General features: G+C 37.6%; 1 protein-coding gene across 2 annotated transcripts; it reads left to right on the top strand.

Moving 5' to 3' along the window:
* Window positions 1-41,828: 41,828 nt before the first annotated feature.
* On the top strand, window positions 41,829-71,732 carry FAM199X (family with sequence similarity 199, X-linked). Of its 2 annotated transcripts, none has more exons than XM_081792723.1 (6): window positions 41,829-42,362; window positions 50,450-50,669; window positions 59,908-60,057; window positions 60,448-60,609; window positions 62,889-63,026; window positions 64,443-71,732. In XM_081792723.1, the coding sequence occupies exons 1-6, from the start codon at window positions 42,166-42,168 to the stop codon at window positions 64,611-64,613; spliced, it is 1,038 nt and encodes a 345-aa protein (XP_081648849.1). In that variant the 5' UTR covers window positions 41,829-42,165; the 3' UTR covers window positions 64,614-71,732. The 2 variants fall into 2 exon arrangements, with proteins under 2 accessions (XP_081648849.1, XP_081648848.1); XM_081792722.1 differs by having other exon boundaries at window positions 41,831-42,362; window positions 62,889-63,155.
* Window positions 71,733-72,089: the final 357 nt, after the last annotated feature.

Raw genomic sequence — 72,089 nt, 5'->3', positions numbered from 1 at the left:
GAAGATTGAGAACAGATTAATCACTGCCAGGGTACAAGGATTGAGCAGAGGGTGTGAATATAAAGGGTTAGCAAAAGGAAGCACTTCTGAGATAACAGAGCAGTTTTATATCTTGAATGTGGTGGTTACACAAATGTATACATGGGATAAAACTGTACAGAGGGGCGCCTGGGTGGCTCAGTCGGTTAAGCGTCCAACTCTTAATTTTGGCTCAGGTCATGATCTCATGGTTCAAGACCCCCGCCCCACGTCAGGCTCTATGCTGACAGCACGGAACCTGCTTGGGATTCCCTCTCTCCCTCTCTGCCTGCCCCTCACCCCCCTCAAAATAAATAAACATTAATAAAACTGTAGGGGCATCTGGGTGGCTCAGTCTGTTAAGCCTCTGACTCTTGATTTCGGCTCAGGTCACAATCTCATGGTGTGTGAGATCGAACCCCTGGCTCAGGCTCTGTGCTGACAACGCAAACCTACTTGGATTCTCTCTCTTCCTCTCTCTTTCTCTGCCCATCCTCTGCTTGTGTGCTCTCTTTCTCTCTCTCAAAATAAATAAACATTAAAAAACTGTATAGAATTACATACACATACAAATAAATGCATGTAAAAAATGGTGAAAACTGAATAAGGTCTATGGTCCAGTTACTATTGTACCAATATCAATTCTCTGGATTTGATATTGTGCTACAATGACATAAGATACCACCATTGGGAGAAGTTTGGTAACAGGTACACGGGCCTCTATGAATTTCTTTTGCAATTTCTTGTGAATCTATAATTATTTAAAAACCACATGGTTTTTATTTTTTTTATTTTTTTTTAACATTTATTTATTTATTTATTTTTTATTTTTTAATATATGAAATTTACTGTCAAATTGGTTTCCATACAACACCCAGTGCTCATCCCAAAAGGTGCCCTCCTCAATACCCATCACCCACCCTGCCCTCCCTCCCACCCCCCATCAACCCTCAGTTTGTTCTCAGTTTTTAACAGTCTCTTATGCTTTGGCTCTCTCCCACTCTAACCTCTTTTTTTTTTTTTTTCCTTCCCCTCCCCCATGGGTTTCTGTTACGTTTCTCAGGATCCACATAAGAGTGAAACCATATGGTATCTGCAAATGACACATCGGACAAAGGGCTAGTATCCAAAATCTATAAAAAACTACATGGTTTTTAAAGAGCTACTACGGGTGTCCAGAGTTTCAAAAAGTAGCCTTGGTAAATTTAATTATTAGAATCATTCTGCTGGTTGCTTTCCATGCATAGCTGGAGTAGTTTAAAATTCCCCACCTCTTGGCAAGTTTTACAAACATGTGCTCAAAGGAAGTGTGCTAGTGCTTTTTTTAAAAATTCTGAGTTATTTTTATGATATATTTTAAAATAAAATTATATTCAGATGGTAAAAAGATATTACTAATATTTTTAGACCCTAAAGAGTTTTTGCTTATGTAGGTTACAGATCTACCAATATTTACTGTATTGGAAAACAAAAGTGAAATTAAAAATATTTATGAATTCATCAAAAATACCAATAAACCTACTACTTATTAACATAAATAATATATTTTATAAAATAACTATATTTTCCAAAATAAAAAATGATTTAGAAATGTTTTATATGTTTGAAAATCTCTTTAATGTCTGCCTTAATACAAGACAGTTAGATTCTCATATTTGCTTCTGCATTGTGATATGGTTGTTTTGGTTGAAGTATATGAAAAAAATCCAACCTTATGGAGATATGTAGTTGGAAAAAGCAGGATTTCCCAGACCTTTGGAAAGGTCTCAGGTGTCAGCTGTCCCTAGAGTCAGACCACACTTGGAGAATCGCAGTGCTGGAGATATTTACAAAGTAAATGTTAGAATGTCATCAATTTGAATTAAAATACTCTAAAACATATACACTCATGTAAATTCTCATTATATGCAATAGTTATGTTCAATAATATCACCACTAGCAGTGAGTTAACAAATACTGAGCTAGTGCTCCTAGTAAAAATGCAGAGTGAGGTCCCTGCAAACCCCTGGTCACATTCCCATCAACCAATCAATATATAACCTTGTTTCACTTGTGCTTCTGTTTAAAGACACCTTATTTTATATTTCTCAAAATAATGATTTATATGCAGCATTTATTTATAATAAAACACTAGCTGTAAAGGGTTAAACATTTTCCTGACCCTGAGTAACATGGCCTTAAATTTCTCTGGCTCTCAGCCTTACAACAACGTGTCTACTATGCTTTTTACAATTACATTGTTATCTCATGAATCCACAAATTTACCTGCTTTTCCACCTTTTCCATAGTTTCATCACACACAATAAATAATATTTTAGCACTTTCTGGAGCAGCATCACTTATAGATAAATTTCCTCTTTCCTTTTCTAGATGTACTGTACTGTTAATTCAATAAATTGAACTCACAGCCAACAACACTATAACTCATTCAAGAATGAAGCTTATCTGGTTACATGCATTTTCTCTGTAAGGCATATCACAGTCTTCTTGCTGTATCAGCTACTGATCCCTGTTCATTACCTTATATTCATTTTGGGATATGACATCTCAATTAATTTCTACTTCTCCACCCCCAAGTATTCCCATTATCTTAAGTGATTTCAAGTTTCACAATTTTACTCAGCTAATACCCTGGCCTCTTATTCCCTGATCATCTTGTCTCCAATGATCTTCTTCCATGGTCATGCCTTGAACTCTGTGATCACCTAGAATTTTCTTTACCCTTGAAACAATGAACTTTAGTCTACTACTATCTCTGCATCTCATTCCTTCTCTTATTCCCACTGCCCCAACATTGCAACCTTATTGAGACCTCCTTGGTCCCTCTACTTTTCTCACAGTATGTCTTCCCAATTCCTTGTTTATTTAGCATACGTATTAAAATCAATTGCTTCAACCTGTCTGACCAATATGCTCACCAAATCTTACCCACAAGACATCAGCTCTGAATCCATCCAAGAATTGTCTTCTCTATCTTATGCCATGGCTTCTAAGCACTGATGAAGAAAGTATTGTAGATATGACGATTAGAATCATACCATTTTTGTGATTTTCAACCAATAATACTGCCTGGAAATCCTCTCACAAAACTTTAGTCAGTTCCTGCCCTCATTTCTCACAACAGCTCTTCTGAATCGTCACTATCCTTGAGCCCAATACCTATCCCTGCTCTCAATATTCTCAGTAGACAGAATCAACTCTTATTTAACGGAGGAAAAATAAAACTAAGGGTATGAATTCAAGTCACCTCCTGGTCTAGAGTAAGTGGATAAGCCAAAGTGCCTCAGTCAACCAATTCTTGAGAGATCTATTGTTGTCCAACAAACCATCATATATTCTCTCAGATTCAATACATGGAAAGACTGAGTGAGAGGGTGGCTGACACCTATTTTAGAGGATAAAGTATCCCACTACCCCTGTGTCCAAGATGAGCCCCTCCAGTAGTGTTTTAGATATTATACCTTCCCTTCTGAGAAACCTAGTGCATCAGCCATCTCTTCTCTGTTCATATTTGAACTTCTTTAACTCTTTCCACATCAGCATATAAACATTCTCAAGTCTCTACCATCTTTAAAAAAAGTGCTACCTCAATCTTATGAGACCTTCCAGCTGCCATCTGACCTTTCCCTTTCCAAACTTATTGAAAGTATAACATGCATTTACAGTCTCCATTACTTCAATGCCAACATTCCAGACATACATTGGTGTGTAATAAACCACCCCACAACTTGGGGCTGAAAACAATAATCATTTTGTTATACTCATGATTGCATGGGTGAGAAATTTGGGCAAGGCTCACTGAACAACTCTCCTGCCCCACATGGCATCTACTGGAGTCATTCAGTGGTATCTAGCTGATGGCTAGGTTGATCTGGAGGGTCCAAGATGGTTTCCTTTATGCCTGGTGCCTTAGTGGGGATATCTGGAATGCTGGGCACAGCTGGGCTGTGCGCTCTCTCTCTCTCTCTCTCTCTCTCTCTCTCTCCATATGTTCTCACGATCTCTCCATCAGGGTGATCAGAATTCTTACATGATTGCTTAGGGCTCCAAAAGACCAAGGCAAAAGTTTCAAGGCCTCTTATGACCTACCTTTGGAAGTCAAGCATCATTATTTCCCTGCAATCTAGCAGTTAAACTTATTTACAGGGACCACCTAATTCAAGAATAGGGGACAACACAGGGGCATGATTATTGGAAGGAATGGTCAATAGGAGCCACATGTTAAAATCTATCATAGTTGTGCACTCCTCAACAACTGCACTCGGGCAACACTCCTTGTCACTCCACTGTAATCACAATCTCTGAGGTAAAGACCTCTTAGTTGTTAAATCCAATGCATACTGCTCAGTGCTTGCTTTGCTTGCTTTTTCTGCTGAATTGGGCCCTATTAACCACTAACTACTTCATGAAACTCTCCTACTGTGGCTTTTATATACCACATTTTTTGGTTTGCCCTTAATTTTTTTGGCTGTTTCTCCGTCTCCTAAAGTGACTCATGTCTTATGCTCTCCCCTTAACTACTGGGCTTTGTTATCAATTATCTTCTCACTCTGCATATATTATCTAGTTATATCCTCTACACCTATGGCCTTATCTATCACTTATCTACTGAGGATTCCTCAATATAAATCTCCATCCCAGATCTCTCTCCAGTCTTCCAGACTCAGATGTACTTTGACTTGGATGGTACCTCAAATGTGGCCAAACATGAATTCATCTTCTCCTCTAAACTTGCTCTATTTCTTATAGCCCCTATCCTATATTGACCATCCTTCCAGAAAGCCAAGGCAAAAACGTGGAAGTCATCCTTAAGTCTACTCTCTCTCAAATCCTCCCTCATATATTTTGTTATAAATCCATGACCATTCAGCATGCTATGAAGCTGCTCAATTTACCCACCCGTCTTCATCCCAGATATCAGGTCTGGCAGAGGACTGAGGGGTCTTAGCCTGTTCTAATGATCTATAAGTTGTACAGAAATTATGGTTTACTGTAATAAACTCAAATGACGTTTTTTAAATTTTTTTTAATTTTATTTTTAAGTAATCTCCACACCCAACATGGGGCTTGAACTCTAAAGTGTCACATGCTCTACCAACTAAGCCACTCAGACACCCCTCAAATATTGTTTTTTAAAAGAAGAGGTGACCAAGAGATATCAAGATAGGTGATATTTAAAGAGTAAAGCTCCTCATGGAAAGAAGCACTCAGATGGGTGGCAACAGGATTCTACCTGTTCACAATGAAATTATTTTGGCTCATGGGAAATCCCAGCTTGGGGCTTGTGAAGCTTCTCCTGAACCTGTTATCCTGAAACTTCATCACATTTAGCTTATCTAGTTATAAAAACTTATTTTATCAAGCCACATCATCAGGAATTAACATCAGATACTGGGTACAATTTCTTGCTACCTCACCAGAAAGTTCTTGCTATAGTGGCTACAGGTTATATAAAAGTGACCACACAGTTTCTGGCTTCCACTATTAAATGACAAAGTAGCTTAAGAAATCCATCTTCTCTGAAATGTAACAACAATACACTCTGGACAAAATGGTAAAAAACAACTACATGAAAGTACTGACAAACAACCCAAAGCAGGCAGCAACTGGAAGAGAGCCTGTACTTAAAAGATAAGGTTAGAACTATGTGAGATTCCAATTTTTTAAGGGTTTTGGCCATAGGGCAGGCCTCAATCAGTGGGTGAAACTGAATCTTAACCAGAAGGCAGAATTCAGTATTTCAGCAGCCGGGATAAAATCCTGGAATAGAGAGATCCTGACAGGTGTAGCCCTAAATTCTTTGTATAAATTCTATCCAAATCTCTGGACGACCTGTGAACCATGCATGCATGGGGCAGTCTCCAAACAGCCCCTAAAGCTAAAAGAACTGAATAAAAATTTCAGCTGTTGTTTAACACCAGGGAGACTGAATATGGAATTTGAGTTCAGTCAATTTAACTGCCTGCTAAGACAAACAAAAATCAATACTCTTCAGGGGAACATAATGGAATCCAGAATCTCTACAACATGTCTTCTACAATGTCTAGGAGAAATTTCAAAATGATTGGATATATCAGAAACAGAAAATGTGACCATACTGAAGAAAAAGGACAATCAATGAAGACTGGCCCTAAGACAATCTAGATGTTGGAATTAGCAGGAATTTTTATGCAGCTATTATAACTATGCCCAAGGACATAGTGGAAAATATGCTCATAATGAATAATGACCAGTTGCATTCCATCCAGGTAAAGATCACCAGCCTGCAGATATGGGCAACTGGCTCAAGTTCTAGAGGAAACATGACAAGCCTGGCCAGGAGCTACAGTACCCACTGACATCACCTTAGTTCAGATTCTCATTGTTTTTCATGTAGACTATTAATATGGTACCAGAAATCATCTCTCTGCTTCTGGTTGCTATTTAGTATGACCTCTACACCAACATAAAAAAACACACACAGATTCTAAATACATCTACACTGATTCCAGAAATAAGTTTTAAAACATGACTTTAATCAGGACTTTGATTGTAAAGGAAAGAAATGCAACTTTAATTTGAACAAAAAAGGAAGTTTCTTGCAATTCTCATATAATTATAGGAAGGACATGGATGCAGGAGGGCCTCAAGGACAAGCAAGACCAGAGACTTGAGCACCAGTAGGAATCTACTGCTCATCCTGCATGCTGAGTGCATTCTCTCAGGCAAGCTTCCTCCCTGTGGCTGCTAAAGGGGATATGAGCAGTTCCTGGCCACACATACCCCAGTTATACCACAAAAGTGGGACACAATATTTTCCCCCATTTAAGTTTTAAAAAAAGTTGAAGAGAAGGATTCTGAATGTTCTGATCTAGATCACATGCCCATATATCAAACCAATCAAATCAACTACTATGATTACAAGCCCCCACTAGAACTACATGGCTGGACAGGAAAGAAGCAGCACTCCCCGCCCCCAAAATAGAGTGTTGTTTTTTTTTTTCCAAGGTAAGCAAAAGACACTGGGAAAACAATAATGATCTATCAGGTATCCTGTATTCTCTGTTTCAGTTAGTGGTAACACCATCTTCCATGCAATCACTCATGGCAGAGTACTGGGATTTCTCTTACAGTAGTGACTACTAGTTGTCTCCAGTATCTGTTATCCCATTTCCTCCACAAAGCATTCTGCTGCTTGGAACATGAATGTGATGGCTGGAGCTCTATTTTGTATCATGAGGGCAAGTATTACACTGTGGAGATGATAGGACATTAAGCCTTTCAGGGTTTAACATGAAATAGAAATGAAGTTCTATCCTGTTTAATCCAGTTATTTTGGATGTCAGATAACTCATAGCTGAAACTAATCCTAACTGACAACCCCCCCACTCCCCAATGTAATCAAGGCAAAATAATCTAGAAATTAAGAGTAGCATGCAGTGAACCAGGTTAGAGTACCTTAGAGCCAACTACCTATGCTTGAATCTATGCTCTGTAGCTTCCTAGCTCTGTGATCCCCAGCAAATTGCTTTATCTCTCTATACCTTGGCTTCCTCATATATAAAATGAGGTTAGTAACATTATCTATACCATAGATTGGTTGTGGGAATTGTGGAAGATAATTCAAATGAGCACTGAGAATAATGCCTAGCACATAATAAGCACTTAATGAGTGTTAACTACCATTTTCAGTGCCTGCTAATTTTACCTACTAAAGATGTTAAAAGACAGTCTCTACCTTCACTGCTCAAGTGCCACATTATTCCACTCCAGTGAGTCCTGACTCCAGTCCAATTCTTCCACAGCATTCTCCACAATGCCTCAGCCTGGCCTATCTAGAACACTCCAATCTGTCCAGGTTACCCTTGTTTTAAGCCCCTTGATGACTCCCCATTATTTACAAAATGAAGCCTTAACTCCTTAGCCTGGTGACTCAGGTCCTTTTGAATGAGGACCCAACTGGCTTTTCCTGGCTCACTTCTTGTCATTCCTCCACCACCAACCATATGCTGGCTTCACTGAAGTATTCTCAAACATCTTCTCCTTACCTGCCTCAAAAGTGTCAATGAGGGAAAGATGGCAGAGCAGCATGGAGACTTTCAGCTTTTCTCACCTGTGAAACACAGATAGATCAGCACCAAACCATTTTGCACACCTAGGAAATTGATCTGAGGATTAACACAACAATCTTGCACAACTTGAGACACAGAACTTGGCAGGTTCTGTGTGGAGAGGTGAACTGGGGGAGAGAAAAGCTGCAGAGGGCAGGGAACTGTTTTTGTGGACAGCGGACAGAGAAAGAGAAAGGGGGAGAGCACGGTGCATCGGGATCATCCAATAAAGTGCTCCCCCAAAAGTAGCTGGATAGAAAGAGTGAAAACACTCGCAGGAGACAGAACACGAAATATGTTCACCAAAATATAAACACTGTAGTGCACAGCCTGAAATTCTGGAGTTCAGTGCCTGGCACTGCTCTGGTGAGGAACTAGGGTGAATCCCCAGGAGCAGGCAACAGAGTCTGAGAGGTCTGTGTGCCACACAGGGAGAAGCAGTTCCCCTGTATGGAGAACATTTGGTAGATGCCATTTGGCCTCCACACAGGCAAAGGTCCTAGTGGATCCCAGAGAGCAACCTAGCTTGCTGGTATTGTGAAAAGGACACCAGAGTATGGTGAAACCTGGTGACCGTCATGTGTTGTGATTTGCCACAATCTCTGAACCTCTGCCACTGCATGATCACATGAACATTCTCCGGGGCAAGCCTCCACCCAGCCATTGCTCAGCCAGACCCTCCCCCCAGAGAGTCAGAGTGGGTCCAAGGTGTGGGGGTCTCTGAAGCATGGGGTTTTGAAACACAACCCCATCTGAGATAAAACTCTGGAGGTAGGTGCTATCTGGAAGGTGTAGGGCTTGGACACAGACAGGGTAGAAGTGTGGAGTGGACCAAGGCCCAAGACAAAGGAAGCATACTTAAATGCAGGTTTGTGAGAGAGCAAAGTTCCTGTGCCAGAGACGAGGGAGCTGGGGGAAGCCATTTCCACCTCTCTCCTCCCACCCCCCCCATCCCCACCCCCCCACACACACACGCAGGAGCTCCACACTGATCCACCCCAGTAAGCTAAACAGTGCCGCCTAGTGTAGAATGGAGCAGTTACAGTAAGCCCCGCACAAATGCACCCTATAAGCACATCCTCTAGAAAACCAGCACAAGTCTCTCCACCTGCTTAGTGTATGGACTATACGTGCTTCGTAGTTTGAGTTGTAGGGGAAACATTTGGGTTTCATTCTGTTTGCTGGTTCATTTTATTCATTTTTTTGCTTCTGTCTTTGTTTAAATTGATTTAAAAATGTTTTTTTCCTTTGTCTTGGATACAGAAAGAGAAAATTTTATTTTTATTTTCTTTTTAAAAATTTTTTTAATTTTTTAATTTTTTACTATATTTTTAATTTTTTAAAAGTTTTTACTCAATTTCATTGTCTTTATTTCATTTTAGTCAATTTTATAATATAATCTTTTAAAATTTTTTTCTTAACTTTTGTTTTCTTTTCTTTCTTTTCTTTCCCTTTTTTCTCTATTCTATCAAGCTTTTTTCAAAAAACAGACCAAAACACACCTAGTATCTAGCTTCCTTTATTTGATTTTTTGTGTTATTTTAAATTTTTAAATTTTTATTTGCTATTTTATTAATTTTTTTCTTCCTCCAAATGATGAAACAAAGGAATTCACCCCAAAAGAAATAACAGGAAGAAATGACAGCCAGGGGCTTAATAAACACAGATATAAACAAGATGTCTGAACTAGAATTCAGAACCACGATAATAATAATACTAGCTGGGGATGAATAAAGCATAGAATCCCTTTCTGTGGAGATAAAAGAAGTAAAATCTAGTCGGAAGGAAATTAAAAATGCTATAACTGAGATGCAATCTTGAATGGGTGCCATGATGGCAAGGATGGGTGAAACAAAGCCATGAATCAGTGATATAGTAGACAAAATTATAGAGAATAATGAAGCAGAAAAAAAAAGAGGGAAACCAAGGCAAAAGAGCATAATACAAGACTTAGAGAACTCAGTGACTTTTTAAAAAGGACTAACATCTGAATCATAGGAGTCCCAGAAGATGAAGAGAGAGAAAGAGGGACAGAAGATTTATGTGAGAAAATTATAGCAGAAAAACTTCCTAATCTGGGGAAGGACACAGACATAAAAATCCAAGAAGCACAGAGAACTCCCATTAGATTCAACAAAAACCGACCATCAACAAGGTATATCATAGTCATATTGACAAAATACACAGACAAGGAAAGAATTATGAAAGCAGCAAGGGGAAAAAAGTCTTTAACTTATAAGGGAAGACAGATCAGATTTGCAGCAAACCTATCCACAGAAACGTGGCAGGCCAGAAATGAATGGCAGGATATATTCAACGTGCTGAATCAGAAAAGTATGCAACCAAGAATTCTTTATCCAGCAAGGCTGTCATTCAAAATAGAACGAGAGATAAAGAGTTTTCCAGGCAAACAAAAAATAAAGGAGTTTATGACCACTAAAGCAGCCCTGCAAGAAAATTTAAGGGAAACTCTCTGAGCAGAGAAAAGACGAAAACAAACAAACAAACCAAACAGACAAAAAGCAGCTAAGACTAGAAAGGACCAGTGAAAATCACCAGAAATTCCAACTCTACAGGCAACACAGTGGCACTAAATTCATATCTTTCAGCGCTCACTCTAAATTTCAATGGACTAAAAACTCCAAATAAAAGACATAGGTATCAGAATGAATACGGAAACAAGACCCATCTATATGCTGCTTACAAGACATCCATTAAAAAAAAATTAAGTTTATTTATTTTGAGAGAGAGACTGAGACCACAAGCTGAGAGGGGCAGAGAGGAGGAAAGACAGAATCCCAAGCAGGCTCCATGCCATCAACACAGAGCCGGATGTGGGGCTGGAACTCACACACTGTGAGATCATGACCTGAGCTGAGATCAAGAGTCAGACACTTACCCAACTGCACCATCCAGCCACACCCAAGAGACACATCTAAATTTTTTTAACATTTATATTTATTTTTGAGAGACTGAGAGAGACAGAGCACGAGCAGGGGAGGGGCAGAGAGAGAGGGAGACACAGAATCTGAAGCAGGCTCCAGGCTCTGAGCTGTCAACACAGAGCCTGATGCAGGGCTCGAACCCACAAACCGTGAGATCATGAACCGAGCCAAAGTTGGACGCTTAACCAACTGAGCCACCAAGAGCCCCCAAGAGACCCATTTTAGACCTAAGACACCTGCAGATAGAAAATAAGGAGATGAAGAACCATCTATCATGCTTCTGGTCATAAAAGGAAAGCTGGAGTAGCCATACTTATAAAAGACAAACTAGATTTTAAAATTAAGACTGTAACAAGAGATGAAGAAGGGCATTATATCATAATTAATGGGTCTATCCACTAAGAAGTTGTAACAATTGTAAACATTTATGCCCCCAACATGAAAGAACCCAAATATATAAATCAATTAATCACAAACATAAAGAAATTCATTGTTAATAACATAATAGTAGAGGATTTCAACACTCCACTTACAACAATGGACAGATCATGTCAGCAGAAAATCAATAAGGAAACAATGGCACACTGGACCAGATGGACTTAATAGATGTATTCAGAACATTTCATCCTAAAGCAGCAGAATACACATTCTTCTCAAGAGCACATGGAACATTCTCCAGAATAGATCACATACTGGGACACAAATCAGCCCTCAACAAGTACAAAAAGACTGACATCATACCTTGCATACTTTCAGAGCACAATCCTATGAAACTCGAAATCAACCACAAGAAAAAAATTTGGAAAAACCATGAATACTTGGAGATTAAAGAACATCCTACTAAAGAATAAATGGATTAACCAAGAAATTAAAGAGGAAATTAAAAGTACATGGAAGCCAAAAGTACATTGAAAACATGACAGCCCAAAACATCTGGGATACAGAAAAAGCAGTCATAAGAGGGAAGTGTATAGCAATCCAGGCCTTCCTAAAGAAAGAAGAAAGGTCTCAAATACACAACCTAACCTTACACCTATAAGAGCTGGTAAAGAACAGCAAATAAAGCCCAAAACCAGTAAAGAAGGTAAATAATAAATAAGAGCAGAAATCAGTGATATTGAAAAAAAAAAAGTAGAACAGATCAATGAACCCAGAACCTGGTTCTTCAAAAAAATCAACAAAATTGATAAACCCCTAGTCAGATCAGAACAAAAAAAATGACTGAAATAAATAAAATCACAAATGAAAGAGGAGAGATCATAACTAACACTGAAAAAATACAAATAAGAGAATATTATGAGCAATTATATGTCAACAAATTGGGCAATCTGGAAGAAATGGAAAAATTCCTAAAAGCATATAAATTACCAAAACTGAAACAGGAAGAAATACAAAATTTGAACAGACCCATACCCAGCAAAGAAATTGAATCAGTAATTAAAAATCTCTGAACAAACAAGATTCTAGGGCTGGATGGCTTTCCAGGGGAATTCTACCAAACGTCAAAAAAAGAGTTAATATCTATTCTTTCGAAGCTGTTCCAAATAGAAATGGAAGGAAAACTTCCAAACTCATTCTACAAGGCCAGCATTAACTTGATTCCAAAACCAGGAAAAGACTCCACAAAAAAGGAGAACTACAGACCAATTTCCCTGATGAACATAGATGCAAAACTCCTCAAAAAGAAAAGAATTATTCACCACAATGAAGTGGGATTTATTCCTGGGATGGAAAGCAGGTTCAATATTTGCAAATCAATCAATGCAATACTTCACATTAATAAAATAAATAAGAACCATATGATCCTCTCAATAGATGCAGAGAAAGCATTTGACAAAATACAGCACCTTTCCTTGATTAAAAACCCTCAAGAAAGTAGGGATAGAAGGATCATACCTCAAGATCATAAAAGCCATACACGAAAGACCACTGCTACTATCATGCGCAATGGGGAAATCTGAGATCTTTCCCCCTAAGGTCAGGAATACGACAAGGATGTCCACTCTCACCACTGTTATTCAACAAAGTGTTGGAAGTCCTAGCCTCAGCAATCAGACAACACAAACAAATAAAAACCATCCAAATCAGCAAGGTGGAAGTCAAACTTTCACTCGTCATAACATGATACTTCATGTTGGAAACCCAAAAGACTCCACCAAAAAACTGCTAGAACCGATACATGAATTCATCAAAGTCATAGTATATAAAATCAGTATACAGAAATCATATGCATTTCTATACACCAATAATGAAGCAGCAGAAGAAGACATCAAGAAATTTATCCCATTTACAATTGCATCAAAAACCATAAAATACCTAGGAATAAACCTAACCAAAGAGGTGAAAAATCTATACACTGAACACCATAGAAAGCGTATGAAAGAAATTGAAGAAGACACAAAAAAAATGGAAAAAAAAATTCCATGCTCATGGATTGGAAGAACAAATGTTGTTAAAATGTCAATACTACCCAAAGCAATCTACATTTTCAATGTGAACCTTGTCAAAATAACACCAGCATTCGTCACAGAGCTAGAACAAACAATCCTAAAATTTGTATGGAACCAGAAAAGACTCCGAACAGCCAAAGCAACCTTGAAAAAGAAAACCAAAGCTGAAAGCATCACAATTCTGGACTTTGAGCTGCATTATAAAGCTTTAATCATCAAGACAGTATAGTACTGGCACAAAAACAGTCACATAGATCATGGAATAGAATAGAGAACCCAGAAATGGACCCACAAACATATGGCCAACTAATATTTGACAAATCAGGAAAGAATATTCAGTGGAATAAAAACAGTCTCTTCAGTAAGTGGTGCTGGGAAAACTGGACAGCAACATGCAGAAGAATGAACCTGGACCACTTTTTACACAATACACAATAATAAACTCAAAATGGATGAAAGACCTCAATGTAAGACAGGAAGCCATCAAAATCCTATAGGAGAAAACAGGCAACAACCTCTTTGATCTTGGCTGCAGCAACTTCTTATGTGACGTGTCTCTGGAGGCAAGGGAAACAAAAGCAAAAATGAAATATTGGGACCTCATCAAGATAAAAAGCTTCTGCACAGCGAAGGAAACAATCAGCAAAACTAAAAGGCAACAGACATAATAGGAGAAGATGTTTTCAGAGGACATATCAGATAAAGGGTTAGTATCGAAAATCTACAAAGAACTTACCAAAATCAACAGCTAAAAAACAAATAATCCAGTGAAGAAATGGGCAGGAGGCATGAATAGACACTTTTGAAAAGAAGACCTCCAGATGACTAACAGACACATGAAAAAATGCTCAACATCACTCATCATTAGGGAAACACAAATCAAAACCACAGTGAGATACCACCTCACACCTATCAGAGTGGCTTACATTAACTCAGGCCACAACAGATGTTGGCGAGGATGCGGAGAAAGAGGAACACTTTTGCACTACTGGTGAGAATGCCAGCTGGTGCAGCCCCTCTGGAAAACAGTATTGAGTTTCATCAAAAAATCAAAAAATAGAACTACCCTACAATCCAGCAATTGCACTACTAGGTATTTATCCAAAGGATGCAGGAGTGCTGTTTCAAAGGGGCACATGCACCCCAATATTTATAGCAACACTATCAACAATAGCCAAAGTATAGAAAGAGCCCAAATGTCCATCGACTGGTAAATGGATAAAGAAGATATGGTGTGTGTACATACATATATAGTGGAATATTACTCAGCAATCAAAAAGAATGAAATCTTGCCATTTGCAACAATGTGGATGGAACTAGAGTGAGTTATGCTAAGTGAAATAAGTCAGAGAAAGACAAATATCATATGACTTCATTCATATGTGGGATTTTAGACACGAAACAGTTGAACATGAGGGAAGCAAAAATAACATAAAAACAGAGAGGGAGATAAACCATAAGAGTTTCTTAAATACAAAGAACAAACTGAAGGTTGCTAGAGGGGTGTTGGGTAGGGGGATGGGCTAAATGGGCGAAGGGCATTAAGGAGGACACTTGTTGGGATGAGCACTGGGTGTTACATGTAAGTGATGAATCACTAAATTCTATTCCTGAAATCATTATTACACTATATGCTAAGTAACTTGGATTTAAATTAAAAAAGAAAGTTTCAACCACTCCTTCTTCCTCTCTTCTGAACTCTTTCCTCCCTCCGATTCTGTGGCAACACACTCTCCTGGTTTTCTTTCAATATCCCTGGCTATTCCTTTTCCATCTTTCCCATGGGCTTCTCATTCTACAATCCCTTGGTGTCAGGGTTACCTCCTTAGTCCACTCCTGGTTTCACTGCAGGTCCTCTCCCTGAGTGATGGCATCCACTGTCAGACTTTTAAGCCCCACCTATATGCAGTGACTCCTAGATCTTCACTACTCACTTGTTGCCTGAGCTCTGGTGTCACACATCACATGGATATTGTCTCTTGAAGATCACACAGACAAACCTTTAGCATATTCAAAATGGAATTCGTCTCCCCCACCACAAATTTGCTTTCCCTCTTTACTCTGAATCTATTAGCAGCACCACTATCATTCGAGCCAGAAACCTGGAACTCTTCATTCTCTCTCATTCTCTACATCTAATAAATCACCAAATCCTGCCAATTTTATGTCCCCTATAACTCTTCAATCTGTCTTCTCTTCTCAATACTCATTGCCATTGCCCTAGTCTGGCTCTCATCCTCTCTAGCATGGACTCAGCAATAGTCCCCTCTCTGCCTCTAGTCTGTCATGCCTCCAATCCAACTAACAAACTGAGTTACCTACCTACAGTGAAAACTTTATCATGCTACTTCCTGCTTGAAACTCTGCACTGGTTCTGACTGCCTAAATTACTACTTTTCCCCAAAGATGTTTAATATCTACTATGTACCAGGGACTATGCTAGGAATTAGCAATACAATGTTGACTGTAAAATGGCTCTTGCTTCCTAAGGAATTTGCCATCTACCTGGGAAGACAGATACATAACCACATATTAATGACATAATGTGATTAAGTCCTATGATACATTCACAGAGCATTATAGAAGCACAAGATTGAGTTCCCTGAGATCAAGCACTTGTACCTTCCTAATCTCTGTATCCCCAACATCTGATACCAGGTATGATTCAATTGTTGTTGAATACTGAATAGATCTTATGTGATCCTCAGTTTCTCTCTCTTCAGCTCACAGCTCACATATCAAATGAATGTAATCTCTGGATCTTGTTTTAACCCTGATTTGAATACAGCAAATGCAATTTTTTTTTAATTTTTTTTCAACTTTTTTTTTTTTTTATTTATTTTTGGGACAGAGAGAGACAGAGCATGAACGGGGGAGGGGCAGAGAGAGAGGGAGACACAGAATCGGAAACAGGCTCCAGGCTCCGAGCCATCAGCCCAGAGCCTGACGCGGGGCTCGAACTCACGGACCGCGAGATCGTGACCTGGCTGAAGTCGGACGCTTAACCGACTGCGCCACCCAGGCGCCCCAGCAAATGCAATTTTTAACAATGAGATAATCAGGTAAATTTAAATACTGGCTAGGTATTTAATGATTTTAAGGTATAATTACTTGTTGGGTTTTTTTGTGTTATAATGGTACTTTGGTGTGTTAAAAAGTCCTTATCTTTTAGAGGGATGTAAGAAAGTATTTAAAAATGAAAGAATGTATTGAAATGTGAGATTTGCCTGAAAATAACCCAGTGGTGTTGTGTGGGGGTAGAGCTGAAGCACAACTGGCCACACCTACATTAATAATTGCTGAAGCAGGGTGATGGATAAAGTAAAAGACAAAATTAATCTATGAGGGTTTTGTGGCAATTCAATGAAATGATTATATAAAATTGCTGATATAGCCCTTGCTGTCTCAAAAAATGTTAGTTTTGCTTCTCTCCTCAGCCATTTAACTCCATCCATGGGGGTTTAGCAGAAGAAACAGCAAGTCAGTAATGTGGATTCAAATTAGAAAACCAACATTCAAAGAACTGAAAACATACTCAGTACCATTTCTCTTCTCTGTTCAGTAAAGACAGAGTAGCTAAGAGCGCCAGAGGGCTCCCAAGCAGCCTTGGGTAGGAATGGCAGTGCTCCAAGACCAGCAGAACACTAGGAAGGAAATCATGGCTTGAACTTTTGTGGAGGTCAGAAAAACTGCTGCAGACATGAAACATGAACTCTTGGCTGGAAAGGGCTGGTCTGGGCCTCTGCTGGTTGAAACCCTTGGCAATACTGCCACCCGGTGGCTTTCTACTATGGTTTTACTTTTCCTGAATGCAGTCAGTCCTCTGGTAGTTCCACACTGTAAAAATTCTGGAACACAACAGACCTTCTCAATGAAATGTTCCTTGAACTGCTGAAAGTTGAGCATATCAAGAAAGGATGCTGAATTTTGCCAAATGCTTTGTCTACATCGGTTGACAGGATCATATGGTTCTTTTCTTTTATTAATGTGATGTATCACTTTGATTGCTTTGCGAATATTGAACCAGTTCTGCAGCCCAGGAATGAATCTCACTTGATCACGGTGAATAATTCTTTTTATATGCTGTTGAATTAGATTTGCTAGTATCTTGTTGAGAATTTTTGCATCCATATTCATCAGGGATATTGGCCTGTAGTTCTCTTTTATTGCTGGGTCTCTGTCTGGTTTGGGAATCAAAGTAATTCTGGCTTCATAGAATTAGTCTGGAAGTTTTCCTTTCCTCTCTATTTTTTGGAACAGCTTGAGAAGGATAGGTATTATCTCTGCTTCAAATGTCTGGTAGAATTCCCCAGGGAAGCCATCTGGTCCTGGACTCATATTTGTTGGGAGATTTTTGATAACTGATTCAATTTCTTCCCTGGTTATGGGTGTGTTCAAATTTTCTATTTCTTCCTGTTTGAGTTTTCTTACTTGACACATCTCCAAAGGCAAGGAAATTAAAAGCAAAAATGAACTACTGGGACCTCATGAAGATAAAAAGCTTCTGCAGTGCAAAGGAAACAATCAACAAAACTAAAAGGCAACCAACAGAATGGGAAAAGATATTTGCAAATGACATATCGGACAAAGGGCTAGTATCCAAAATCTACAAAGAACCCACCAAACGCCACACCCGAAAAACAAATAATCCAGTGAAGAAATGGACAGAAGACATGAATAGACACTTCTCTAAAGAAGACATCCAGATGGCCAACAGGCACATGAAAAGATGCTCAACGTCACCCCTTATCAGGGAAATACAAATCAAAACCACACTGAGATATCAACTCACGCCAGTCAGAGTGACGAAAATGAACAAATCAGGAGACTATAGATGCTGGCGAGGATGTGGAGAAACAGGAACCCTCTTGCACTGTTGGTGGGAATGCAAACTGGTGCAGCCACTCTGGAAAACAGTGTGGAGGTTCCTCAGAAAATTAAAAATAGATCTACCCTATGACCCAGCAATAGCACTGCTAGGAATTTACCCAAGGGATACAGGAATGCTGATGCATAGGGGCACTTGTACCCCAATGTTTATAGCAGCACTTTCAACAATAGCCCAATTATGGAAAGAGCCTAAATGTCCATCAACTGATGGGTGCATAAAGAAGTTGTGGTTTATATATACAATGGAATACTACTCGGCAATGAGAAAGAATGAAATATGGCCTTTTGTAGCAACGTGGATGGAACTGGAGAGTGTGATGCTAAATGAAATAAGTCATACAGAGAAAGACAGATACCATATGTTTTCACTCTTATGTGGATCCTGAGAAACTTATCAGAAGACCATGGGGGAGGGAAGCAGTGAAAAAAAAAGTTTGAGAGGGATGGAGGCAAACCATAAGAGACTCTTAAAAACTGAGAAGAAACTGAGGGTTGATGGGGGGATGGGAGGGAGGGGAAAGTGAGTGATGGGCATTGAGGAGGGCACCTGTTGGGATGACCACTGGGTGTTGTATGGAAACCAATTTGGCAATAAATTTCATATTATACATACATACATACATACATACATACTTAAATAAATAAATCTAAGAGCAAAAAAAACCCCACAAAGTTGAGCATATCATATCATATCATATCCCTCATGTCCTGAAAAGTGCCTTGTACTTAAGCTCTTTTATAACACCTCTCACTATACTAGAATTATTTACCTATGAGCATTCATTAATTCACCCAACAAACTTATGTGTCATATCTAGGACAATGAGTTAGGCATGGAAGACACAACAGTGAACAAAACTAGTTGAGCATATAAAGAGAGAATTAAACATGTAAACAGAGTGAAATTAGCTACCTTCCCACCTACTATAAAAATAATAGTTATTTAACATTTGTTGAGCACTTAATATATTCCTGGAACTTATCTAAGTCCTTTACATATATATGTATTAATTCATTTAACCCTTAAAAACAAATCCAGGCGGTAGGTAATATTATTATCTTCATGTTATAGATAAAGCAACAGAGGCACATGAAAGTTAGGTAAGCTGGCTGAGGTCACAAAGCTAGGAAATGAAAGATAGTACTTAGATTCAAACCTGACCTTGGTCCAGAGCCCATGCGCTAGTTAAAAAAAATACTACTGCACCCCCACCCCTTCCCAATGCCTGTTTGATGATTGAATAAATAAAAACCTTGGACCTCTGAAACCCAATGAGAAAATCTCAAGTAGTAGAATCTCCTAGTAGAAGGTTAAACTGATCAAGACTTCATCCCTCTGAATCTCACCTAGTTCCTGGAATTCTCTCTGCTGGATCATTGCTTCTAACACACTCTTTGCTCCCAAAGTGAGTGTTTTTCCTTTAATGTGCTGTCTTAAATATAAACAAAAACACTCCATATGATTCTTCCTAGCATGAAAAAAAACATGCTGGCATTTTCAAAAGATGCTGACAAATTCTAAAGGTAAACAGAACAGAAATAAACAAAGCAATTGCAGAGAGCATTCAAAAACAGTTTAGATTCTGACCACATCCATGTGATTTCCAGGCTTTGTGCATTTAAATATCTGGATTTGTAGCTGGATTCAGAGATAAAAATATGGCTGTCTTTTGGTGAGCACTTACTCTACACAAGGCAGGACAATAAAGAGAGAAAAATAAATTAAAAGCAGCCATATTGGAAGGGAAGAAGTGAAACTACCTCTACTTATAAGTGGCATGATCTTGTATATAGAAAATTTTAAGAAATCCACAAAAATACTACTATAAATAATAAATTCAGCAAGGTTGCAGGATAAAAGGTCAATATACAAAAATCAACTGCATTTCTATACACTACCAATAACACTACAAACAGGAAATTAATAAAATAATTCCATTTACAATGGCATAAAGAATACTTAGGAATTAATTTAACAAAATAAGTGAAAAAGTTGTATACTGAAACAACATAAAGTTGGAATAAATATAAAGACATCCTATGCCCATGGATCAGAAGATTTAATATTTTTAACATGGCAGTACTCCACAAATGGATATACATATTCAACGCAATTCCTGTCATAATCCAAGCAGTCTTTTATTGTAGAACTTGATGAGATGATCCTAAACTTCATATAGAAATGCAAAGAAACCAGAATGGCCCAAACAATCTTGAAAAAAAAAAGAATAAAGTGGGAGGACTCACATTTCATGATTTCTAAAATTACTCCAAAGCTGTGGTAATTAAGATTGGCACTAGCATAGGATAAATATATAGATCAGTGGAATAAAGCTGAGAATCCAGAAATAAACTCAGCCCTTTACGGACATTGATTTTCAAAAAATAGTCTTTTCAACAAATGTGCTGGGACAACTTAGATATCTACATGCAAAAGAATGAAGTTGGACTCCTACTTACACCATATGCAAAAATGAACTCAAAATGCATCAAAGACCTAAATGTGAGAAATAAAAACATAAAACAGGAAGGGAACACAGGTGTAAACATTTGTGATCCTAGATCAGGCAATGGTGTCTTAGCTATGACTCTAAAAGCACAAGCAACAACTTGTAACTGAGATTTGTTTTTAGTGAAGGATTAAAATAACCAAAGTAAAACTCCTGAAAACACTCTCTTAGATGTAATTCCTTAATTGGTCATGTTTTGCTTCTCTAACACCCATATGTTACATATGTGGGTTACCACTTGTCTCCCCTCCAGACTTCTGATGATGCATACACACAAGGATTTGTTTTAATAATTTTAATGATAATAATGACAGATATAATAATACTTAACATTTAAACAGCACTTACTGTTTACTAGGCACCTTTACCTATATTAACTCTGCAAATCTTCCTATAAAGCTTCTATTTTACAGATGAGGAAACAGCAGCAAAGATAGATTAAACAACTTTCCCAGGGTTATCAAAGCATATAGAGTGTGGAGCCCAGATTCCAACACAGGAAGTCTTGCTCTAGTGTCAATGCTCTTACTCTTAATCTGGGCAAGCCTCCTTAACTCCTCAGATGGAGGGGTTCTTATAAACCATGTGGTTTAGGACTAGACTAAGGCCAAAGTAGGGTTCTTACTCCTACTCCCTCTGCCCCAGGTTTTACTTTTTAAATAATATTTTATTTCATTTTTTAAAGTAATCTCTCTGTCCAACGTGGGGTTTGAACTGATGACCCCGAGATCAAAAGTTGTATGCTCTACAGACTGAGCCAGCAAGGCACCCCTGTCCCAGGTTTTAAATCTTAGAAACTGTATCTTCAGGCACCACAGACAACAGAGGGGATAATTTTCCTATATAAATTTGTGCAAATCACTTTGGTCCTGGGGGGTGAGAGGAAGAAAAAAAAAAGATTAGAGTAGAACGATGGAAAGAATATCTTCTTCCCAACTCAATAAGCAAAGACAAGAAAAACAAAAGACCACCAAGCCAAGGGAGGAAGAATTCAGATTGGTGAGCAGAGGATTCCCTTAGTGAGGCTTGACTACAGCCAAAGAGTATGTGTTTTTATTCATCCTATTTCTTGTTTTTCAGCCACATCCATAGTCTGCATTACCTGGGGTCAGCTCCACTGAGACAGCCCGGCTTCTTGGACAACCCTGGACCCTGGCCACAGTGTCCCATTGTGATGCTGGACAGCAAGGCCCATAAAAGGCAGCCATAGTAATGAGCTCTGCTTTTCTTTCCTTCTTATTTTAATGAAATGTTACATTTATCAGAAAATGTTTACATATAATCAAGGCATTTTGTGTCCAGCACATCACGTTTTTTGTTGTCAGAACACTAATGTAAGAGTTCAGTGGGAGCTGCCTCACTGTTCTCAGAGTTGCAATTCAGGGAAAGACAAGTGGTACAAGAAAGCAGTGAGAAAGATACAAATGCAGAAACAGCTGGGTGGGTGTTTCTCCTTTCTTGCATCGAGGCAATGCATGAGAAAAAAAAAAAAACTTGTGATAAGTAGACAATACACACACCCCTAAAACTTGTTATAATCCAGGTACAGGGATGCTTACATATGTTCATCATTTAGAATTTCAATAAATATGTATCGAGTGTCTACTATGTGCTAGGTACTGTTCTAGGCACTGGGGATGCAGCAATGAACAAAACAGACACAAAGTTTTGCCCTCATGAAGCACACTACTTCCTCCTGTTTTTCTTCTTCCCCCTTTCATTCCTTTTTCTCCTTCATCTAGTGGAGTGCATAAAGCTGTGAATTAAGAGACTTGAGTTCTGGTACCTAGTTCTGCCACTATGTGACGATGTGTGATCTTCACTAGCATCTCCAGGCTCAGGTGCTCTCTCTACAGTTCCTGAAGATGAAAACATCGATTACAGGGCTATGGTGAACCGACAAATCAATCTAATACAGACTCTGTTTTCCAGGAGTTCACAGACCAGCAGGAAGGCCAGATACGTGCCCAGATAACTATAATGCAAAACTGAAGATTGAAGGTGACAGAAAAGAGAAACAGAGAAAGATGATGAAGAGGAGAACAGAAGATCTAGAAGGTTTCCAAGGAAGTGTTGCTGGCTTTGCATCTTGACTGTTGGATAAGATTCAGGCATGTGTGAATTGACAGAAGTACTTTTCAAGGTAGAGCGTACAGAGGGAATAAGATCCAGTAGCAGAAGAGACTCCCCATGGGGGAGCAGAGAGTAGTCCAGTGGATGGAACACAATGAAAGAGCCAAATACCATATTCACATGAATTTTTACAACGAAACAAGAGGCTGAGATGTTTTGTATTTGGCCCATAACCATGAAGTCAATTGGCACTGTATTCAACACATATAACCGATATCTTTGTGTGTTCACTGATTACACAATTTCAGTATATTACTAGGGCTTCTATTCTAACTTACAGATAGACTGAGTTACCCAGTAAGACCTATTTGTATGTGTAACATATAGACACATACGGAGGCTTTAAAAGTGAACCAGATTCTGCCAGATTAAAAGAATAAAACTCCTATACATGTCACTGGAAACAATATTGTTTGTGATTTCCTCTGACCCCATACAATGAGAGAAAAGCAAATGTCCCTTACCCTTTGTTTACTAAGTACTGTTACCAAGGGAGATTAAAGAGCTAACAGTCTTAACAGACAGTTTCAACACTAATTCCATCAAAGGTTCTTACATAAACACCTCGAAGTATTCTCAGGCAAACCTTCATATAACCATAGTAAAGTCGACATGATTTTTATAAATAACTGAAGATAACTGACTGAAAATGATTCATGGGATTTCCTCAAAGGATTGTTATCATAGGCAACCATAATATTACATTTCGTTATTCATTGACTAGTTTACTAATCAATGTACTAATATTACTACTTTTTTCTTAGGGAAAAAACACCCACACACTTTTAGTCAAATTTTAGTCAAAATTTTCAGTTAAATAAATAGTTCAAGATCATATTTTAAAAGAGGTGCAGGGGCATCTGGGTGGATCAGTTAGTTAAGCATCTGACTCTTGATCTCAGCTTAGGTCTTGATCTCAGGGTTGTGAGTTCAAGCCCCATATTGGGCTCTGCATTGTGTGTGAAGCTCACATACATACATACATACATAAAAAGGAGGTGCACATTATATGCAGAAGTTTCATTTAGCATACTGGATACCTTCTCTTCCCATGCTTCTTTCTCCTGTACAGTTCTGTCCACTCTGGGTCTCAGGGACTAAAGAGCCCAGCAGAAGCAGCAAAGCTAATTGCTTTGCTACTAGCATGATTTCCCTCTACCAACTACCTTCTTTGCTCCTTTTACTCCATTCCTTTGGTTTTAACCAAACGTTCTTCCTCTAATTGGATTACTATTGCTTTGTGATAAACCAATCCAAAACAGTGGTATTAAATCAGAATTCTCTGATTCTGTGTTTCAGGAGCTCAGACAGAGTACAGCAGGATAGTTTGTTGCTGCTCCATGATGTCTGGGGCCTCAGCTAGGAGACTCAATGGCTGGGAGCTTTAATGATCTGGAGGTGTCTTTATTGACAGGTCTCCTGGTTAATGTTGGTTAGTAGGTAGAACCTCAGCTGGGACTGCTGATTAGAGGACCCACAGGTGACCTAAACATGGGCCTGGGCTTTCTCAAGGTATGGCAGGGTAGTCAGACTTCTCACAAGGCAGCTCAAGACTCTACAGGACAATCCCTTTGAAAAAAAATTAACATTTATTCATTTTTGAGGGACAGAGAGACACAGAGCGTTAGTGGGGAAGTGGCAGAGAGAGAGGGAGACACAGAATCAGAAGCAGGCTCCAGGCTCTGAGCTGTCAGCACAGAGCCCTACACAGGGCTCAAACTCACAAACTGTGAGATCATGACCCGAGCCCCAGTCAGATGCCCAACCGACTGAGTCACCCAGGCACCCCAAGTCAATGCCCTTGAAAGTAAGGCAGAAGGTGCACTGCCTCCCATGGCCTAGCCTCAGAGGTCATAGGTCTCATTTTTCCTGATTCTATTGGTCAGTCCAATCAAAGTCTGCTCAGATTCAAAGAAGAAGGGACATCAACCCTACTTCTCAATGGAAGGGTGGCAAGATCACATTATAGAAGAACGTGGGATGGGAGATACTGTTGTGGCCATATACAAAAACACAATCTGCTACATTCTCCCATATACTTATCTTGCTTAAGTATACTCTGATCTGATTTTTTGTTTAAGAAAAAACAACCTCAGGAGACTACTAGTTTCACTGAGGCTTTTAAGTTCTATTAGAGGGTACGCAGATGCTTTCAGCCACATCTACATCCACTCTCCAATCTTTCCTGTTGAACAGATCTAACCATTTTTCTGCTATATATGGCTCCTGGCAGAAAGGGAGTTTGGTTCCTTACAGTCTGCTGGACCCAACACTGATCACTCTAAGAAAAGCAGACACTGATGTATGGCAGCTAGCCTAGCCCTCACAGCTAGGCTTTGATGTTCTTAGTGTAAAACAATTTCACGGGCCATTAATATCAGACAAGGCCACTCTATCACCACTGTGACTGAGACAAAAGCAAGACCACTGCATAATCATGTCTGAAAAGAGACAGAACGTGAACTTTGACCAAACCACAAAATGACCAAATATTCTTCTATCCTGGCTAATGGCGACCACTGCTACTTTAGCAATTAGCCTTCTTCAAGTCTATCCTCCTTCTAGATAAGATTCACTAAGATACCCAGTTATAGCATTATCTCTATATTCTGCTACTTCCTAACAATCCAATCCAGAGAAAACACTCACTTCTTTAAATCCTCCCCCAAATCACCTAACACAAGTCCAAAACCTATAATCAATTTTTCCTAACATCCTCTGAGACACCCCACAAGTTCTCCACAATGTGCACTCTTCCTTAATGCACTGAGTAATCAACCCAACTTGTTAAACCACAGGTATGTTCCTGGTGGTCTTTAGCTAGAGGGCACTGACAACTCCTCTAAGGATCTTGAAATTAGGGAATATATTTCTGGCAAGGTCACTTCTTGTCGGCTGAACTCCAGCTTTCAGTCAGACTTGGATTTGGTTCTTTTACCATTTAGTTTTGTAAGACAATTATTTGCATTCCTTAGACCTCCAAAAGCTATTAAAATTACCCTAGAGTTAAAAATTATATTCATATGATATTAAATCCTCCAGGTTTTCTCATCACCTTATTAAGTGCAGAAAAGTTATCATGATAACATGCTCTGTCCCCATGATGGTCACAGGACCTAAGGACAACCTAGCTGCAGGCATATAGATGCTTAAGCCTCTGCTTCTGCTGTGGGAAAAGCTAAGTAGACATGCACTTGCCAACTGACTTTTCAGTTTCAGATACCAGATTCTGGAATGTATTTCTGCTAGCGAGTTCTTCATTATTCTCTAATTTATTTACAATTCTCACTCACTTGATGTAGGGACTCTCATCCTTGGAAAGGCAGTTCCAAATGACTGCCATAGCCTTGTGGTTAAGTGCCTGATCTGAAACCCCACTCTAACTCAGGTTAGAGACACTTACTGATTTAAAGTTGTTTAGAGAATCAGCTGCAGCAAGCAAGGAGTATGAATTGGAAACAATCCTGTCTGAATTTGAATTGTGGAGAAATCATTTGTTTGTTACATGGCCCCAGATTCTTTTCCATCTGTCTGCTCTCAGAGTCTATGAGATATTGAGTGTTCAAGCAACAAAATTCAATCATTCCTACCTACAAATCACTTAGGATATAGCAATGTATAGTCCAACCTAACATAGATTTGTTTTATTTCTTTTTATTTCCTCACATTTCATAGAAAATTATACTCTCTGTAAGACTAGGTGCAGATTAGGTAGAGATGAAAACTGGTGTGGAGAGGAGGAATCAGTGCACAAATATAAGTGAGAGGCTCACCGACCATCAGCAAAATGTGATTAATATTCAAATTGTATGTATGAGTGTTGAGGGGGTTCAGGACATGCTATCCCAAAATATGGTACCTTAGCATATTGAATGCTTTAAGCTAAAGCATTTTGAAAAAATGGCAGAAGCAGAAAGCTCACTTTGATCCCCCCCGCCCTGCCATCCTCTGAAACAAGTCACCCTCATGTGAGAGATGGCCTCCCTATAGCATGTAGAAAGGAGTATCTTTATATTCAAAGACAAAGGGATGCTGAGAAGAATCCTAAGAAACAGGCCTTTGCTAAGTGTCCTCCAGTTTATTACACTTGCTTCATACTCATTATCATATTCCTCCATGACTGTCCACTCTTCATCAAACCTAGCATAAAATACTCAGGTCTGTTTCTTAGGGTCTTTATTTCCTTACAAGGCTCCTGTGTCATGTAAGACTTATATTACATTTGTACACTTCTCTCCTATTAGTCTGTTTATATTACATTTGTACACTTCTCTCCTGTTAGTCTGTTTTTTTTTTTCAGTTTAATTTTCAGACTCAATCAGGAATCCTAAAAGGATTAAGGAAAACTGCACCCCCCATAGTGTCCTGCTGACTCCCTTGGGATGTGAATATAACAGATCCGTAGATTTCTGAAACATCCAGAGTACTGGTCATCCTAGCAGCTTGATACTTCTTACAAAGGCTCATAATAGACTCAGTCCAGTTTGGACTATTTTTGTGTGTTTTATGTGTACATGTTTGGTTATGGAGTTTTGTTTTAAAACTTTCCTGGAGAGAGATTTGGGGTTCAACACTGACAGGGGTCTATAATGATTACTAACATTCCTAAAAATGTATCTTGGCCTTTTTTGGGCTCACGATAGGGATTTGGAAAGTAGATAGAAATATGGACCATCACCCTCCAAGAGACTGTTTAGGACATTCTCTAAAGGAAGTTTTCAAATTAAGTTCTGGCACAGCAAGATTCCTGGTTCTATCTGTGCTCTACAGTGAATAAACTGTTTCTTCTGAGAATGGTGGGGGTTTCACTGAGGATGAAAAAGCCCTACTCATCACACATCAATTCTAGCTCCTTATACTCATCTCTGTTGATTAGACTGTCACAATTTTTTTTTTACTTTTAAAATCAAACATAATTTATTACAAGAAATTAGGAACATCTCATTTTTTTGTGGTGATGACACATGTTGGGTTGTGAGTTCCATTGTAAATACCTAGCTACTTGATTATAACTGAGCAAGGAATCTGAAAAGAAAATAGCTACTTTGGTTTTTAAACAATTTATGGCACAAGGAAATCTGATATTTATTTGTGAAGAAAAAAACTGATGCAAACCTTGCTTTCTTCAGGAAGGTTCATCTTTGTTCCTCCACTCAAAACATACAAACAACAAAAACAAATCCATTTTATTTCATATCTCCTGTGAATTAATTCAGATATATCTAACCTTTAGGAGGATATCTGGTCTTCCCTAGAGATGTCCTTTAGAGTTTAATGTCAGTTCTGTTTAGACCAGTAGTTCTCTGTGAGAACTCAGTACCAGTAGTATCTCCTGGGAATTTGTTAGAAATATAAATTGGGGGGCCAACCCAAGACCCACTCAATCATCAACTCTGTGGGTAGGACCCAGCAATCTGTGTTTTAACAAGTTCTCCAGCTGATTCTGATGCACAGCAAAGTTTGGGAACCACTTACTTAGATTGTCTGCTACACCGTTGTTTCTCTGGTAAATAAAGCAGCAGGTTTAATGATTCAGATGTCTTAAAACGTTACTTAGGATTTCAGATGGATGCACAATTCGTGATGTGAGCTGAATTTGCTGGAAAACCAAATAACTGGCACAGAAGTGTTTCAAATGCTTAGGGCAGAGTGGCCTTGAGTCCTGCATTGTATTTCTACTCAGAGCTTGCAGGCTCCACGTGCAAAGGGAGGCCTTGCTCTCAGATAAGACTGATTCTCCAGCAGGGGCCCTGAAAGTGCCATTGTGATGGGACAACTGCTCTCAGCAAGAATGAACTAGTTTGGGCCTTAAGTGCTACTCAGTTCTCCAGGTAGCTGCTCCTGAACTAAACAGGCATGTAACATGCTTGCAAAAATTTTATAGTTTCGCCCTACTTATTTTATCTTCGAAGTATATGTCAAATCACCACATCAAAGAGCGTCCTAGATCGCACCCTCAGGTGAGACTGGTGGCCCCAGTACGTTTTCAAAACACTTTCTATCTCTGTCTTCTTGTATTGTAATTGATGTCTTCAAATGCATATAGTAACTGACAGGCTTTAAATATCAAGGATAATGACTAACTCCTTTCCTCACCCAGAGCCTCTAGTCCAGTACCCAGCACAGATTGGGCACTTGATAATTTGTTAAAGGGAATCAATCAACCCATCAGAAGTAGAATCTGAAACCAGGGACCCATCAAAATCATTTCAATAAAATCATCCCGTATAGGTATGATTCATAGATGCTGGTGCCCAGCTTTTACCCTCCATTCATCTGTTCACCGCCTCCCCAATCTCCAAATAACCAGAAATTTACACGTCTCAAATACAACAGCTGCAGGACATATTTCAAGCCACTCTCCGACACCGACGCAATTCTAGCCGCTGGTCCGTCAGTCTGTCAATTCCCTCCAATCCTCACCCCGTCTCACTTCCGTTCCCCTCTCCCTTAGCGGTTGGAGGCAGGATGTGTGTCTACGCTTTCAGCCCTAAAGAAGTGCTGTAACCATCCGCCTCATCTGGTCTCTGGCTGGCGGCCGAAGGCCCCTGCCTTGCGGCCTCGGAAGCAGCTCGGGCGTCATTGACCATACTCCACCCCGCCATAGCCCTCAATAAGAGTTGGTCATAATAGACAATCGCACTGCATATTTCCCAAGCGCCCGTGGGGCGACGTAAAACGGGGTTCCCACAATCCTCTTCGCCTTCTCCCCACCCCCCCATCCATTACCCCCGCCCCGCGCAAAAAAAAAAAAAAAAAAAAAAAAAAAGCATTAACCCCTTCGCGTCTAAATTCATTGTCTCATAGACACTTCCCTTGCGCAGATTGCTTTGTTGGGAGATCCAGGTAATTTATCTGGTAAACGAAATAAAAGACCATGCTTGTCCTCTTAGTCACAGTCATGTGACTAAGTTTTCTCAGTTTGCTTGTAAATTGACTTGTAAGTTTACCAATCATTTTTAAATAGGAGCTTAACTTACTTGTTCATAACCTGAACGTTTCATAACGATGCTTTAAGCTTCTGGACCAACCCAAACTCTAACTTTGTAGTTTATGACTGTTCATCTTGAACCTGTGCCCTTTCTATCCTACATTCCCAATCTCCTTTTGGTTCTTGTCTGATTATTTAACCGCCTACCTCAATGATTAAGAGCAGGTACTTTCTAGACCTGAGTTTCTGGGTTTGGATCTCCACTCTACCACTTTCCAAACGTGGAATCTTGGGCAAGTGATATAAGCACGCTTTCTTTGGCTTTCTAATCTGTAGAATGGGTATAGTAGTAGTACCTACCTCTAAAGTTGTAGTGAGAATTTTAACAGTTCTAGGTGTGTGAACAGCACCTAGAACATTGCCTGGAAGAGTTAAGCAGCATACTGAAATAGAAATTTTAATTATCACTTTGAGGGTGATGTCTTCTCAGCTAAGGCCTTCTAGCTAATAAATAAATGGTAATAATTGTTAACATTTTAGCATCTATGGACCAGGTACAATGTTAATTGCTTTGAACCCATTGTTTTTTGTTTGTTTGTTTTATCCTCACAATTATTGTGGTAGTTAAAAGTATTATCCTTCCCTTTCCTCCTCTTTGTTTTTCTAAAGCAGCTAAGAAAATTCAGGTCAGTAAGATATCAGATAACTCTGTAATTTTCCCATAGTCACAGAGTCAGTAACAAATAGAGCCAATACTTAACCTAAAATGAATTCAAATATGTCTTGGTATTTCTCAAATATCACTGGGAAAATGGCAATAAATTATTTTTGTGTGTTTCCCACCTCCCAAGAGTTGCCTCAATACTGTGCAGGTCAGGAAGGCTAGGTTTTCTTCAGAGGCAGAAGGGCAGCAGGCAATAAAGCAAGAGTCTCTCTCTTGAAGGCTGGCAGCAAAGGGGATGACCAAAATAGCAATAGTCATAACCAGCTCACTTATTGTGCCCCAGTGTGCTACACAGTCCACATTACTGCCTAAGGCCACCAGAGATGAAAATGCAGGATCCCCACCTCACCTGACCTGTAAAGCTTAGATATTATCAAAGATTTTGTTTTAGGACAGCATCAAGAGGCTCTGTAATATACTATTCTGACTCTAGCCAAAGCGGTAGTAATTTTCATATTTGCCGTTTGTAGAACTAGGTGTTTCTACCTCAGCCCAAGAGCACAGGGAAATCTCCTTTTACCCCAGATGAAAACTAAAAAGGTAATTTCCTCCTTTCTTTCAGAGCCTACAGTACCCACAGTCTTGTTCTTGCTCTACACCCATCCACTCCCACTTCCCAGCTTAACCTCAGGCAGTTTATAATGTGTTGTGTTTTGTTTTTTTTTTCCCCAGAAGGACTGGTGATGGTTTAAAAAGGCAGGGGAAGGAGAAGGTAAATCCCAAGTTTGCTGAAGGTAAATCAAGTACTGCTTTATACCCACCGCCTATTACTTCTGCAGATCCCCGACCTTCCTCACTCCCTCTTGGCACTTTAGAACCCATTATTCTGCACACCCAGGAAACCTCTGGGCTGGAATTGTAGAAGAATCAACTTCTTGTCTTTTTTCCCCTCCAATGCCCACAATAGCATGTATGACTGGCCTTGGTCTTCTACTTAAAGAGGCTAAGTTTTAAAAGAAAAAAGGAGAGAAATAGCATAAGAAGACATTTTACTTAATTTTCTTCAATATTTTTAGCTATCAAACTATTAGAAAATGTCAGTGCAGGGGTAAAGCTACAAGAAGTTTAGTTCTAGAGGCCAGGAAAAATAGAGGTCTTGGTGCAAAGCAAAAGTGTTGACAAAAGAAAGACAAGCAGACAAGGGTGCCTCTAGGGTCAGTAGAAATAAACGAAGAGGGGAAGTTGGGATGAAGATCTCAGACAAGAGACCCTGCCCTTATAGCTCCTTTCACCTTAAACTCCATATCCTAATTCCAGAGACTTCATCTATATTAAATTCTTCTAAGCAACCTGGTCTCCTAACCAACCCAGCTTTCACTTCTGGGCATTTTGCCCTGATCACTGAAGCCACCACCAGCTGCAACTGCTTCGCAAAAAGAAAGGTGAGTGGGGAGAATATTCCTAACCCAGTGTTAGAAAGGGAGATGTGTTCCCAACATTCCTAGTGATTCTCAGAACATATTTTTAGAAACACTACATAGTTTCAGTGTTTTAGAAACCATACATAGTTTCAGTGTTCAAGTTCTGCAATACTTTCTGTAGTATGTTTCAGTTACATGTTTCTTAAGGGCTGATCTGGCATCCTAACACACAAATGACAGTGTTTTGGGACGCCTGCGTGGCTCAGTCGGTTAAGTGTCCAACTTCAGCTCAGGTCAGCATCTCATGGTTTGTGGATTCGAGCCCCTTGTCAGGCTCTAAGCTGACAGCTTGAAGCCTGGAGCCTGCTTCAGATTCTGTGTGTCCTTTGCTCTCTGCCCCTCCCCCACTCACGCGGTCTCTTTCTCTCTCTCTCAAAAATAAAATAAACATTAAAAAAGTTTTTTTAAACAAATGACAGTGTTTCTATATTGTAGTGTACATACACTGCTAGTGACCAGTTCAGGCCTCCTTTATAGGGCAGATGGACCCATCCCCCAGCAGCTCTGGGTATTAGCTGCTAACTACAGCTTCTTCCTTCTCTATAGAATTGCACTCTGCAGAATAAGAGCTTCAGTACTCTGCCACACTCCCACTCCTTACACACCCCTGCAACCTGCAGTCAGTGACTGAATGATGATGAGGGTACATAATGCCAGCCACTCTGCCTCAAGGTGGACCAACTCTGTGGGCGCAAATCCTACTCCAGTGCTCCTTGTGGGGTAAAGATAAAGCTAGTCTCCAACTGGCTTAGTTGTTTTCCTCCTTGCCCTGTCCTGCTTCCTTCATTTCCCTTTACATGAGAGCACTTCGTTAATAAATCACTTACATAAGAACCACTTCCTCTCAGGCTGCACTTCAAACAACACTCTCTAAGACTTGTGCTTTTTTTTAAGTTTATTTTATTTTAACTTTTTAAATGTTTATTATTTATTTTTGAGAGAGGGAGAGACTGAGTGTGAGCAAGGGAGAGGCAGAGAGAGAGGTAGAGAGAGAATCCCAAGCAGGCTCCATGCTGTCAGTGCAGACCCTGATGCAGAGCTTGATCTCATGAATCGTGAGATCATGACTTGAGCCGAGATCAAGAGTAGGACGTTTAACTGACTGAGCCACCCAGGTGCCCCCAAGACTCATTCTTATCTCAGGTTTATCAGAGGACTAAGTAAAGAAGGCCCTCCGTAGTCCTCCCTTTCCCTGACCAGACCAAACCCCCATTGTAAGCAGAAGAGTCATCCATCTCTGGGAAGCCAGTGGTGAATTATGAAACTAGACAGGGCCCCTCAAATCAAAATTGTACCTATGACATAATTCAAATGACAATGAAGCCCAGCCAATTCCTAATATCTTTTGTCTTGCTGACACCAACAGACCACATTCTATCAAATCATAAATAAAGGTATATTTGTTCATACTTCATTGTAATTCTTTGTCACTACAGAATGTCAAAAATTCTTATAATTATGGGAAAATGCTATATAGCATTTCTTAAACTTTTGGCTAGATTATTATTCTCTTGTGATAGATATTCCTGCTCAATAGCATGAATCTTAAATTTGTTTATCAGCTGTTGGCTGTTTTATTTCTGTAAACTGTAAACTTATTGAAGATGGCCAAAGAATAAGCCCAAATTTGGATACCTGATAGGATGCACTGATTAATCTAGAAGTGTTAAAAAACAGACCAGATTGCTAGTTTGAAAATAATAAAAATATATCCTAATTTAATAATTCTGTGATTCAGAAGACATATTAGGGTAATCATTATAAACCTCAATATTGTAGAAATATAGAAGTATTAGTTAAGAGTAATGTTCAGGTTGAAAACAACCAGATTTAAAAAAAAATAATGTTTATTTATTTTTGGGAGAGAGACAGACAGAGCATGAGCAGGGAAGGGGCAGAGAGAGAGGGAGACACAGAATTCAAAGCAGGATCCAGGCTCTGAGCTGTCAGCGCAGAGCCTGATACAGGGCTCGAACCCACGAACCTCAAGATCATGACCTGAACCAAAGTCGGACACTTAACCGACTGAGCCACCCAGGCGCCCAGAAAATGACCAGATTTTTAAAATTTACATTTGCAAAGATTCAGATTCCATAACCTCTGGCATCTCGTCCAGTGTTTATCCTCCAATATGTATGTCCTATTATATATCCCTTTGTATAGCCACCCATAACCAATCTCAGTTGACTAAATCCACTGTTCTGGCTTACTATAAAAGTGCCAAGACAATAATTTTCACTGAGATTATCTTCTCAATTAACTTCCACCTAAATTAGCACACAAATGTATCTGAAAATCTATTTCTATCTATATTTGAATACTTTCCTTTTTGTGTGACTTCTCATAATTAGTTTTCTTTTTACTTATTTTTTATTGATTTACATATATCTATTTACATGTAATTTTTTATTTTAATTCTTTTCATTTGTTATTTTGCAAAATATGTTGATTATCTCTTCCCTCGAAAAAAATCTAAAGTATGGAGGAACTTTTAAGTGATTGCTTTTGATTTGGCAACTAAAATAAACATTGTCTATTTCATAAGAAGAAAATATCATTAATTGAAAATGTGTACTGATCTGAGAAATGTCTGTTGTTTCCAAAAAGTACTTAATACATTAGTCAGATAAATCTCAGTATTTATAGGACTTATATAGTATTTTAGTTGTGTGCAAGATTTGCAATATAGCATAGGAAAGAATACTATACTTACGTGTTTAACAGAGACATACTGAAGAGGAGATGAGTTTCCTAACTTATCTGTAACAATGGTTAAATGAAAGTTTGTTAAGAGCAATTGAAGAATGGAAAATTATCCACTCATTAAAAATTTTAAAGCACTTGAACATTAGGATGTACACAATTATAGGAGAAGATTATAAATTATTTCCTTTTCAAAAATAAGAAGAAAAGTGTATGAGGGAAAATATGTAAATCTTATTATAATAGTCCCCTTTGTTGGTATTTCTCAAAATATTTCTGGCCATCAACCCTTAAAGGTTTCCATGATTATATATGACTAATATCACATCATCCATTTCTAATCAGAAATGTTTTCTAAGTCCGTAATATCTTTCAAAATTCGCTAGTTTCACCACAGAAATGATAGTGAATTTCAGTGCCACATTCTTTCATCTAAAATGTCCATCTTTCCTAGCCTAGTGGGCAGCTACTCATATTCTAAAAGCCCAGGCCAAATGTTATTCCCCCTGCAAAACCCTTACCAATCTTTCTCCCAGACAGAATTCATCCTTTCCTTAAACGTGCATTCATAGGTCTTTTTAGATACCTCTTTTAGACTTTACATCCCAGTGTATTATAATTATGTATTGCATCAGTTAGGAATTGTTTTGGCTGTCATTAAGAAACCCATGATTTTTCTATCCCGTAAGAGAAATCCAAAGGTAGGCAGTTCAATATTGTTATGGTGGCTGGATGCTTTCCTCTTTCTGCTATATTTTCCAAGCTCAAGCTTTGCCTTTGTAGCTTGAAGTTTCCTCAATGTAACAATATGGTTGCTCTATCTCCAGCCATCACATCCATGTCCTAGGCAAGGATAAATAAGAAGGTAATGCAAAATGACCTCCCACCTTAGCAGCCTCATAAGCACCATCAATCTTCCTCTTCCCACCCCAGTGCATACATGTGCACACACACATATGCATGGACTCAATTATGAAGTTTCCTAGGAAGCCCAACCAACATCTTCCACCTCCATACAATTGGCCTATATATAGTCACATGGGCTCCTCTATCTGAAAGGAAGGCTGAGAAATTACATTTCGCCCTATTTGAGTGTATAGCAACCCCCAACAAAATCAGGTTTTGTCACTTAGAATGAGGAGATAGCATATGTGATAAACAACTAGCAATCTGCCACATTTTTCACTTTTTTTTCTTTTTTACCATATCTGTTTCCTTACCTAGAATGTAAAATTTTGGAAGGTATAGAGTATGTCACATTCACTTTGTATTTCTAGAGTCTAGCACAGTACAAGACACTCAAGATAGTGGTTTACTGTTTATTTCCTTCACCTACAATATGAAGGGTTATTCTGTGTACTCTGCCTAGATAAAAAAAGATTCCATGTTTTATCAGAATAATTTTTTGTGCTTTATGTTGACTTCATTGTGTTCTCAGTTATTTAAGAAAACAAAGCTTCTTCACCTATGTAAGGGCTAAGGTTCTTGACAATCATGTTACCTTCTATGTTTATCTTTAAATGTTTTATTGTTCCCTTCATACGAATAGCCAAATAATGTTTCTTGGCACTAACTATTCTATTTTAAGTGCTCAAATCTCCTGATAAATTTTCATTTTTTTCTTTCCTAAAATTTAATCCTTAATGTAAAATGAAATAAAATAAATTTCAGGATATCTTTTGCACCTATAGTTATCCTTCGGCATTTCCCCAAGGGTCCCTGGACAATCAAAAACTTGTTCTTTCACCTTGTAAAAAGAGAGGTGCTAGAAACTGTTGTGTTTATTCAATGTTACTACTGATGATTGTGTGGGAAAAGTTGTACAATTTGAAGAGATGCTCAGACTTCCCCAAGTTAAGTTTGCATGGGAAAAACATTATATTAATATAAAAATTTTAGAAATTATATGCTATATGGGAAGTACATAGAGATTTCTCAATGCCCTCAGTCTCCATGATGTTTCTATTTATCAGAGTACTGGTAGTGCTTTGCCTGAGAATATTAAGCAACAGCAATATAGTGTTATCAGTTATAATTTCAGTTAGTATTATAAACTTTTACTTGACCACAACTTACATCTTATGAATTTGAATCTAGCATCTCAAGGCCAGTGCTTTTTAATTGAGGATGCACGTCAAACTTAATTATGGAGTTCCATTAAAATATAGTTTTTTGTACCTCTTCCAGCCTTAATGAATCTCTTAATTTGATATTGTTCATATTCTATCAATATGTTTCTCCCTGAATGTTTGATATATTCATAGTATAGAATGTACATTGTATCTATTACTATATGCTATATCTTAAGTTTTTTTCTTTATAAAAGTTATTTTCATTAATTTTTTTGTAAATCAGATGTAATATTCACTATCTTTGCTGAAAATAGGCTCAATAATTATCCTTACAGATATTTTGTCTATAACTTTGGGAATTGGCTTTATTATTGGGATTGTCTCTGATATCATACATTTGGGCCCATCGGTTTGTCATCTAGCAAAAAGGATCAGCAGATAATTAAATTCAAGAAAGAAAAAAAAAGTTAGGGGTCTCTGACTCAAGAACTGAAACCCTAAGTACTTTAGATGACTTCTGGATTTCTTTTTTTCTCCCCTCAGCCCTCCTAAGTTCATGCTTTATAGGAGGTCTAGAAAGTAGAGCAAATCCTACATGCTGTGGTTCAGAGAATAGCAAGAAGTTTTGACAATGCCACTGCAACAGGCTGAATTGTATCCCCCTAATGATATTATTTCCATGTCATCATCCCTGGAACATGTGACTATTATTTAATATGGCAAAAGAGTGAATGTTACTGTAAATGGCAAACAAAAAAACATGTGAGTAAGAATTTTGAGAAAAGGACCTGATCCTGGATTATCTAGGTGGGCCCTAAATCCAAAGACAGGTGTCCTTATAAAAGTGAGGCAGAGGGAGATTTGACAGAGACAGAAGGTAATGTGAAGATGAAGGCTGAGATTGGAGTGATGGAGCTACAAGCCCAGGAATGCCAGTGCATCCCCCAGAAGCTGGAAGAAGCAAGGAACATTTCATCTCTAGAGTTCCCAGAGCAAGTGTGGTCCTGACAGATTTTAGATTTCTAGACTCCGGAACTGTTGTGAGAATAAATGTCTTTCGTTTTAAGCCACCATATTTGCAGCAATTTGTTACAGCAGCCTTAGGAAACTAACATAGGCACAAAGACTATAGAACTTTTTTTTAAGTTTATTTATTTATTATTTTTGAGAGAGAGAGAGTGGGGGAGGGGCAGAGGAAGAGAGACTATCCCAAGCAAGCTCCGCACTGTCAGTGCAGGGCCTGATTCAGGGCTCGAACCCACAAACTGTGAGATCATGACCTGAGCTGAAATCAGGAGTCAGATGCTTATCTGACTGAGCCATCCAGGCACCCCAAGACTATAGAACTTTTTGATCCGAAAGTTCATGAAATTGAACAGGTGGTGGTTCAGAATAGAGCTGCTTAGATATAAGACTGGTTTCTTGAGGGAGAGCATGGGCAATTTTAACAGTAGAATTTTGTGTTTATATCCCTGCAGACCTCTCTCAGATATTTGATACTACTGAAAATACAGGAAATAAACCAAAAAATCAGAAATTACATAATTTGGAGAACAATCTCATACCTGCTTTGACAGACTCTTTCGATTGGGGCCGAGATCTATTCACTTGGTGTAATATGGGCACTTGGCTTTCCTAGCTGAGAAGTAGACCACAAACTGAATTGTGACAAATAATACATTCAAATTTCATTTTATCCGTAGGTTGTGTTGGTGATATTTGGGGAGCTAATTATTTATTTGTATATATTTGTGTATATATATATATATATATATATATATATATATATATGTGTGTGTGTGTGTAATGTATATATATATACACACACAACTTTATATATCTAGATGTACATGTAGATACAGATACAAATATAGATACACACATACACATACATATACATCAATCACATGAAAAAATTACAAGGGTTAGACTATAGATCATTGGGTCAAGTCCAATATATTTCTATCCAAAAGTAACCAAAATGATAAAGATTGGTTGACAATTCTCAATCTTGTTCAGTCTCTCCACAACCCTCTTGGAGCCCATCAGCTCTCTGGGAGGTAAATTATGCATCTGAAGAAGGCAGATCACCTTGGAGTTTCTTTGCAGGCCCAAACCCTCACAGAAGGTAGGGAACTACTATATCTATGTTTTCAGAGAAACAGGAATTAGGAAAGATATTGGTGGAGAAAGGAAGGGAGAGATGAACTGGGTAAATTCGTTCAGACTAGATACACCCAAGGGACAATACAAATAAATTAAAGTGGGGCAAGGAGGGAGGATGCACAACAGTCATGAGCTCTTAATGGTTAAGAGCTTGGTAAAGATGTATTAATACATTATTACCATATATTTAAGTAAAAGTTATATACACAGTGCACATACTCTGTTTACTGCTCTCAATATCTAATTAGTATTTCTCAACTGAGAAATATACTGGAGGGACTTCTTTTAAAGGAAAAACATTGTCTTAGACTCAAGCATTTATATAAATTCTTTTAATAATATTTCTTAAATGTAAACAAATATAAAACTAAATAGAAACTCTGCTGTTCATAAAGCTCTTATACAAATTTAACACCAAAGGAAATTTACAAATTGTGCACAAATAAAAAATATTAATTTACTGTGGTACATGATATTTACTGAGACAAAACTGCTCTTAGAAACCTGAACATACTACTGAGTGGCCAGCGTGCATTCTTGGCCTTTAAGAGGCTTGTATGTGAGTCTTGTGAGGACTCAGCTTTCCCATCACTTTCCTTTTCCAAACTACCAGAAAATCTTCATCTGTATAGTCAGCCATGAAGTAAGAGGTACACCTAATTTATTTTCTCACTAGGCCATGACAGTTAAAGTAGTATTGTTGCCAACTTGATTTTTAAAACAGGCTCAAATACATGTCCTAATTATGTGGCAGCTGTTAGTTACCATTCATCATCCAGACACTCCAGGAAGTGCTTAAAATTAAATGTAAAAGTAAAACATATTTGTAAAAACTTCACAGCTCTGTCATTAGACTCCAGTTTGAAAAACACTGTGCTATTATTACAGTATGTGTAAAAAATATATATGTTTAGACTATTTTGCTAGCTTCTTATTAATAGCTTCTGGTGCTATTACCTGAGTACCTACATTATTTTTTTTAAGTTTATTTATTTTTGAGAGCGAGAGAGTGGGGGAGGGTCAGAGAGAGAGAGAGAGAGAGAGAGAGGGAGAATCCCAGCCAGGCTCCACACTGTCAGCACAGAGCTCAACTCAGGGCTCAAACTCAACATCCCTGAGGTTATGACCTGAGCTGAAATCAAGAGTTGGATGCTCAATGGACTGAGCCACCCAGTTGCCCCTTGAGTACCTACATTATTATGCAGCTCTTGACTCCTGTTTCATTTGGACAATTAAGTCTCTTATTTGTGAGGACTAAGCCATGGCCCATTCAGGCTCACTGGGAATGGTGCTTTGGAGACCACAAGTCAACCCATTATCACCCTCACATGCATGATTTTTAAATTAAATGAAAGAAGACAGGCACACTCAACAGGTAACTAAATAACTGAAGCAAGACAATATAAAATTTTAAAGGAGTGGTTCAGTTGTTTTCATTTTAAGTTGCATTGGTGGACATGGCACGAGAAAGACTGTTTGGGGCTTGTGTGTGACAACTACCTATTTCCCCCAACTTCTTTTCTCCTTTCCTTCTTTTTGGGTTCTTTCACCTTTCCTCTTTCTTCCACCTACTTTAGTTTTACTTTTCCCCCAGAGTTCAATGTAATGAGTTTTTCCATAAAGCTAAATATATTTAATGTTTTTTTTATTAAGATATTATGCCTTTATCATTTTTATATGAAAATGTGCTTCCTTTTATAAAATAGAGTTTAGGGGCGCCTGGGTGGCTCAGTCGGTTGAGCGTCTGACTTCGGCTGGGGTCATGATCTCCCGGTTCGTGAGTTCGTGAGCGTTGGGCTGTGTCTGAGCTAACAGCTCAGAGCCTGGAGACTGCTTCAGATTCTATGGCTCCCTCTTTCTCTGCCCCACCCCTGCTTGCTGTCTCTGTCTTTCAAAAATGAATAAACATAAAATAAAATAAAATAAAATAAAATAAAATAAAGAAAAAATGTCTTCATTTGGCAAAATAAGAAATTGGCAATCTTGTGTTTTCCTCTGAATATTAAAAAAAAATGTTAACATGTCCAAGATCAGCACCCACTTGTCTGGAAAACAGAGAAAAGAGACAGGGAGAAAGAATGGTATGCGATATCTAATAAGTTGACTTAAGTTGAACAAGTTAAGCGCCATAATATACTTTCTACTGGAGCAGGAATATGTAAGACTCATTTGGGAGTCAGGGAAGGCTTCACAGAGGAGGTAACATTTGAGCTGGGGCTTTAAGGATTAGCAGGGGAGAAAAGGCAGGGCATTCCAAGCAGAATGCATAATGCAAGCAAGAGCACAGAGCACAAAAGAGCACTACGTGTCCAGCAGCTCTGAGTAGCCTGGTGACTGTTGTGTAGAGTTCTCAGGGTTAGAAGATCAGGGGTGAGGCAGGGACTATTTTTTCCTTCTTGGCCCATTTTCCCTACAGCACATTGCACAGTGCTGGGCACACACTGCAGGGACTCAATATAAATACTTACTGAATTGGGACAGGGTGGTCAAGTACGCTGGGAACCAGGACATCTGGTTTCTTTCTCACGCACTCTCAGTGTGACCTTGGCCAAGTCCCTTTTCTCAGGGCCACTGCTTGCTGCTTAGTAATCAGCCCTGAGTGAGAAAACGGAGGTGGTTGGCCTGAAGTGCCGGGCCTTTCCAGCGCCTGGAATCCCTGATTGCACGCGTCGAGGGTGGGGCGGGCGGAGGTTCAGTTCCTCCTCCGCTCCAGCAGGGGGCGCAGGAAGCGACTTCCCGCCGTCCTTCTCCTCCCGGCGGGCGCCAGACAGATTGCAGGAGTAGCGAGCTGCGAGCGCAGTGGGCGGGACGGACGGCGGTGGCTCTGTGCTGCGCTGCGCTTACTGGGCTGGGCCGGGCTTCGGCGGCGACGGAGACGGCTGCAGAGGCCGAGGCGCTGACCGGGTCGTCAGCGGCTGCTGTGGTCTCTAGCAGCCTCTTCGCGCGCCCAGCATTCCCCGGGCGGCGTCTGGCCGTGGCGCTCAGCCTGCTAGTGAGCTGCGGTGGGCACACCCTGGCGCGGCGGCGGCAGACAGGTTAGAGTGGGGGAAGGGGCAGGCGCGGGAGCCGCTTGGGGCTAGAGAGGGAGCCCGAAGCCAGGCAGTCTCCAGCCATGTCCGACGAGACGTCGGCCACCACTTCGTATGAGAAGTTTCTAACCCCCGAGGAACCCTTCCCCCTTCTGGGACCCCCTCGCGGGGTGGGCACCTGCCCGAGCGAGGAGCCAGGTTGCCTGGACATCAGCGACTTTGGCTGCCAGCTGTCCTCTTGTCATCGCACCGATCCGCTCCACCGCTTTCACACCAACAGGTACGAACTGCCGCTGAGGGCAGGGGCGAACTGCTCACACCCTTGCCTTAAGCTGGAGAACGCCAGGTCCCTCCCGTGCCTTGGAGGTCCACCTCGGGTCTGCGCTTCCTTTCGTCCCCTCCCCCACCTTCCTCCGACCAGCGCTCATTCCCTGGCTCCTTCCCTCTCCCCCTTCCTATGTTCACCCCTGCCCTCCGATTTTCCTTTCTGCTGGCATTTTACTTGCTCTCTTTTCCCATTCTTCTGACCACAGCGACTCCTCCCTTTCCCCTCTTGCCTCATCTGTACCCTGAGAATTCCAAATCCCCACCCACGATTTTAAGATGCATCCCTGTTTCCATCCACCTGAAAAAGTTTAACCCCTTCCATCTCCCATACACTCTAGAGTAGATTTCGGATGACTCAAAGTCAATCTATGGATCTTTTGAAAAATGGCACTTTTAAAACTAGAATCTTCCCTTTCCCGATTTTTAGCCTGTCTCACAGCCCAGTTCCCACCCCACCCCCCCATTTTTTTGGTGAAGCTCTAGAAAACCAGGCCGTTCTTTTTTTCCTGTCCTTATGAACTCTTTGCTTTACCACTTTAGGCCCTGCCAAAATGTATAAGCTTAGATCTGGAAGGTTCCTTCATGTAGCCTATCCCTTGGTTTGCTCCCCCAGTGGAGGGATGGAGCTATGCTTAGGATGGGCTTGCTTTTACAAATTTATTTAGAGGGTGCATTTCCTGATTTTATTGGAAGGAAGATTGTTCTGGAGAATTCCATCACACAGGCATTTAAGTATTATACCAAATGTGGGGATTTAAAGATGTTGTACACAGAGGTCCAACCTTTAATAAAGGTGGATATTGGGAGATACATACCAAAGCCTGGGAGGGTGTGTGGGGAACAAGGGAGGAGGAGAAGGGTTCAGCTATGGAAAATATTGGAGCTGACTTAAGTCTAGTTCTGATTTCTGATTCACAACATGAGCATGAACAATCCTTCCACATTTTGATGTCTTTTTGCATACCCCATGCTTCTTAAATCAGTCTGCAGATTTACTGAGTGCAAAGAGTGTATAAAACATGATTCTTACCTGAAAGAAATGTATAGTCTGGAAACGTGTTACATTTAAAGAGTATCATCAGTATAACACATTTGAAAAGGAAGTGGTAGTAAATTCGTTACGTCTTTTCCAAATCCTCATTACAAAACTGAGGAAACTGAGGCCCAGGAGGAACGACTGAGTTCAAGGTCATAAAACTGAGTTAGGCAAAGCCAAGATTATTTCTTTGAAGTCAGTGATGAAACTTGGAACAGAACTAATGGCTCAAATGTTATAAATGGTTGTTACAGTTCCTTAGACTAACTCACAGAAGCCTATTTAACCCAAGATGTGATTATAACATAAATGTAATCTGTTTATGAAATCAAGTGTCTTAGGATTGTTCGCACTGGAAAATGATATAAAAGAATACTTTTGCACATATTTGGTATTTAAGTTTTTGCAGCATTGGAGCAAGTCATATACACAGGAAGTGAAATGATTTCAGAATTGGTCTGCTCTGATGATGAGGGAAAGGGAGTGGAGAAAGAGGCTGAGGGTAAGCACTGCCAAAACGGGTGGGGTGATGAGGAGTGAAACCAGGAGAATAATACATTTCTTACAGCTTGTTCTGTTCTTTCGCCTCCTCCCCATTTTTGTTCTTGTGTTTTTCTATTCCTTTTCTTAGAGATGAAAGTGAGATCAATGTTGTTTTCCAGAATGGGGCAGTTATGATAGAGGGGGAGGTTATTGTTCAGCCCCAGTTTTTCTAAGTCAGACATTTTTCCTAGTTACTGCCTGCTTTTCAGAAATCTCCATCTCATACCCTACTTTTCCGAAGGCTTGGAATGGCAGTACTGGTCTAATGTATTTTGCTCTGTACCCTTTCCAACAGAGATTAGGGCAAGCAGAATTAGCAATGTTTACATCCAATGATGTTTCTGCCCTAGGCTACCTTTTAAATCTTTTCTCATTTTGGACTCTTCTGCCTTCCTACCCCTCCTCAAGATGGCATTTGAGAGGACCATATACTTCCAGTCAGTTCTTCTCAGAGAGAAGCAAACAGCTAAGTCATGTATGTAGGCAAAGTTTAGTTTACAGAATTCTTTTATTTTGAATTTGCATGTGTCACTTTTTTTCTTCACATCACCAGTTCAAGCAACAATTCAGAACAGATCTGAATAGTTGAGTACTGATGTTCTGCTTTGGGTTTAGTCATTATAAAACACATTTTATTGGAAATAAAAAGCTTGTCAGTTGGCAGATACTTGATTTACGTTTATTTTGCTTCTTCCTTGTTACCTGATGAGAAAACTGTGGAGATTGTTTGATATCGTTGATAGTATCTGATGATGACAGTTTTGTGCCTGCTCATTTACCTGACTCTGGGCTATATTTGCAATCTTTGTTAGCCAAGGGATTCAAGGCACTATTATTTATTATCCCTAAGTTTGAATGTTTATGTAGTGTTCATATTAGAGTCACCTGAGACTTCAAATGGCATGTCACTACTCTAGGTTCAGTGGAAAATTACATGAACAGAGCCACTTTCCTAAGAAATCACACTTTCCTAGGAGTATCTTTTAGGATTTTATGACCGAGTTGGGTTTGTCTGGAATTTTGCTTAGAATAAAATAAATGTTAAGAAACTTAATTATTTTTTTTTAGTTTAAATGTTAATACAGAATATATGTGGTGTTTATGACATTTTTCGTTGGTTTTGAGACAGGATTTTTCTGATGTAATTGTTGGCATTTGTCCATGGCACTCTCCACCATTATCAAAAAAGGATGTCATTTACCAAACTGAAAAAATTAAGATGATATTGGTTGGTCCTGGAATTAAATTGAAGGAGATTAATATGAACTACTCGATGTGTTATTCTCTTCATCTTTTAGTAGTACATCAGTACTTAGACATTGCACAATTGTGAAAAGCGTGTGGGAGGACGGTGCCCCACTTTTGTACACCCTATTGGCAGAACAGGAAGTGAACTATTGTATAAAGCAATTATTTGGTTATGTGATTAACCAGAAGAACCCCAACACTATTGTGTACCTTTTGTACTCCCCACAGTTTCTCTATCTCAATATAGAATTAACAGTTGCAAAACAGCTGTAAGTTGCAGGTGGGAGAACCACACTCCGTGAAGTAACAGATTATAGAGGCAGGAGGAATTTAGTTTGGGGACTTCTTGAGACAAGTTGAGAATGGGGATCAGGCTTGGGAGAAGTATCCAGGCTAGAAGTGTGGATTTGGGAGCATTCAGAACAGAAATTCCAGTAGCGTCTTAGGAGTAGAACTGTGGGTTACAAAGGTTGAAAGAAGAAGGAACTTTTCAATTAATTTAGCAGGGAAAGGAAAGAGAAGAGATATAATAATTTGAAAAAAAGGCGAAGGTTTCTTCATTGTTGTTGTTTGCTTTGTTTAGTTTTTCTTTTCCAAGAATAGAGCTTTTAGCTCTTTAGGAGCAGCCCACAGGAAAGGGAGAAATTGAAAATGCAAGAAAGTGTGGGATGACAAGAGATGGATGGGTTGAACTCAGAAGCCCAAATGGAATAATTAACCTTAGACATGACATGGGACGTTTTTTGCTTCCGAGGCTGTGGAGAGGGTACCAAGACAGTTGAGATTGCTAGGAGGAGAGTTAGGAATTTGAGTGAGTAGAGTAGCTAGCGGGGTTGTATCACCTGCTCTTACTTGGGACCTTAATGGCTTGTGCTGCTCCAAAGGTGTAACAGAGGTCGGGAGTGGCTGTATGGGGTTTTTGGCGGATAAGCCTTGCAGATAAATGTTACTTGGCTTTACTTTTTTCTTTAAATTAAAATTTGGACAGCAAGCCTCGTTATTAATCAAACGCCATTGGGATTCTTTTCAACATTTTTCTTTTAAGATAGAAAGTCTCCTTTGTGAATAATTTTATGATTATAGCTAGGATCTTAGTATTAGGTAGCTTTCTCTTAGTGGAATAAGATGTAGGGGCTTTGCAGGTTTGAATAGTTCAGTGCTGACTGAGCACATGCACACAGTGGTCATTCATTACATATTTGAAATCACACTTAAATTTTTATTATAAAATCTCATTTTAGAAAATTGGCATATTCAAAGCTGTAGGGATCACCTATGATCCCTTTCAGTAAAGAAAACAACTATCAACATTTTGATGTTGTTACTTTTAATATTCTTTTTATGTTCATATGTAATTTTTAAAAATCAGGATCAGGTTATATAAAATTTGTGACCAGGTTTTTGCACTTACATTGTGAGTGTTTTCCTTTTTAAAAAATAGTCTGAAATATAAATTTATTGATTATAAAACACCATTATTTAGATATGTTATTTAATTATTCCCCATATTTGGGGACCATGTCTTTTCCCTTTATTGGCTATTATAAATGATACTGTTTGGACATGTTTGTACATACATTTTTTTCCAAATTTCTATTTGAGGAAGTGATAGATTCCTAGAGGGGCAATTACTGAGTCCAAAGGAATGAACTTCTTTGAAGCTCTTGATATATATACAGTACCAAATTGCTTTTTAGGAAGATTATGCCAATTTAACACTCCCACCAGCAGTGGATAAAAAAGTACTATCTAGTTTGTTTTTGTTCACATTGCCTTAAAGTAATAATAAAGATAATATTTGGAAATTAGAAGATAATAGAATTTTAAAAAAATCTCTAGTAGTAAAAATACTAATTTTCTGTTTTGTAAATGATTGGTTTCAAGTATGAACCCAGTTTTATTGCCACTGTTAATTACAAGAAAAAAGAGAAAAGGCTTCTAAGAATACCCAGAATCCTGTTAAATCTGTTATAAAGTCATGGACCTGGAAAATTGAGAAACATACTGATTTTTCCCTACGGTTAGAACACAAAACCAAGCAAATTCCTGACTGCCTTGTCAGTGATCCAAACATTAGATCTAGCATAGTTTTTTTAAAAAGGAAAGCCATTATTACTCATGGAAGGAAACACATTTCTACGGAATTTTTGCAAGCTCAAAAGGAATTCTCATTAAAAACAATTACCTAAAAGCTTTTCCTACCACATAACACAGTACGTGGCATATAGAAGATGCTAGCTAAATGTTTGTTGAGTGGGTGAATGAAGGTTTTAAAAAGTCACATGCAATTTGAAGACACAAAAGAAAAAATAATTTGCCCAGAATACAGTATAGTTACTGGTTTACTAGGTCTAGGACAAATCTTGTGATTGCCATTTTATAGCTTTTATATTGCCTCATAAACTATATTAACTTGGTTAATTCTGCTAGCTTTGTTGATTTTTTGAAAAATGAGGATACTGCCTGCCTAGGAGGCGTGTGATGAATCTATGTAATATTACAGGGTATTCTAAGATTGTTAGATGAATTAGATTTTTGCCTATTTATAAAAGCTTGATGACATCTGTGTTTATATTTACTGAAGTATAACAGTTTAGAGAGTGTGTGTCTGTGTGTGTTTTGATGCTATAAAATTGTCAGATTGCCCAAATTTTGTAAATCAAGAACTTTGAAATTAAGATTAGTCATACAAAGTGGGGAGGTAAAAAATGAAAAACACAATTCAAGAAATAATGAATTTAATGAGGGATGAGAAACAATCTTATAATAAGTAAGTAACAGGCTTTTCTTCAGGAAGTAATTATTTCAGTATCTTGTTAGTATCGGATATACTAAATCATTATCTTAAGGATTAATTCCCTAGGCTACTGCCAAAGCAATGAAGATTACCTCCTTAATAGTATAAAGCTAGTGGAAATTTACAAAAGAAAACAGATTTGTAGATTTTGAGACAAAAAAAAAGTAACCCTGCAATAAATACCACAGACAAAATGTTAATGTTGCTAATGTATTAAGAACTCATAAAATCAATGAGGAAGACATTAACACATACAAAAACACTAGAGCAAAATAGCTAATAAATGTTTTAGAATTTGATCTTGCCAGTAATTAAAGAAATAAAAATTGATATAAAAATGTGTTTTTTTCTATCATATAGGTAAAAATTTTGAAAATTCCACTGCTGTTAAGTTTGTGGTGAAATGAGCACTTTTTGTATACTGCTTTGGGGATTGTAAATTGGTGCAGATTTTCAGAAAGGTCTTTGGCTAAGTATGATATGACCTTCAGAAGTGTTCATATTCTTTGACTCAGTACTTTCCTTTCAAGTAATCTATCTTTAGAGATTAAATATTTTGATAAATAGTTATAACCAAAAAAGAGTTAACCCCCCAAATGGAAACAGCCTAAGTATTACTGAAGGAATAAGATTAAATAAATTATGATACTTTTTAATCAGTGGAATATTATATAGGCATTAAAATGTTTTCAAGATAGGGGAGCCTGGGTGGCTCAATCGTTTAAGCCTCCGACTTCGACTCAGGTCATGGTCTCATAGTTTGTGAGTTTAAACCCTACATTGGGCTCTGCACTGACAGCTCAGAGCCTGGAGCCTGTTTTGGGTTCTCTGTCTCCCTCTCTCTCTATTCATCCCTGCTCATGCTCTGCCTCTCAAAAATAAATAAACATTCAAAAAATAAAAAAAAAATGTTTTCAAGTTATATATACTAGTATCCTGCTTTCTATACTTAACATATATATGATTCTCTCTCTCTCTCTCTCCCTCTACCTCTCTCTCTCTCTCTCTCTCTCTCTCTCTCTCTCTCTGGCCCTACCCCACTGACGTGCGTGTGCTCTCTCTCCCAAAATAAATTAATTAAAAAATAATAATAGCTACCATGTATTGAGCACTTTTTATGTCTGCTAAGTGTTCCATATGCATTCTTATATAATGTTCCTAATAACTGTTTCTTAAAGATGAGAACACAGACTTGAGGAGGGTATATTTTGCTTAAGATCAAGTAGTAGTAGTAGTAGTAGTAGTAGTAGTAGTAATCAAATGATAGAGCAAGAATTTGAACTCAGTCTGACTTCAAAGTGTATTCATAACTACTATGCTAGAAGTTTTGATTATAGATGAAGGTTTTACTGTATTCTTAATTTAAATACAATCTTTATTTAATATAAATACATATATTTATTTATTTTAGATAGAGCATGCAAGTGAGGGAGAGTGGCAGAGGAAGAGAGAGAATCTTAAGCAGACTCCAAGCTCAGTGTGGAGCTGATGTAGGGCTCGATCCTAGGACCCTGGGGTCATGACCTGAGCCGAAATCAAGAGTGGAACTCATAACCGACTGAGCCACCCAGGCTCCCCTAAATACAATTTTCTTTTAAAATGTTTTATTATAAAAATTTTCAAATACCAAAATTAAAGGGACTAGTGTAATGAACCTCATACCCAGCTTCAACAATTATTTGCATATGACAGTGTGCTTCATACCACTACTCATTCCTCAAACCCTTATAATTTCGAGACAAATTCCAGATATATTTCATTCATAAATGTTTTAGTGTACATCCTTAAAAGAGAAGGGCTCTTTTGAAAATAATCACAATAACATTGTCATACCTAAAAATATACATACAGTCTTTTTTTAGGATGATTTCTTAATTTTTTTTTTTAATTTTATTTTTTATGCTTTAAATTTACATCCAAATTAGCATATAGTGCAACAATGATTTCAGGAGTAGATTCCTTAGTGCCCCTTACCCATTTAGCCCATCCCTCCCACAACCCCTCCAGTAACCCTGTTTGTTCTCCATGTTTAAGAGTCTCTTATGTTTTGTCCCCTTCCTTGTTTTTATATTATTTTTGCTACCCTCCCCTTATGTTCATCTGTTCTGTGTCTTAAAGTCCTCATATGAGTTAAGTCATATGATTTTTGTCTTTCTCTGACTAATTTCACTTAAAATAATACCCTCCAGTTCCATCCATGTAGTTGCAAATGGCAAGATTTCATTCTTTTTGATTGCCAAGTAATGCTCCATTGTATATATACACCACATCTTCTTTATCCATTCATCCATCGATGGACATTTGGGCTCTTTTCAGTACAGTCATCATAAATGTCATAAATGTATCCTATTAATATCTTAAAATTGTGTGGATTTTGTAGTTCCTGTTGTAATTTCTTTTGTGTTGTGTTTTTAAGGTGGAACTTAACTTCTTGTGGAACAAGCGTTGCCAGCTCAGAATGCAGTGAGGAGCTATTTTCATCAGTTTCTGTTGGAGATCAAGATGACTGCTATTCCCTGTTAGATGATCAAGACTTCACTTCTTTTGATTTATTCCCCGAGGGAAGTGTCTGCAGTGATGTCTCTTCTTCTATTAGCACATACTGGGATTGGTCAGATAGCGAGTTTGAATGGCAGGTAGGTTTTGTTTTTCTTTGTATTACCATCATTATTCCATAAATAGAAGAATGAATTTCTATTTTGATATTTTCATCTCTGCCTCAAAGTAAATTTTCTTCAGTGTTTATCCAGTCCTGGACATTCTCTGACAACGTTAAGAATTAGATGGAATATGTATCCTTTATTTTTGCTAATGTACCATTTAGGCATCTGATGCTGCAGATATCCTTATTTAGATTTTCATGTAATTTAATACTTGTATAATGTTCCATTATTATATATAATCAGTACTTTTCTATGCATGAATCCAAGCAAATGTATTCTTCCTGCTATAGTAAAAAGCCTTTGTGTCCTTATAGGCACAGTATCTTTGCATCAGGGTTATGTTCTATATATCTCGGCTCTGAAACCATTATTATCATAAAAACAATTTTTGGCTCTGTTATCAGCAACACAATATAATTACTCATTTTGTATTCTCTTCATATGTAGAGATGTTTTTTGTCCTACAGTTTTTTTTTTCTTATGGCATATATACCATGTAAAATGGCTTTGTACAAATTGCTTGGAAATTCTGCCGTATAATGAGTGCAGTCTATCAGAAAATGTAAATCATGTTGTTGCCACATCCATTTTCTGATTGTAGAAAACAGTAACATTTGAAGAAGCTTTCCTTGCATATAGCAAATGTTATGTTCAACAGATACTTGAATGCCTACTATGTTTGAAAGCCATCCAAAACTTTGAAGTTGTGTTCTAAAAGAGGAATCAAATATTATTTTATTTTAAACATTTTCTTATTAAAATATGAAAACAGGCTGGCATGAAGTTAAAAATAAGTCTCCAAGTCCCACTCTGCTGTGGTTACCACTGTTAAGAGTTTGTGCAGATCCAAGTATGTTTGCACAGTGTTAAAAACACACAAATGGGATCATATGTTGGCCACTGTTTGGCCCTTTGCTTTTTTTCAACTAATATCTCATTCTTTTCGATACCTATATCATAATTTATTTAACCTGTTCCCTAATAATGGATATTTAGATTGGTTTCAGTTTTTTCTTGTTATAAAAATGCTACACTGAAAGTTAAATTTTTATTTTATTTTTTAAAGTTTATTTATTTTTGAGAGAGAGAACATAAGGACAAGTCGGGGAGGGGCAGAGAGAGAGATAGAGAGAGGGAGACAGAATCCCAAGCAGGCTCCATGCTGTCAGCGCAGAGCCCAACGTGGGGCCTGAACTCCCCAACCATGAGATCATGACCCAAGTGAAAGTCCCATGCTCAACTGACTGAACCACTCAGGTGCCCCTGTGGATTATCTTTTTACTTGATGCTGTCCTTTGACACACAAAATTTTTTAATTTTAAAAAAGTTCAATTTATTTTTTCTTCAAATTCTGTGCTTATGATGTTATATTTAAAAAACCATTATTTAATCTAAGGTCATGCAGATTTTCACCTGTTTCCTTCTTAGAGTTTCAGTTTTTACATTTAGGTCTTTGATGTAAGATAGGGATCCAAATTCATTCTTTTGCATGTAGATATTCAGTTGTCCCAGCACCATTTGTTGAAAAGACTATATTCTTTTCTTATTGAATTGTCTTGGTACCCTTGTGGAAATGAATTGGTCATAGATGTGGGTTTAGTTCTGGACTGTCAGTTATATTCCATTAATATATATATGTCTATCCTTATGCCAGTGCCACAGTTTTAATTGCTCTAGCTTTGTAGTGAGGTTTGAAATCAGGAAGTATGAGTTCTCCTACTTTGTTCTTCTTTAGTAAGCCTGTTTTGGCTATTGGGGATCCCTTCTGCAATTCCGTATGAATTCTAGGATTAAGTGATCCATTTCTACAAAAAGGGCAGTTGGAGTTTTGATAAGGATTGTATCGAATCTGTTGTAGTTTTTAGTGTCTAAGCCTTGTACTTCTTTGGTTCAATTTATTCCTACATATTTTATTCCTTTGATACTGTTGTAAATGGAATTGTTTTCTTAATTTCATTTTTTTGTTGTTCATTGCTGGTGTATAGAAATAAAACTGTTTATATTGATTGTGTATCCTACCACTTTGCTGAACTAATTTTTTTAGCTTAAATGATTATTCTTCTCTGTGTGGATTCTTTAGAGTTTTTATGTTTAAGATCTTGTTTATCATCTATAAATAGAGATAGTTTTTCTTCTTCATTTCCAATCTGGATAGCTTTTTTTTCTCTTGCCTAATTGCTCTGGCTAGATCACCAGTGCAGTGTTGAATAGAAGTGGCAAGAATAGGCATCCTTGTCTTTTCTGATCTTAAGAGAGAAGCTTTCAGTCTTTCACCACAGAGCATAATGGTAGCTGTAGGTTTTTCATATATGCTCTTTATCATATTGAGGAATTTCTCTTCTATTCCTAGTTTGTTGAGTGTTTTTATTTGAAAGAGTATTCAGATTTTGTCAAAATGCTTTTACTGCATTTATTGAGATGACCATGCAATTTCTTCCCTTCATTCTATTAGTAGGATGTACTACATTGATTTTTGTATGTTGACCCACCTTTGCATTCCTGGAAAAAATCCTAATTGGTCATGGTATATATTCCTTTTAATATGCTGCTGGATTTCATTTGTTAGTATTTTGTTTAGGATTTTTATGTCTGCATTCATAAGGGGTATGGGTCTGTAGTTTTTTTGTGATACCTTCGTGTTGCTTTGGCCTCATGGAATGAGTTAGGAAGTATTCTCTTCTAGATAAAATATTGTAATAAATTTTTTTCATTTAGCATATAAACTTTTTTATGATCTTCACTATAACTCTTTTAATGACTTTATAATATTCCTGGTGCTAGATATGCCAGAGTTTGTGAAACCATTCCCCTATTTATATCCATTTCAGAATTTTTTCTGTTTTAGATAGCACAGCAGTGAGCATCTTTGTGTCGGTACCTTTTTATTTTGTGCCTCAGTTTTAAGTGCACACTTTGTATTTAAAATCAAACTACTACTTGGCAATGAGAAAGAATAAAATCATGCCATTTGCAGCAACGTGGATGGAACTGGAGGGTATTATGCTAAGTGAAATAAGTCAGTCGGAGAAAGACAGATACATGTTTTCACTCATATGTGGATCTTGAGAAACTTAACAGAAGACCATGGGGGAAGGGAAGGGGAAAAAATAGTTACAAACAGAGAGGGAGGGGGCAAACCACAAGAGACTCTTAAATACAGAGGAGAAACTGAGGGCTGAGGGGGTGTGGGGGAGAGGGGAAAGTGGGTGATGGGCATTGAGGAGGGCACTTGTTGGGATGAGCACTGGGTGTTATATGGAAGCCAATTTGACAATAAATTATATTTTTAAAAATTAAATACATACATACATATCAGACTACAAGGATTCTTTAAAATATAGTCAGATGGAGTCCTGATAATTCTGAGAATTATTTTTTCTGATTATTTTATTTGAATTAAAGTTCTTACCATCCAGGGGCTCCTGGGTGGCTTGGTTGATTAAGTGTCCCACTTCAGATAATATGATCTCACGGTTCGTGGGTTTGAGCCCCGCCTCGGGCTCTGTGCTGACAGCTCAGAACCTGGAGCCTGCTTCAGACTCTGTCTCTGGCTCTCTCTGCCCCTCCCCTGCTTGTACTCTGTCTCTCTGTGTCTAAAATAAATAAACATTAAAAAAATAAAGTTCTTACCATCCATAATGTTGCAACACAGTAGTCGTTTTTTAATTTTAATTGCTGACTTCTTCATTCATTTCATGAGTAGAGTGGAAAACTATCCCCAGCCACTCACTGTTAATGTACATGACTGACTCTAACATTGGAGCAAAAATAAAGCTTGCCTTAGTAATGTGTTTTCCCACTTCTGAAACTGGAGTGCTGGTACTCTGTCACCATGGGTATTTGTTTTTAAGTACTATTCTGAAAGGCTTAAAATGCTCTCTCTGGCTGCCTGCCAGGGCATACAATGCACCAAACTCATAAGACATACTCAATAAATATCAGTTGAAATCTGTTAAAAAGAAAACTACAGGCCCAATATGGTGTCACTTAGGCCAAGTCTGGCAAACCAAGACTTAATACCTAACCTAACTGCAGTTTCAACGTCCTGGGAATGTAACCTTTAAGTAGTCAATATGGGATGTCTTGGTCAGTACTAGGAAATTTACTGATAGAATTCTTCCGCTCTCCTTAGGAGGACAGCAACCTTGCCAAACAATGCATTCCTTGTTAATAAATTCCTTTTTTTAAGGCCCTCTCTCTGCAGTTAAAAAACTTTTTGTTTGTTTAGCTTTGTGGATAATCTCTTTATTTGCTATATGAGATGCTGCCTGATTCATGAATGGGTTAATAAAGCCAATTAGATCTTCAGATTAAGAAAAAGTGCTCTTTGTGGGACCACGTAATGATTAGCAGTACATTATCCAAGAAGATGATTGCAATAATTTATCCAATTATGGAAGACGATTACAAATTATATGTTAGGATTAATATAGACTAGAAATTGTTGACTGTAATTTAAAAATTCATATTACCTTTGTTGTAATTAAAAACCATATCTGTTTAAATCTTTCTTTTTAACAGATGTTTCAATTACTACCAAAGTAAATATAAAGGATTCATAGATTCTTTGGGACGAGAAATACTAACTACTTGATAAGGCAGGATTTTAAGCCTAGAATGAAGTAGCATCAAAACATTTTGCTTTGCTGACAGTTTTCTTTGCTTGCAGTCCTTTTGTCATTAAAGATATATTTGACTAGTCTTAGAGCTTGAAAAATTATTTTACTGTTGAGCAGGGAACCATAGAAAATTTAGAGTGAGTAATTCAGCTGTCACACTTGAAACCTAAAGGTACAATTTGAAATTACACATCGACTGTTACAGAAATGAGCTTACTCATAAAATTTTGCTGCATACTGCAAAAAATTTGGCAGAGGTTTGATTTAATTCTGTCTCCTTGTCACAATTACTGATTATAATATAAATATATTAAATGCTGTTGTCCATGAAAAATATGGAATAAGAATTATTAAACATTTTTAGCTTGAAATATATTATCAGTTATAAAATGGAAAAAGAATGGTCTGATAAATATACAGGAGCCCACACAGTTAATTCTGATGTACATCTACAGCTCTAATCCCATATCTCCAATTGACTACTTGACATTTCCACTTGGATGACCTTATTATTTAATGTACCTGTTATTTGATGCTGATTCCTTGGTCAGTAATGTAACTTCCAATTACAGTATTTCCATGGGAAAAAAATAGACTCCACTTTGTGACATGTCTTATGGTGTAGTGAATAAAAACTATTATCATTTCGAAGGACATTTGTACTTGCTTCTTTCATTATCAGTACAAACTCTCCATATCCGAAATTGCATTCTTCTCTCATTCCAAACTCTCTGCAAGGCAGGACGGTTGGGCATAGTTGAAAGCACTGGACTTTTGTCCTACTTTGGATACCGCCGCTAGCCGTGTGACCCTCCCTAGACATCATTTTTCCTTATTTGTAAAATGAGGGTGTTGTAGTGGAAGATCTGTAACATTGCTTCAGGTCTCTTGCTATAAAAGTTGGAAGTCATCAAGTGCATACCCTGGATGGGTTGGTTGTATGACTGAAATGTGGCCAGTTTTCTTCTGGTTTCAACAAATGGTCATCTCTTATCCATTCAGTTATCAAAGAGCCTTGTAGGGGCACCTGGCTGGCTCAGTCGTTAGAGCATGCGACTCTTGATCTCAGGGTTGTAAGTTGGAGCCCCACATTGGGTGTAGAGATTACTTAAAAATAAAATCTTAAAAAAACAGTCCTGTAAATTGTTTTGTATTTTCCCTATTTATTCCCATTTTCTTTGCATTTTTGTTAATCTTAGTCCAAGTGTAGATCAAATAAGAACTTCCTGTGTAATTCCATTCTTTTATCACTCTAATTTATCCCCATATTGCTTTTTAGCTCATCTTCCCTCAAGACCAGTTACATCAAGTTACTTCTACTTAGAAAATGTTACTGGCCTACTTCTCTGTATCATATAACAGCTTGTTCATCCATTGACCTTTCAAATCCGTAGCACTGATTTTCTGTTTTCATTATATTGGTCTCATTAATCTCATCCTTTTTTTTTTAAATTTGTGTATTTACCAGGTTATTCTCCTTACCTGAATGCCTTCTCCTTTTCCCCATTCTGCCATTCTGAGACTACCTTGTGAAACTTCACCCACTTTAGCAACAGGTGTCATTCTGTGATGGCTTCTTGTCCTTTTCAAAGGGTACAAAACCGTGGCAAGAAATGGAAAAAGGAAAACACATCTGTGTATGGAGTATTGCCATGTGCCAGGCTTATTACCTCATTTGAATTTCTTAGCAGTCTTTTGAGATGGGTGGCCTTAATCATAACTCTGGGGCTCTAAGAAGAGAACTAACCTCTACAAGATCACATGGCTAGTGAGCAGTTATAGCCGGGATTTGAACTTTGGCATCTGTTTACTTCTCCCTGACAAAAAAAAAAAATGCCAAAGAACCATTAGTTGCCTTTTTTTACAGCCCCCCTGCAAACAAACACATAAACAGTACTAAAGGCACAAATTTAAGTGTTTAACATATAGTCTACTACCTAGCAGAAGTTCGCTAAAGATTTAGATGAAAATTCTTCTTAAATTTTGAGGGTATACATATTTTGTTAGTTCCTTTACCTAGTTTATCAAAGGAGCTTGAAGTAAGGGAAGGCTTTCATATGATAAGGACTGTTTCTTTTTGTTTTAGAAACCCCAGGGAGATCTTTTATGTAGTAGTATTGTGATTTGAACTCTTTCAAAGGGAAAATAGCAGGATATTTTCTTTTTTAAATGTTTATTTATTTAGGGAAAGACAGCATTTACCAGTGGGGAAGGGACAGAGAGAGAGAGAGAGAGAGAGAGAGAGAGAGAGAGAATGAGAGAGAATATCCCTTTGTGCTGTCAGCACAGAGCCTGACACGGGACTCAATCTCAATTAACTGTGGGATCGTGACCTGAGCCAAAATCAAGAGTTGGACACTTAACTGATTGGGCCACCCAGAAGCCCCAAAACATTTTCTTTTTTGACATTAAAGGCTGAAAGATGGCCTTCATGTGTGCATTCAGCAGTTATTCTTTCATGACATTGACTAGATAACATCAGGGCTAAAGGTGAATGAACAAGTCAAGCAGTGTTAATTAATGAGGGCTTTTAATGTTTATTTTTCAGAGAAAGAGAGCATGCGTGCCTGAGGGTGGGAGGGGCAGAGAGAGAGGGAGACAGAGGATCCGAAGCATGCTCTGCGGTGTCAGTGCAGAGCCTGATATGGGGCTTGAACTCACAAACTGAGATCATGACCTGAACCGAAGTTGAATGGTCAACTGACTAAGCCACCCAGGCATCCCAATTAATGAGTTTTTAATGGAAGTCATACAAATTGTTGGTAGTCATTTATGCACTTGGATTCATCAGCAACTGTTAAAGTGAAAATGTGTTTTTTTGACAATAGTAGCTTAGATAATTTCATTCTAAGCCTTATGGTCACTTTGCATAGTGATCTCAACCCCATATTTGTGTCTTCATTAGGTTATTCTATGCATCTCACTCCCTGTGCCTGCCCTCTTGTAGCTCTCCCAAGCTTTAATCTTGTAGCTTTAATTCACTGCTAGATATTTCCACTGATGATCTGTCATTTCATACCTAGCATTTGTCATTTGGTATTTTGTATAATTGTATGTTTGTGTTATTATATTCTCTTCCCCAGTGGAGAATAAAGTTTTAGTGTAAGGACCATGACAAAAAAATTCTTTGAGTCCTCTGTACTTATCAGAGTGCTATGGGTGCAGTAGGAGGCCAAATGTGTGTGATTGCAGTAATCTTCATGGCTAAACTAGCTTTTCCCTTTTGGTAACTTCAAAAGCCTAGTTATCATCCAGAGTTCATATATCATTGCAAAGGACAACAACAACCAAAAGGTGTTATTTTGTACCTTGTAAAAATGAAAGCATTGTCTTTGAAAGCTACGTATTCCTTGTAGAAGAAATTATCTTTTTGATGAATGACTTAAACTTACTTATTTTCGAGAGAGAGAGCAAGAGAGAGAGAGCACATAAGTGTGAGCTTGGGAGAGGGGCAGAGGGAGAGAGAGAAAGAATTTTAAGCAGGCTCCATGCTCAGCATGGAGCCCAGTGTGGGGGCTCGATCCCACAATCCTGAGATCATGACCTGAGCCAAAATCAGAGTCAGATGCTCAACCGACTGAGCCACCCATACATCCCTTTATTTATTTATTTATTTTTAGAAGTTTATTTATTTAAGTAATCTTTACATGCAACATGGGGCTCAAACTCGTGACCCCAAGATCAAGAGTCACATGCTCCTCTGACTAAGCCAGCCAAGTGCCCCTAAACACATTTATTTAAAATTAAATCCATTTTGACTTTTGAAGGTGATAGATCTATTACCTTGATTGTGGTGATGGTTTCATGGGTATATACATATGTCCAAAGTCCTCAAATTGTCTATATTAGTTATGTACAGTTCTTTGTATCACTTATAATTCAATAAAGCTGGTAAAAAATTAAATCCATTCTAACTGGCTTTTAACAGGCAGTATAAAATTATAACACATAATTCTGGTGTTCATCTCACTTCAAACTAATTTTCTGTGTATTAGGCTTGCTTGCTTTTCTCCTTTGTCTACACATTGTCTCAACATTTTTTCTGATTTTTCTTTTATAATACTTCTGATCTTTAAAATGTTTTGTTACATATTAACAGCATATTTTAAATACTTTTAATTGCCTTGAGGTTATTAATACTGACTTGAGCACAAGGACCATGGCTTATCTGTCTTCATATTGGCAGTATGTCTAGCATAGTGTTGGGCAAAGAGCCAGGTAGTAGCAGATCACTCAAGTCTCCTGAGATGGAGACCAGTGTTACTTATTCATCATGCTGTGTGTGCCCTAGCCTACATTCACATTGTGAATTAAAAACCCTAATGATGATTGACTCTTAAATTAGCAGTTATTAACAAGTCTTGATTATGATTTTAAACTTTTGGAAAATATCTTTCATTGAATAAGTTACTATCTACAAAGAATATGTTGATGTTGCTGCTTTGTGTAATATTGGAGGGATCAGAAGTAATGTCTTCTCATTCTGTATTTGTCATTAAAAAATAATTTTTAATCAGTATGAAGTGCGTTGTAACATTTAAAATGTATTTTTGAAAAATTTTGCTTTTCCTACCCCCTTCTTATTTTTATAGTTACCGGGCAGTGACATTGCCAGTGGGAGTGATGTACTTTCTGATGTCATACCCAGTATTCCGAGTTCACCTTGCCTGCTTCCTAAAAAGAAAAACAAGCACCAGAATTTAGATGAACTTCCTTGGAGTGCAATGACAAATGATGAGCAGGTAGGGATCTTGACATTTCTTTATATAAAGTAGGCTTCACACCCAACACAGAGCCCAGTGTGGGGCTTGAACTCAACGACCCCAGGATCACGACCTGAGCTGAGATCAAGAGTCAGATGCTTAGCTGACTGCACCACCCAGGCATCCCAGGATCTTAACATTCTTAATTGAAAGCATATATGTAGAGAATATGTGAAATTCAGTGTATTGCCTATTTAAAGTTACTGGGTAAATGTGGATTGCTTAGTAAAATCTGAATTTGAGTTTTAACTGTTTTGCAGGGAACAAATAAAATATTTAAGTGCTTTTGATATTTGAAACACGTTATAAATGAAACACTAAAATATCAGGTTTTGACATTGATGTTTATTATAATTTTTTATCATATAGGTGGAATATATTGAGTATTTGAGTCGTAAAGTCAGTACGGAGATGGGTCTTCGGGAGCAACTTGATATTATTAAAATAATTGATCCTTCTGCTCAAATCTCCCCTACAGACAGTGAGTTTATTATTGAACTTAACTGTCTCACAGATGAAAAACTGAAGCAGGTATGTAAAGAAAATACAGATTATACAAGTATTAAGAAAACTGTTATTTTATAACATGTAGACTGGAATAATCATGTTAAAATACACAAATAATTAAGGTCCAGATCACTGCTGTGAAATGTAATATTAGAAAAAATGATGGCAGTATTTGAGAGCACATGGTTGTAAGGTTTTAGGTACATCTCACCTGGCAGTACCTTTCTGGGTTCATGTGGATCTAGAAACTGCTGTTTAGTTGTGTAGGCTTTGAAACTTGATTTCACCACTTAAGGGGTGGTTATGCTATTTGCTTCTTCTAATTCAACTTAAAAAAGAACGATTGACAGAATCAGAATACTGATTATTGAGGGCTGTCTATACTTCAGTGAACATCTGAGTTGAGGGATTTGAGTAGTCCTGTGAAGTAATTGATCCTGGCTAGGGTAAAACGTAAATTTCCTTCTGCTATTCTGAAATATGCATTTCTGGCATCTTCTAAATATAGCCTTTACAGCTCTATTTTTCTCTGGTACATAGCTGAATGAATACTTACGTTCTACTTTCATTTTTTAAAGAATTTTTTTTTTGCATTTATCATTACTTACAAAAATTTTTTATTTCATTTCTTTCAACAGACATATTATTATTTTCTACATTCCAGCTCATTTTTCATTAGTGTTGAAATTGATGCCTTGCATTTGAAGACAGGTACCATGGGCCCCTAGCTAAGATTTAGGAAACACCCTAATCTTCAATATATTCAGCAACTTAAATCATATTAAGTGGAGATCTTTAAAACATGCCTAATCTGATCTATTTTATTGTTAATTTCTCTGAGTGTTATTTTCTTATAATCCTAAATTCTGGAGGCCAGTAGCCTTCCATTGACTGATTATATTATATGTTTTTAAAATATAGCTCAGTGATCAATATTCTACGATTTTGACATTGTCAATTTTTCTGGTACTTGTTTCTACATTGAGAAATTTCTTTTGTCCTTATATTCTACTTATGTACATCTGTAGCACTTTTTTATTTGATTTATTTATCTAACAATATTAAGTGTCTATCATGTATTAAGTTATAGGATAAAAAACACTTTAACAAATGATCGTTGTCTTTATAGAGCCTACAACTCAAGAAAGAGTCAAACAAATCAACCTGGATTACAATCCAAGTTCATAAATCATTATTCAATAAATGTTAATTTTATTTCTTCATAATTACTGTCTTTCACTTTCTATTTGTTAAGCATCTAGTTCCAAGGTTTTTTTTTCTGGTATACTCATCAAAAGCAAGAAATGAACATAGTTACAGTATTATTAAATAATCTACAGACTGTATTCAGGTTACACCAGTTTTTCTACTAATACCTTGTTTTATCCCAGGATCCAATCCAATCTTTTTTTATAAAGTTTTTATTTAAATTCTAGCTAACATACTAACTTCAGGTGAAATACTAATTTCAGGTGTACAATTTAGTAATTCAATACTTACATACAACACCCAGTGCTCATCATAACAAGTGCAATCCGTAATCCCCATCACCTGTTTAACCCATCCCCCCACCCCACTCCCCTCTGGTAGCCATCAGGTTGTTCTCTATGGTTAAGAGTCTATTTCTTGGTTTGCCTCTTTTTCCCTTAGCCCATTTTTGTTTTTTAAGTTCCACATATGAGTAAAATCATATGGTATTTGTCTTTCTCTGACTGACTTGTTTTGCTTAGCATAATACTCTCTAGCTCCATCCATGTTGCACATAGCAAGATTTCATTCTTTTTTATGGCCCAGTAATATTCCTGTGTGTGTGTGTGTGTGTGTGTGTGTGTGTACACATACCATATCATATTTATCCATTCATCAGTCAGTGGACATTAGGGCTGTTTCCATAATTTGGCTGTTGTAGACAATGCTGCAGTAAACATTGGGGTGCATTGTATCCCTTTGAATTAGTAGTTTTGTATTCTTTGGGTAAGTACCTAGTACTGCAATTGCTGGATCATGGGACAGTTCTATTTTTAATTTTGGGGGGACCTTCCATACTGTTTTCCACAGTGGCTGCACCAGTTTGCAATCCCATAAAGAGTACAGGAGGGTTTACCTTTCTCCACATCCTCACCAACACTTGTTGTTTCTTATGTTGTTGATTTTAGCCGTTTTGACTTGCATTTCCTTGATGAGGAGTACATCTGTAGCACTTTGGATAATCTTTTACTTTATGTACAATATTCTTCTTTTCTCCAGTATTTTGAGGGAGAATGTCAAGGAACACTAACCAGATTTTGTCTGTGTGTTCCAAGGTCAGAAACTATATCAAGGAGCATAGCCCTCGCCAACGGCCTGCAAGAGAGGCCTGGAAGAGAAGCAACTTTAGTTGTGCGAGCACCAGTGGAGTGAGCGGTGCCAGCGCCAGCGCCAGCAGCAGCAGTGCCAGCATGGTCAGTTCTGCAAGCAGCAGTGGGTCCAGTGTTGGAAACTCTGCTTCAAACTCCAGTGCCAACATGAGTCGAGCACACAGTGACAGCAACTTGTCTGCAAGTGCAGCAGAGCGGATTCGGGATTCAAAAGTAAAATGTCTAATCAATACAAAACTTTACCTTTCAATATTAATATTAGTACTCCTTCATATAAATTTCTTGAAGAGTTAAAATTATCTTGCTCTCTAGATGCCGGTGGATTTTGGCTTTAATTGAACAAGCAGGCTACTCTGCTGTTGAGTAAAGCCTTTTAGGCTGAGTACTTTGAAATACCGTTTTGACCCACAACCATATCACATTCAATTTTATCTGATTTTTGTGTCTGTTTTTAAGTAAGATAAATTGATGGAAATAGTGAGTGAGTCTCAAGATTGCAATATTGACTGCAAGTCACTACTGAGCAGATCTCACTATGTTGCTGATGTTGCTGTCTATTAGCTCCTAAGAATGTTCTGCATGTCTTGTGTGTGTGTGTGTGAAATGTTCTGTTAACTTTGAGTGTTTGTTCTTACATCTTTTAAAAATGTAATAACACCTTCTCTAACTTCTGCCTATTCACAGTTGAGAAATTCTTGGTAATATTATTGGTCATGTAAAAAATAGGGAGGTATTAGTGCATATAGAATGGTTTTGTGATAGTGAGGGGAGTTCAGTTCCTTGCAGTGGGTACAGTTTGGAGCCAACTTAACAATGGTAAGAGTATCTCTGTAACTCTTTGGTAACCCAGTGGTGACTAGAAGATACACAGTGATTCCTTCCCTGGCTTTTACCAAAGTAGCAGAAACATAGCCAGCTTTGTTGGTTGCCAGGGGATTCTTCTGGATATGTGGTCATTCCTTTTTTGCATCACTTCACCAGTGACAAGGAATAGAGTACCCACTGGGTTTCTAATGGGTTTTTAAGATGGTATTTGCCTAATATGAAAAAGACATGATTCTTTCCCAGCTGTTGTAAAATTGCTAGTGCTTTCAGATGAAAGACACCTTAAAAGCATAAACATTAGAGATTTTCGCAGTGTTCTCTACATTTATATTTAGTATTGTTCACTGTGTATTCACTCCGCAGTGACACCAGTGTACCTTAATTTGGTAAAAAAAAAAAAAAAAGGCTTTGAAATGATTGATTATCTGTAACTAGTCAAAATGATCAGATGTCCACCCTTCCTAAGATTCACTGGACAAATACCATAAAAATAGAATCTTGAAGAATCATTTTCAAGTCTAAGCCAGTGGCTCACTTACTGGAACCAGGATCATACTGCAGAGGAATTTGAACATCTCTAAGAATTCTGAAAATACAGAATTTGATCCATAAAATACTCTGGGGTGGATATGGCAAAACTGAACCTTACTGATTGAGAAATTTTTATTTTGGCAGAAGCGATCCAAGCAGCGGAAGTTACAGCAGAAGGCCTTACGCAAGAGGCAGCTGAAAGAGCAGAGGCAGGCTCGGAAGGAGAGGCTCAGTGGGCTCTTCCTCAATGAAGAAGTGCTGTCCTTGAAAGTGACTGAGGAAGACCATGAAGCAGATGTAGATGTTTTGATGTAATAAGGGTGAATTTTTCAGCATTCTTTCTAAGCATTAAAGTATTCTCCTTTTATTTGTTTACATGCATCTTGACCAAACTTTTGGTTAGGGCTGTGCTGATATACCATTAATAATTTAGGCCAGTGGTTCTCAGCAGGTGGTCCCTAGACCAGCAGCCTCAGCATCACCTGAGAAGTTGTTAGAAAGGCATACTACCAGGCTCCATCCCAGATGCAGTGAATCATAAACTCTGGGTGAGGGGCCCAGCATTGTGTTTAACAAGCACCAGGTTCTTCTGCTGCACGCTCTACTTTTAAGAATCACTAATTTAGTAAATGTTTTCACTATTTAGACTTTAGGGTGGCTAAGTAGGCTTTTTCAAGAACTAGTACTTTTACAGTTTAGAAGATTTCAAGGTACTGCTGACAAGTAGCTTATTATGTCAGTATAGGTACATATGTCCGGATCATAATTCAGTTTTCCTTCTTAATGTTACAGTTTTTTAGTTTGCTTTTTATAAGGGCCATAGCATAAGTCTCAATTCCTAGTGGAAATCTTGTTTTGAGGTTGTGGGTGTGGGGTGTAGATTGCTGTTTATAATAGTGCCTTCATTAGGTTTAGTTTTGTTTTCATTTATTATTAACTCAAAGGTGTAAAAATAGGCCCTAATGTCTTTCCTGTTAGGTTTGTTTCTGTTTTTCACTTTATGTAAATTCAGAATCCTTTCTGTAAGTGATGACTACTGAGGAAATAATGTTAGTAGTAGTTGAACTTCAGACTTGATGCTATATAGATTAATATTCAAATAGAGAAGGCAATTAAGCAAAACAGCCAATTCTGCTTTTCCATGGCTTTCTGAAATTTTAGTCTGTGCAACTGTCTCAAGTTCTTTTTGAAAGTCACTTTTTTTTTCCAGCACTACTCTAATTTTTAAATATTTGGTATAACAGCTTCTGGCATGTGAACAGGCTAATGTTCAAAGTTAACTAAAGAAAACCCTTACAGTTCTAAACTTCTCTATAAATCGCTAGAAATACACGGAGCAGTGTGATATAGAAAAAAAAACCTTCGTTTGTTGGCTACTGATAGAAGTCTAATTTTAGATGTGAAATCATGGGTTTTCTATAAATGTTTTCATGGAGAGTTTGTTATCATGAACATTAGAAGTAGTATTATTTCTTTTCTTCTACCACATGTCTTTAAACATTCACATGGGTTAAAGAAGATGGAAACTGATACTACTGACAATCAAGCTGCTTTCTGACTTTCATAATTTTTATTGTGGATAACTTTTGGGAGGTAATCATGATTCTGTAGGAGGAACTGTAATCAATATTTTTTTAAACTCTAGAGTCAGAGGTTATGTGATAGGATCTTTACTTTTTTAAACTATCATATCAAGTGGCTCATTAAGAAAACGATTAATGACTTAAATTTTTAATTCTCAGTTGATATAAAGGCTTTTAACCTTTGCTTACAATCATGTGTTTTGAAATTTTGATTTTACTCTAGTTCCTTGAAGGTTAAAGAATTGAAACTGAGGATAAAAATTGATGTATTGCAGCTTTGCTGAGGTCTGTGGTATGGTTTTAAGATTTTGAAGACTACTAAGTTCATACTTTAAATTTTGCTAAAATATAAAAGTATATGTATATGGTTTTCAGTTGGAGTACTCCTTTGACTTTCCTCTTACCCTTTCTTTGATGCTCCTAACTTGTTTAGAGGGCCCAAAAAGAGCTTAGGGATAGACCTCAGAATACTTTGAGGAAGGTGGAAAGGGTCAACCTCATTGTGTCTTCCTTCCAAGTCTAGGAAGAGTAAATGGAGAGAAGAGCAAATGCAGCTGAATTCTCTGCCTGCTCTTAGCAAAAGCAAAATTCCAGAGAATGACTTGTCTGTTCTCTCCCTATTCTTCCCAGGAAAGTAGGCCACTTCTGGAGACCATAGAGCAACATTTATCTGTTTGGAAACAATTGACAATGACCAGTAAAAGAAAATCCTAACAGGGTCATGATATAATACGACCATTTTTTTCACTCTCCCAACAATTACATAGTCTTATTACCTTAGATTTAACTTAAGTCACTATTAAACAAGTTTACCAAAGCACCACAAAGCCAGTTTTAAAAGTTTATAAAGATTTGAATGTTTATAGTAAAGTATGCCATGAGATTTTGCGTAAATTTGGATGTCATGTCTTTACAGTACTATAAACTAGAGATTGCCTATAAAGTTGGTTTGAAGGAGACTGAAAATAATTCTTCTGATTGAAGGGAAAAAAAATAAAACAAGTTGGCTTGCTTGTGATGTGGAAGAGGGAGATTACAAAATCTCTCTCCATCTTCTCCCCCCCCAAAAAAAAACAGCATAAAAAGATAAAAAAGTTCTTGTTTTTGTTAACATGCTGTACTGTACTTTTTTTCTGTTTTAATGTCTCATGTAGATAATTCAAGTTTGAATTATTTCTTCCCTGGAATAAGTCATAATTTATTCAGTCTGACATATCTCTGAGTTTAAGACAAATCCAACTGAGCATTTTTCCTGTTTATAAATCCAAACTAACAAATTAATAAAAATGTGAGACTTATTTGCTCTAGTGTCAGTGTCATCTGTAGAGAATTGACACTGGAGTAAATAAGTGTCTCCCCTTTAAACATAACCTTTGTTAACTTAGGGCATGATAAAGTCCCCTCAAGTTTTTCAAAAACATTTTATTAGAGACCTTGTATGTATGTTAATTGTACCTCAATAAAACTGGAAGAAAAAAAAGAGTTTTTGTACAAGTCTATGAGACCCCAGCACAGCTTTTCAAAGTATGGACCTTGAATTAAACAAAATGGCATATCTTTTTCTATAGTTTTGCAACTGAATCAAAGTAAGGCAATGTAGTATAATGTTTAGTGGAATTTAAAGGGCTAATTCATTCTGCCCTAACAACTTACAATAAAATAGCACTTTTTTTCATGAGACTTGTCTCACTTTTTTGTTAGGCTGTGGCAGTTTTGTCCATTTCCTCAGCCCTTTGGGTTGACCAGATATTGCTGAATTAATCCCAGAAACTGACTTGTAATTTAATGACTCTACAGATTGAACAGACATCTCATTTATTTAGCTCCTTAAAAGTGCTAATTGCCACTTAAAGGAGAAATTCCAAGAAACTTCTGTATAAAGGTATCCAGATTCTGGTGAGCTTTAAAAATTGTGAAATTAATGAAATGTCTTCATATTTAAGCCAAAAATGTTAGTATATGACAAATATAGAAGTCTTGTTTCCAGATTCCTTAGCAGAGATTTTTGTTCATGGCTTAATTTATAACCTCATGTGCCTTAAAGGTTAACTCTGTACTTTTTCTCAATATCAAGCTTTTTCAATCTCAAAAGTAATCTAAAAATATAATTTGTTTTATAAAATGTCCATACTATTGGATATCAGTAAGCAAAAACATTAAATTAAATCTGATTAATCAATGGTGATAGAGTGTGTAATAAAACAAGAACCTTTCAGGTCTTAAATTTCATTTATATAACATTATTTTTGGCCCAGCTAGGTCATTGAAGGACACTGAAAGTTATCTGAAGTATAGCTTAATGTATTCTCTCATTTTTTCCCATGAAAAAGGTCATAAGCCAGAATGCTTTTTTAAAACCAGATAATTCTTAGTATCTGGGAAGATCATTTTAAAGGCAAAAGTAGTTCAAGAACATAGATTATAGAACAACTTCACTCTCTCATTACTTTAGGCATTCTTTGCATTCATTTCTGTAATAGCTGAAACACTCCCCTCCCCTTTAACAAATTACTTTTTAGCTCAAGAAAATGTTTGCTTAGAATGGGAGAAGTTAGTTAAAGTCAGTATATAATTTGAGACAGTTGATGGGAAAATTCCCAGTTGCATTCAAATATAGTATTGATATTGAGCACACTGACATTGAACATGTCTGAACTTAGAGATAAATCTAATCCTTAAAAGGACTATTAGTTAGAAAATAAGTATCTGTATACACATGTACTGTGGTAACTTTGGATTCGTTTTAAGTCTGACAAAGTAAGATAAATTCTATCTTTACAATGAAATTATGCTGAGTGGGTGAGAGAGAAATATTTAGACCTAGACATTTCTGTCAGCATAGTATCTAGAACATAGCTCCTTAGAATTTTAGCTTAATTCTCATTTCTTTGGAAAATAATTTACTTTTTCCAAAGGCTTAGAAGGAACTCTAAAAATTTCTCTAATTAACTGGCAATTAATAGGGTACAGAAGTTGCATGCTATAGCTTCAGATCTCAGTTGACTCACTAAAATTTTATTTTCACATTTTCTCTAATATTAAAATTATTTTGAGCCCCTCTCACAGTTTATATTTTCAATTCAGGTTATTAATATTTTAACCTAGATCACATGATGCTAAGTTAATTTTTAATTTGACATTCATACTGAACTCTGAAAAACGGGTTTGTTCTTGTCTTATTTCAGAATACAGTATTTTTCCTTTATTGTCAAGTTTGTTACATCTTTGTGGTCAATGGAACCTGTGGAAATCTGTGTTCTTTTTTTTTTGTGGTGAGGGATATGGGTAGAAAAGAGAATTGCTCTAATCATACATACGCATTTTAAAGGTAGTTGTAGAATTAATATGTATAAATGACATGTTAACACTTACCTACTCTGGATTGTTCTAAGGAACAGTGGCCTGAAGCCATGGCTTGTTTTCTGGAGCTGCTTGCTCTTCAATAGTAGCTGACCAATTGGATTTAAGTTTAGACTTTGGAGTTAGGTTATCTAGCTGAGGCTTTTAGGAATGAAGCAGACTATGTCTGTTCCTGTAGTGAATCAATTTAATTTCCTCTTTGACTACTCTAATTTGGGTATAAGTATTATCCATTTTAAATCTTTGTGTTGGGAGTTTAATTGGACTGTTGTCAAAAGCTATTAAAAAAGCTAAACACAAATATATGTAAAACACTTCACAAATGTTTAAAATTTTCACTTTTTTTTTTTTAGTTTCAAAGGTTAGTTATGTAGCATCAATATCATAACCAAAGCAAGTAGGAAGTTGACTGGTTTGGAGATTCTTCAAGTAGTCTTCAATACTGTAACACTTCAGATTGTTAACCAGGATTTTTGTCCTGTATTTCTGCTAAATGTATTACTATATTAATGCACTTTTGTATATATAACTGTCTCTGTACATTCTGTACTTACTGCAGTGTATATAAAAGCTGTTTTTCCTGAAGCTGTAGGGGAAAAGCAATAGCTGTAACACAAGTTGTTTCTATTTTGAGTTCCTTCTTGTACTTGAAAGTAGTGGTTCTGTAGTTAATTCTAAATGTGTATGTATGGTTGTAATTAAAACTGGCAATGTGGCAGACCTGTCTTTTGAAGCTGAATATCAGACTGAACAGTGTTGTTTTGGCTATTGAAAACTCTTGTAGCATTTTAATTGTTTCTTTTGATGTACCATGGGTTTCTACAAAACCCACTCCTTCTTACTTACTACTTTATACTTCTGAATCTACTCCTTTACATATTACATCCCAGAACATTTATCAACAGAGAAAATTAGGTCTCCTCTCTTTTGCTCACAGTTTGGTTAAGATTCCATAAACTTGTTTTGTTAAAGCCCCAATTTCCCAAATGTCATTGACAAATCATTTTTTTTTTTTCTGGGGAGATAAGATTTCTAGGGAGATTAGTAATCATAGTAAGTTGAAAATTAGGTCTAAATTTTGTTTATAGAAAATCAGATTTATTTTCCTTATATATTAATCTAGAAACTTTTTATGTTATAATTATATGAAAGAAATGTCTGAGCAGTTTTACATAGTTTCAGAAGCAATTCAACTTTCAGCAGCAACTTTATCTCTTGCCACTAGAGGGAGGTCTGTGTTTGCTCTCCTTTGGAAAATCTCTTAGCTGCTTTTCTTTCGTTTTTAATTTCAGAGGTTGGAATCCACCTCATTTTCAAAATCCCTTTTGTGATATTACTTTCATTTGTTAGTGAAAGGTAAGTTAATTGAGCTTGTTTAATAAAGCAAATCTAACGCTTTTATGTAATCTTCAATTTTTAATAAATGTGAGTTAGATATTAAGTGAAACGTGTGTGTGTGTGTGTGTGTTTTTCTTAGATACTTTAGAACTGTACTGTCCATTATAACCACTATCCATATGTGGCTATTTAAATAAATTAAATAAAATTTAGTTCCTTGGTCCCATTAGCAACACTTCAAGTGTCCACTAACCACGTATGGCAAAAGACTACTGTGTTGGTAACTCCAGTGTACAGAACATCTTTACTATCATGGGAAGTTATACTGGACAGTACAGTCTAGAGATTTGATGGTTTATGTAGTGACCACTGTCATCATTTTACCACTGAACCATACTCAGTGATTCAAAACTGCTTCACACAGTTAACTGTTGTAGGTGATTGGTGTGGGAGGGAGAGCAAGCTGTGTTTCACTTTTTTACTTCATTAAATCTACTACCAAAGTTGAGACTTCGGTGATTTAGTGGAGAAATATCTCAAATATCGAGCATTTCACTTGAGCTCTGAATAAGATTTCTTAAAGACTCCATTTTAAAAAATTGCTTAGAGGGTTTCTTTATTCTTGTGATGTAAGAGTCTTAATAGAGTAATGGAGCCACTGTTACTTGGGACTGACAGTCCTCTCCCCTCTCCCCATCAGTCTGAATCTTATGGTTAAGTGGTATTTTTATATTACATTATCTGTGTTTCTTAGTAATAGATTGATGGGTATTAGATTTAGGTACAATGTTATTTCCCTTCATAATGGGTAAGTAACATTTTTAACATTCCAGTTTATGCATTTGGTCACCAGGATCCCATTATATTCTTTTTTTTCAGATTTGTCTTATAAAAATTGTCAAGTAAGACAGCAAAATGAATCCCCACATACCCATATTTACTTCCACTCTTGCCTTATGCCAATCTTGTTTCTTTTGACCTCCACCCCCAGAAACTCCCCTTACCTCAACTCCCAACGATACTAAAGTTAACCCCAGGTGATAATTTCATTTTTAAATGTTTAAGTATCAGATGTTTAAAAGATAAGGACACTCCTACTTTATACATAAATATGACCATATACCTTCATAAATAAAAATTCCTTGATATCAAATGTGTAGTTTACTTGCTTGAAATCAAAACCATAACCATTAGTCTTTTTCATTTAAAAATCATTCTACATTTTGTTAGCACTAAGGAAGAATTACTTTTATTATGGCTTGAGTCAGTGTTGATAGTATGTCTTGAGCGCATTTTAAGATGAGATATCTGTTGCTTTTAGATAAAAACAAAATCCAGCTGTTTTCCTTACTACTTTGTTAATGAAGGTATGAAATAATTTGGGTAGCAGGAAAGAAGGAGGGAATTAATTGTTCAAGATGAGTTGAACAGATATTTTCTGTCTCACCTAACTTTGAGTTCAAGAATGATCTTTTTTAGCCCAAATTGGCACACATGGTAAAGATCTGAA

This window comes from Panthera onca, chromosome X (genome assembly GCF_046562875.1).
Source record: "Panthera onca isolate mPanOnc1 chromosome X, mPanOnc1 haplotype 2, whole genome shotgun sequence".
Taxonomy (NCBI): Eukaryota; Metazoa; Chordata; class Mammalia; order Carnivora; family Felidae; genus Panthera; species Panthera onca.
This window is presented reverse-complemented; position numbering and strand designations above follow the sequence as displayed.

What these genes read in the sequence shown, in the direction of transcription:
- FAM199X (XM_081792722.1), top strand. Translation starts at nt 42,166, where the DNA reads ATGTCCGACGAGACGTCGGCCACCACTTCGTATGAGAAGTTTCTAACC. An exon ending in ATAGCGAGTTTGAATGGCAG is followed by an intron (nt 50,670 to 59,907) that starts GTAGGTTTTGTT and finishes TTATTTTTATAG; the next exon opens with TTACCGGGCAGTGACATTGC. An exon ending in CAGATGAAAAACTGAAGCAG is followed by an intron (nt 60,610 to 62,888) that starts GTATGTAAAGAA and finishes GTGTGTTCCAAG; the next exon opens with GTCAGAAACTATATCAAGGA.